Source organism: Elgaria multicarinata, chromosome 7 (assembly GCF_023053635.1).
Source record: "Elgaria multicarinata webbii isolate HBS135686 ecotype San Diego chromosome 7, rElgMul1.1.pri, whole genome shotgun sequence".
In the NCBI taxonomy this organism is placed as follows: Eukaryota; Metazoa; Chordata; class Lepidosauria; order Squamata; family Anguidae; genus Elgaria; species Elgaria multicarinata.
Window position 1 is genome coordinate 115,264,326 of NC_086177.1, and position 70,608 is coordinate 115,334,933.

General features: G+C 50.7%; 1 protein-coding gene across 3 annotated transcripts; it reads left to right on the plus strand.

The window, feature by feature from the left end:
- Positions 1 to 642: 642 nt before the first annotated feature.
- On the plus strand, positions 643 to 36,828 carry GPT (glutamic--pyruvic transaminase). Of its 3 annotated transcripts, XM_063131243.1 has the most exons (13): positions 660 to 678; positions 16,915 to 17,013; positions 17,404 to 17,572; positions 20,689 to 20,778; positions 21,547 to 21,655; positions 22,381 to 22,514; positions 26,392 to 26,635; positions 30,203 to 30,282; positions 30,827 to 30,963; positions 31,121 to 31,295; positions 32,857 to 33,012; positions 34,829 to 34,941; positions 36,098 to 36,828. In XM_063131243.1, the coding sequence occupies exons 3-13, from the start codon at positions 17,435 to 17,437 to the stop codon at positions 36,204 to 36,206; spliced, it is 1,485 nt and encodes a 494-aa protein (XP_062987313.1). In that variant the 5' UTR covers positions 660 to 678; positions 16,915 to 17,013; positions 17,404 to 17,434; the 3' UTR covers positions 36,207 to 36,828. The 3 variants fall into 3 exon arrangements, with proteins under 3 accessions (XP_062987314.1, XP_062987313.1, XP_062987311.1); XM_063131244.1 differs by lacking the exon at positions 16,915 to 17,013 and having other exon boundaries at positions 643 to 678; XM_063131241.1 differs by lacking the exons at positions 660 to 678; positions 16,915 to 17,013 and adding an exon at positions 11,309 to 11,363.
- The last annotated feature ends 33,780 nt before the right edge of the window (positions 36,829 to 70,608 follow it).

The following is a 70,608-nucleotide window of genomic DNA, read 5'->3' on the forward strand; positions in this document are numbered from 1 at the left end:
AGAATTCCAGATGGATGGGTTGAAAGGCAAACGCACTTTGCGTATGCACAGAAACACACCTCCCTTCACGAATCCTTGACGAGTCTTCCAGGGATGAGCCCAGGCATGGGAATAAAGATCCGAGCGTGAGGTGGAGACGTTTAAGTCCTGCTTCTGGGGTGGAGGAATTTGGGGGGGAGGGTGAGAGAGAGAGAGGGAGAGAGGGAGACCTGGGTGCTTGCTCCGGGGGGGGGGGGCTCTATGCAGGGGGAGGGGGTGTCCCTGGGTTTGAGGAGCCGCGCTCACCCTGAGGCTGCCAGGGGCCCCTGGAGGGAGGCCCTGGAGGGAGGGCGCAGGCGGGATCGTCGCCGGAGCCGCCTGCCCGGGGCTTGCCCCGGGAGGCAGCTGCTCCAGCAAAGGTCAACCCGGCCGGCCTGCCAGGCCCCACGCAAGAGGAGGCGACGCCCCCCGCCCTGCTGCCGCCCGAGCCCTCCCGGGGTCACGGCCGGCCTTATTATTAGCCGGAGGAGGAGGAGGAGGAGAGCGGCTGCCTGCGAGCAGGAGGGCTGCTGCTGCTGCCGCTGCTGCCGCCTGGACCGGCCAGGGCGCCCGCTGGCCCCGCGCACAGGCAGAGGCCGGCGGCCCCGGAGGAGGCGAGCAGGGGCAGCGCCCGACAGCCCCCTCTGCAGCCTGGCACAGGTAGGGCAGCCGCTGGGCAGGGAGCGCGCGCAGGGGACGCGGCGGGCGCGGCTCTCGCGGGCTCCGGGCGCCCTAGGGGCTGCTCGTCCCTTGGCGAAGGCTTCCAAATCCTAGAATCCTAGAATAGCAGAGATTGGAAGGGGCCCGCAAGGCCATCGAGTCCAACCCCCCCCCCCCGCTCCAGGCAGGAATCCACCTTAATGCCCCAGGCTGAACCAGAAAGCTCAGATTCGGACGTGAAGCCGCTCCCCAACCCTCACAGTGGCCTTGGTGGGGGGGGACCTTCACCTGCCCTTCTTACAAAATGCCCCAGGGCCCTGAGGGCAGGGCTCCTCCGAAACTGGCATTGCCGAAGGGACGCAGGGTGCGGGGAGAGGGTGGCTTGACCTCCGCCAAGCCCTGCCACAGCTGGTGAGGGAGGAGGGTCCCCCTCCCCACGGGTCAATCCTCTTTCCATGGGGCTCCGTGCTAGTCTGGGGGAGGGGGTCCCAGAGCTCTTTGGGGCCAGGCCGGCCCTTGTTCCACGGAGCTGTGCGGCAATGTTTGCATGTGGCCCTTTGGCATTCTATGGGGCTGGAGGTGGCAGTGGGGTGTGTGTGTGGGGGGGGGGGGGGCTTTGGCCCAGATGGCCAGAAATCTCAGAAGCAGCTGAAGGAAGGCTCTCCCCGCCTTGCCTTGGAGGGCTGCTGTAAGGTGGCCTCGCCTTGCTCCCCCCACACCTCCTGTCCCAGGAGCTGCTCACCCCTTATCGCAGGCTTGTGGCCTCATAGAGAGACGCTTTCCCTGCCCCAAGAATCCGTCAGGGTCCGGCTGTGCCAACTTCATCACCCTCTGGGTTTCCCCTGCCTTGCCTCTCTCTCCTCTGGGGGGTGGATCCTCCCTGGTCCTTCAGATGACTTAAACGCATGTGCGAAGAAGGCCGACTGCCCCACATCTAAACCTTGGGCTGGTCTGCAGGGAGGGAAGAGAGTTTAAGGTTTGTTGGAGGAAAATCCTGAGAGTGCTGTGGACTGCAAGAAGATCCAACCAGTCCATACTCCAGGAAATAAAGCCAGACTGCTCACTTGAGGGAATGGTATTAAAGGCAAAACTGAAGTACTTTGGCCACATAATGAGAAGACAGGATACCCTGGAGAAGAGGCTGATGCTAGGGAAAGTGGAAGGCAAAAGGAAGAGGGGCCGACCAAGGGCAAGACGGATGGATGATATTCTGGAGGTGACAGACTCGACCTTGGGGGAGCTAGGGGTGGCGATGGCCGACAGAAAGCTCTGGCGTGGGCTGGTCCATGAAGTCACGAAGTGTCGGAAGCGACTGAACGAATGAACAACAGCAAACTATTTCCCTGTCCTTTAAAGCGGGCTGCCGTTCCTGCTGCATTGTCACCGGGGAACGGGCATGCTTTGGCAAGGGGCTTTATCCCCGCCCGCTTTGTCTTTCTGTGCCGCAGTGCACAAGGTCCCCATCCAACAGGTGTACTCTGAGGAGGGGCCCAGAGCTCAGCCCACCGCCCTTGCTGTGGGCCCCTTGGGCACGGGACACCAACCCTGTCCCACCAAAGGGACTCTCAGGGCCAATTTGGCTAGCCGTACCAGGTACACCGGAACCACAAAAGGGACGTATGAATCTCAGGCCACTGGCAGAGAGGCCACGCTCCGGCCTGGCACACAGCTTGGGAGGCTGGATGAGTCTCTGCCAGCCCGCACCCCCAGCAAGGAGCCTATCCAGAGCTTTCTGGGTGGCACCACCCTCTCTGAGCAGGTGTGCCACCTCCCGGCCAAGCCACACCCAGGCTCTGTTCCTTCTTCCCTTGACCTGTCCGTGCCCCATCCAATGCAGCTGGGGCTGGACCTCGGGGCCAAAGTCCAGAGGGCCCTGCAGCCCCAGTCGGGCGGGGTGTGTGTGTGTGTGTGTCAATAATGACCAGCCAGAGGGCAGCTGGCGATGAGGGCATCCGAACAGCAGACGCAAATGCCATTTTCTTCCTGTAGTCCCGACAGTGCGGTGATTCTTTAAGCGAGCTTAAAATGCAAAATTGCACATGCTCAGAAAATCTACCTGTCTATCCTGGGTTGGTAAACATTCGAACTTATTAGGAATGTTGAAGCAGTTGCAAAGCATGGAATGGCAGTTTGGGTGTGAAAGAGAAGAAAAATCTGAGTTATGCGCTTCACAACTGAAGTCATATGTGTGACTGTGTAAAGCGCACACACACACACACCCGCCAGACTTAAGTCTAAAATTACCTGGCTGCACCATTGGTCTTAAGTGTGTGTGTGTTGCGGGGGGGGGGGTCTCTTTCGAGGCATGAGAGGAGTGAGGGAGCTGGAAAATCTCAAGGAAGTTGAGTATCGACAGGGCGTGGTGGGGTGTACGTTACCCGAATGAAGGCAGAATGCGGCCATGGAGGAATGTGGTGTCCGTGGACTGTGCATGGGGCGTTTGAGTGTTCTTAGCCCTTTGGGAGTGGGGGTTGTGGAGAAGGAGTGTGGCTAAGCCACATAAGCTCACTGGGTTGCCTCTGTTTCCTGATTAGTAGATCCGTTAGCATGGAACGCCGTGCGTACATCTAACTGGAAGGCCTTGGTAGCGCCTCATGGAAATTTCTCGATGTTAATTGGATGTAATGACTGTGTTGTGTCCTGTCTCCCTTTTCTGATTGTAGCAAGCTAGTTATTAAGGGAAGCGGTAAACACTGTCCTTCAAGTAAGGATTGCCATAGCTCAGGAAGTGGTATTTGCGCCATTTTTAAAGACAGCGCAGAGTGGAGACAGACCTCCAGAGGGTCCTGGGTCTGGCAAGGAGGACTGCTAGATGATTCATCAGCTGCACTGAATATGGAACCTTTGTAAGCTGTCTTAATGAATTAGCTTAATTGGTCTAGTGAGCAGTACAAACTGAATTCGTGGGGGGAAATTACTGCTGTCTTTTTCACCAACACATACACACGCAGACTGCACTGATAAAAATGTGTGTGTGCTGTCCAGGGTTCATTAGAGTTCAACCCTAGAACCCTTCTGGGAGCACCAGGAAATACATACCTCTGGGCGTATGCAGAGTGCCTTCTCGCACAGCTCCTGCTCACTTCACTGGGGCTTATGTAGGCTAAGAACATAAGAAGAGCCCTAAAGCTGGATCAGACCAAGGGTCCATCTAGTCCACCATAGAATCATAGAATAGCAGAGTTGGAAGGGGCCTACAGGGCCATCGAGTCCAACCCCCTGCTCAAGGCAGGAATCCACCCTACAGCATCCCTGACAGATGGTTGTCCAGCTGCCTCTTGAAGGCCTCTAGTGTGGGAGAGCCCACAACCTCCCTCGGTAACCGATTCCATTGTCGTACTGCTCTAACAGTCAGGAAGATTTTCCTGACGTCCAGCTGGAATGTGGCTTCCTTCTCTTCTCCAGCCTAAACATGCCCAGTTCTTTCAGTCTCTCTTCATAGGGCTTTGTTTCCAGACCCCTGATCATCCTGGTTGCCCTCCTCTGAACACGCGCCAGCTTGTCTGCGTCCTTCTTGAATTGTGGAGCCCAGAACTGGATGCAATACTCTAGATGTGGCCTAACCAGGGCCGAATAGAGAGGAACCAGTACCTCACGCGATTTGGAAGCTATACTTCTATTAATGCAGCCCAAAATAGCATTTGCCTTTCTTGCAGCCATATCGCACAGTTGGCTCATATTCAGCTTGCAATCTACAACAATTCCAAGATCCTTCTCGTTTGTAGTATTGCTGAGCCAAGTATCCCCCATCTTGTAACTGTGCCTTTGGTTTCTATTTCCTAGATGTAGAACTTGGCATTTATCCCTCTTAAACTTCATTCTGTTGTTTTCAGCCCAGCACTCCAGCCTATCAAGATCCCTTTGAAGTTTGTTTCTGTATTCCAGGGTATTAGCTATCCCACCCAATTTTGTGTCATCTGCAAATTTGATAAGCGTTCCCTGCACCTCCTCGTCCAAATCATTAATAAAAATGTCATTCTGCTCATGAAGTGGCCAACCAGCTGTGGACCAGGAACCCACAAGCAGAACATGGGTACAACAGCACCCTCCTGCCCATGTTCCCCAGCAACTGATTCACCTAGGCTTACCCTGCTGGATTGGGCTCCCTGGACCAGATCTGTCTGCCTCCCCCTCTGCCGCCTCCCTCGTTTGATGGTGCCCCAAAGCCGGAGTGTCTCCTGGCTTCGTAGCAGGGCTGCCTCTGGTGCTCTCCTGGAGAGGGGAGCAGAGCTATTTTTCCTGGGAGGTCACAGTGGTGGGAACACTCCGGGCAGCCTTCTCCAGCCTGTGTGTTAGGGGGAATGCTGCTTCAGTTGAAGTTCTGCCTGTCACACAGCTGTTTGAGGCACCAGGTAAAAAGGGCAGCAACTTGAGCTCTGACACTCTGGAGTTTGAACAGAGACTAAGATGAGTCAGAGCGTGCTTAGAAAGCAGATTTTGCAGCAGTAAAGGAAGAGAAGAGAAGAGCCGAAGTCCAGGAACAGGGGAAAAGGGTGAGCGTGCAGGAATCCAAGCACACTTGCTGCCTCAGCAGGGCCTCCAAGGGCCATTGGTCCACAGTGCCCTCATAGAGTGATAGAATAGTAGAGCTGGAAGGGGCCTACAAGGCCACTGAGTCCAACCCCTGCTCAATGCAGGAATCCACCCTAAAGCATCCCTGACAGATGGTTGTCCAGCTGCCTCTTGAAGGCCTCTAGTGTGGGAGAGCCCAAAACCTCCCCAGGTAACTGATTCCATTGTCGTACTGCTCTAACAGTCAGGAAGTTTTTCCTGATGTCCAGCTGGAATCTGGCTTCCTTTAACTTGAGCCCGTTATTCCGTGTCCTGCACTCTGGGAGGATCGAGAAGAGATCCTGGCCCTCCTCTGCCCTCCAGCGCCCCCATCCCCCCATCAGAGGCTCAGGTCTCGCCCTTTTTGGGGGATCCTGCTTCTGCCTCCTTGCACAGGCTCCCAACGTGCATGGGGGTGGGGCAGTTCGGCGGAGCCCATGGCACCCTGGTTAGACTTGAGGTTGCCACCTTTTAAGACCTAAAGAGCTGGTGTCAAAAGCAAAGGAGCAGGGCCAGGAAAACAAATGTGGTGACTCTCTCAGGCCTCACGCTTTCCCAAAGTTCTAGTTGTGGGACCCAAGTTATGAACAAGTTCTTGATGGAACAGCCACACTGCTTCTTGTTTCTTACAGGCCTCAGAATCTCTGACCTCCAAAGATGACAGATCCATTGTTCCTGGGTTCCCAAAGCCCTGCCCTGCGTGTGTTTACTCAGGAGTAAATCTCGCTGTTTTCAGTGGCAGTTATTCCCTAGCATTGCAGCCCTGACCTAAAGTGCCGTCCTTTAAGCATTGTGTGAGCAGGCTGAGTGCTTCTAGCTGCCCCACAAGTGCTTTCATTGGGTGGCTCTGGATCAGGAAGGCACAAGGAATAAGAGACCATCTGCTTGCTGTTATCTTATCCTAGAAAGCCAGCTGCTGGTGGGGCAAGCAGCAGGGAGGGCTGCCGCTTTCCTGCCCCACTTGTGAGCTGCCCAGGGGATCGTGTGGCTGTCCACCGCTGGAAACACAATGCTGGGCCAACTCCAGGTAAGGCTGGGAAAGACGGCTGCCAGAAATGCGGACAATACTGAGCGAGGATTATACTGGACCCATGGCCTGACTCAGTATAAGGCAGCTGGCTCTGACAAGACAAACCTTTCTTGACCTAATCCAGCAGGGCTGTTTTTATGTTCTCATTCAGCCTTCCCCAACCTGGTGCCCTCCAACTCCCCTCTAGACCATGGATTCTCAACAAGGGGGGAATTTTAGGGTTCTAGGGGGGGAATTGGGACCACTATTCAGCAAAGTATGATGTCCTGTAGATTATGTCTTCCTACACATGTTATTAAAAATGTCCCAGAAAAGTGTCATGTTGTCTGCAAAAGCCAGGCCTTTGCTCTCTTTTCCCTCCCTCCCTCGCAATAAAAGCTTCCCATTTAAAAGGGCAACGCAAAGCATGGGAGCTGAGGATGTAAAAGGGGCCATGCTTTGCATGGCCCCTTTAAATGGGGCTAATATAGTAAATAATAAAAGATTTTCAATATTCTATGCATATTATTTGGAATGCACCTTTTGAGTTAGGCTACCTTGGGAAAGGGGGAATTATATTCTGAATAATGGTGAAAGGGGGGAATGGAGCACAAAAGGTTGAGAACCGCTGCTCTAGACCCTGCCAGCCATGTGGGGTCCTCTTTGCTTTCTTTCTCCCCTGCTGCTGGTTTTCTCCTCTCGACTTCTCACCCTCTCCTATTATTATTATTATTATTATTATTATTATTATTATTATTTATTTATTTATTTATTTATTTATATAGCACCATCAATGTACATGGTGCTGTACAGAGTAAAACAGTAAATAGCAAGACCCTGCCGCATAATGAGCGCTGCCAGTCCAAACCCGTGTAGGATGGCACATGATCCACCAGGTGGGCCCCAACCATCTAGGGCAGCCTTCCTCAACCTGGGGCGCTCCAGATGTGTTGGACTGCATCTCCCAGAATGCCCCAGCCAGCAGAGCTGGCTGGGGCATTCTGGGAGTTGTAGTCCAACACATCTGGAGCGCCCCAGGTTGAGGAAGGCTGATGTAGGGGGTCTATAGGGAGCTATTAGGAGTGTTATCCAGAGGGCTCGATGCCTTTGCCCTCTTCCTAGCAAGCTGAAGCACGGGAACGAGAGGAGGGGTGCCTGGGCCACACCTGACTGGCTGCTTCACCAAGGGCATTTCCGCCTCACCTGTTTGTCTTATCACTGTTTGCTCAGCACAGGTGGTACCAGCACAGAGGCCAGGTTGTGCTGACGGTGCCCTTTCCAGAGCAATCCGGCATTTCAAAAAGGAAAAAGAAGCTCATTGCAAACATGCCCTCACTCACTACAGCCGCCTGCCCTTTGGTGAGAGTAAGCAGATACCATGTGGGTCAAACGTAGAAAGAACAGAATCATAGAATCATAGAATAGCAGAGTTGGAAGGGGCCTACAAGGCCATCGAGTCCAACCCCCTGCTCAGTGCAGGAATCCACCCTAAAGCATCCCTGACAGGTGGTTGTCCAGCTGCCTCTTGAAGGCCTCTAGTGTGGGAGAAGAAGAGCAGTGATGGGTCAGACGGAAGGGCTCCATCCAGTCCGGGATTCTGTTCACACAGCAGCCTGCAAACTGCCTGCAGGAAATACCCAAGCAGGACAGGAGGGCTGTAGCCCCCTTCCGGTCTGGCGTACCTGGGCATACGGCCTCTGATATCGGAGGTAGTGTATAGCCACCCTGCGCTATAGCCATGGATAGCCTTTCCCTTCCGTGAATTTATCTAATCCCCGTTTAAGGCCATCCAGGTTGGTGGCCGTCAGGAAGGTGGGTCCAGCCACTAAGTATTTTTTCTGATTTGCTAACTGGACCACTGGCATCAGAAATGCAGGGCATTGTGGGATTGGTCAAGGCAATGGCCATGCTCTGACTGAACTCAGCTTTGACTGAACTCAGGTTCCCATAAATGTAAGAGTTTGCTTCCTCTTTGTGGTCTTCCTAATGACATCTAAGTGCAGGCCTAGATGCTCTCTCAAATCATCCTCTCTGCAATGCACTTTGCACATGCTCTGAAACCCAGCACTCTACTCGAATTAGGTCAAGAAAGGTTCCACTGTCACACTGCTCTAACAGTCAAGAAGTTTTTCCTGACGTCCAGCCGGAATCTGGCTTCCTGTCACTTGAGCCCATTATTCCGTGTCCTGCACTCTGGGTTGTGTACTTTATTATAAAACTAGATAGAATAAGCACATGGAGAGCATTCAAATGGGAGCAGCAATTGTTTGGTTAAATCGCTGGAGAAGCAAAGAGACAGGCAAGATCAAGAGAATTAGGATAGCACACGAAGATGCCGGATAGCACAGGGGTCAGATAGGAAGGCTGAGGAGGGGGAAACCAGCAGTAAATAAACACACGTAAGCACAACAGGAACCTTATAGACTAGGGACGAATCTTATCAGTTTGGGGAAAAGGCCTGTAATGCAAATAAAACCTTGGTCGGGGACAACCAGGTAGCTGTTTGAGACGGAGGTAAGAGAGCAGGTGGAAATGAAAAAGAAAAGAAATGAAGAGTCCTTCTTACGGAGAGACAGAACTTTAAAGGGGCTGTCTGTGGTGGTGAAGCTTCTGGGTTTTAGTCAGAACTGCGCCGAGCTCTAAAGGAGCTGCCCAAGGTGCTTACCGCTATCCCCAAAAAACCCAGAATGCATTCACAGCCCCACAGACGTTGGAGACACCAGCCTCCACTGGTTCAGAGGTGTTCAGTAGGTTGTCTGTGATAAAAGCCCTCCTGGAAACCAGGAGGGGAAGCGGATGTTTGGGGTGTGTGTGTAAGAACTATTGGGTGAGGTGGAGGGACCATTGCTATTTGGCAAAGGGAACAGGTGGTTCTTTTTGTCTTTTTGCCATTCTTAGAATTGTAGAATCATAGAACAGCAGAGTTGGAAGGGGCCCCTAAGGCCATCGAGTCCAACCCCCTGCTCAAGGCAGGAATCCACCCTAAAGCATCCCCGACAGATGGTTGTCCAGCTGCCTCTTGAAGGCCTCTTGGGTGGGAGAAGTGGAGCAAAGGCCCTCCCACGTAGCAGCTGATCACTGACACCTTCAAGAACCTTGCCAGCAATGTTATGATGTGACGACACAGCCTGGTTCCTAGCAGAATTGTAGGGGGCGAGGGAGGGCAGCTGCCCCCTGGCTAACTCAACCCAGAGGTTCTAATGCAGCCTTCCCTGGTGCCCTCCAGATGGGTCGGACTACAATGTCTAGCATCCTGACTTGGGGATGCTAGGAGTTGTAGTCTGACCCTTCTGGAGAGTGCCAGGTTGGGGGAAGCTGTTGTAATCTGTTTTGCCGCGCCTGGACAGGCCTACCTTGACTCACCTTTCTCGGGGGAAATGGAGGTTTGGAGCCACGGCACCGGAGAAACACTCGGACGTGGCGGTGGAGGGGTCCTCCCTGGCAAGGAAGGCAGGAGCCTCGTCTTCTCCTTCTCCTGGCTGTGGGCCATGATGGGACATCTGTCCAGCTGAGTCAGGGTGCAGCAGACCAGACCTGAGCAGGTTCTAAATGAGAACCAGGTTGAGCCCCGGAAAGAGAAGGAGAAGGAGCTGTCTCTTCCTCCTTCTCTTAGGGGAGGGGCCGTGGCCCAGCGGCAGAAGGGCCCCTGCTTGGCCTGCCGAAGGTCCCGGATTCGGCCCCCGGCAGCATCTCCAGGCAGGGCTGGAAAAATCCCTGCCTGAAACCCTGCTGCTGCTAGTCCGTGTTGACAGTACTGGGCCAGATGGACCAAGGCTCTGGCTCAAGATAAAGGCAGCTCCCCATGCTCCCATAAACAGGCCTTCAAACGCCAGCCCTGCGATGGGGTCCCTGTCTGGCCTTGGGGGATATTGCCTGCCCCTCCCGGCTTTAAGGCATCACCAGTCTATAGCATATAGGGTTGCCAGCATTGTATTTTTATGGGCCCCACTGCTGCTCCTCTAATGGAAGCTCATCCCCAAAAATGAAGCCGTTGAGTCTCATCCGCCCTCCCTGGATCTATTCCTGAGGGGAATATGGGTCGATCGGGCTGCTGTTAGAGCCACTGGAATTGGGCCAGTTAGCAGGTGGGGAAACGCTCAAGGCAACATGCAATAGCAAATGCAACCATCATGATGCATGACAATACCAACGCTTAAAGCATATTTTAAAACCAGGAATGAATGACACAAGGCGAGAGAGGAAAGCTCAGTGGATCAATAATATAATCTTCACCAGCCATCTAAAGGACCCGAAGGTGGAGGTTGGCATAACCTCCCCGGGGAGGGGTGCGCCAAAACTGGGGTGCTGCTACGCATAAGGCCCTGCTATGAGTGCCTGCCAGCCTTGCCTCTCTAGAAAGCGAGAAGCACAACAGGACCTGAGATAGAAGTGCATCTTTCCGGGGGAGGTGGTCTTTCAGGAGCAGCTGCAGGCCCAAATGCATTGCTGAAACTGGGCCTAGGTCCAGGTGTAGGCATGGTGCCCGAGGGTGCAGTGGCTGGGCATTTGCCAGGGCCCCAAGACCTGTGTGTGTCGTGGGGTGGGGGGCTGTCTCACCCACTTTGTATAGCATGGGTGCCTTAGGGCTCCATCACACCTACTTTTTTTCCTTGTTTGCCTTTGCAATTTCCACCTTCGTTTCATTAGCGCGTCAAGCTAATGGACCCTTTCTCGTGTGTTTGTGGTGAAACGTCCTTTTGCTTGTTTGCTCTCCCACCCTGCCCCTTCTCCTTCCCCCTTCAGTTCATTGGCTCTTGTTGATGGACATTGTGATGGACGGGCGCCTCCCCCCACTCCGGCTTTGTTATCTAGCATTTTACTGATTTAATGTTTCATTGACTGGGTGTCATTTCTGCGGGCAATGAGGGTGGGGTTGGAGCAGCACAAGCCTGTTCGTTCGATGCGGTGTGGAGGAGAACTGCCTCGCCCTCCTCTTTCACCAGCAAGGCCTCCCTTCAAAGCACACGCCTCCAACAAAGGACATAGTGTGAGATCCGCAATACACGGGGGCGGAAGGGCGTTTTAGTCCCGCATGAAGGAAATAAACCGGACTTTCCCCGCTCTAGGAAAACACAGAAAATGGAGGGGAAGAGGCAGGGTGACTGCAGGACAGGCACGACGTCATGTGAGTACCGCGCTGCGAAACGGCAAACCAGGCATGGCAAGAGTGCGATAAAACGCTGGTGTGATGGAGCCCTTAGATAGGGATGAGTCCAAAGGGTCCGATGAAAACGATTAGCTGGGGTTTAGCATAACGGTCATGCTAGGTTATTTATTTATTTATTTATTTAATTACATTTATATACCGCCCCACAGCCGAAGCTCTCTGGGCGGTTTACAACAATTAAAAATAGTAAACATTAAAAGTATACAAAAATTTTAAAAACATAAAAACAATATAAAAACAACAGTATCCATTTAAAAACAACAAATCTGGGGTCCATTAAAAACAAACTTAACGTTGTTAAATGCTGTTAAAATGCCTGGGAGAAGAGAAAAGTGTTGACCTGGCGCTGAAAAGATAACAATGTTGGCGCCAGGCGAGCCTCATTGGGGAGATCATTCCACAGTCGGGGGGCCACCACTGAGAAGGCCCTCTCCCTTGTTGCCATCCTCCGAGCTCCCCTCGGAGTAGGCACTCAGAGGAGGACCTTAGATGTTGAGCGCAGTGTACGGGTAGGTTCATGTCGGGAGAGGCGTTCCATCAGGTATTGCGGTCCCAAGCCATGTAGGGCTTTATAGGTTAAGACCAGCACCTTGAATTGGGCTCGGAAACATATAGGCAGCCAATGCAAGTGGGCCAGAATCGGTGTTTGATGGTCGTTTGCTTATCTGTATCGTTTCTAAAAATGAAGCAGGTGCTTTCACAATGGATCAGATAAGAGATGCAGGCCTCTGTCCTGGTAGTGAGCATGAAGGCAGGAGGGGGCCATCTTGGCCTCTCTGCCTGCTGCTTGTATTGTCCCAAGAATCTCCAAGGAGTTCTGCTTTGGAGCGTTCCGCTTTGTTCCTCACAAGGCCAAAGAACCGCTTCAGTCTGCCGGGACCCAGTTTCAGTCTCCGGTGGGGGATGAGTGTGCTGAGCACTGAAGCAGGATGAGGGTGGGGCTGGGGACCACCTGAGCATGGAGCAGCAGGTGAGGGGAATTGCGCCCGTGGCCGGAACCATTTCGGAAAGGTTCGGCTTGAAACGCAGCCAGGGGTGATGGGGCCCCTGTGCTCCATGTCCAGGGCTGATCTTGACCCGTGTGGTCACGCAAACAAGGGTGCTTTTTCGTTATGGGATAACTAACAAGCAACATCACTTCTTTCCCAACAAAGATAATAATAATAATAATAATAATAATAATAATAATAATAATAATAATAATAATAATTTATTTCTTACCTGCCTCTCCCTCTGGATCGAGGCGGGGAACAACATCAAATATAAAAAATACTATAAAATATATAAAACTGATTAGACAGCTGACAGTGTCATGCAGCTATATTTGGTCATTTAAGGTGCAATCCTATACGTGTTTGGATAGGAAAAAAGCCCTGCAACTCCCGACATGCCACAGCCAGCAGTGCTGGGACTGTGTGCTTAACCACGGCTGCTTTTTCTACCTGAGCTCAGGATGTAACACAGGAATGAACTGGGTTTCTCCCATCAAAATCCCACGGTGGTTGGGCAAATGCAGACGTGGTGGAATCCCCTCGTGTTTTCGCACATGACCTACAAGAGCACCCGTGATGCACGTTTGCTTTCATGGTCTCTGAACCGTGTCTGAATGTTAGAGCAGGGCAGCGTCCCCCAACCTGGCTATCCTGTCTGGGAATGATGGCCGTTGCATCCAACACGTCTGGAGGACACCTCCAGGTTGTGGGGAGGCTGATGTGGGGTGCCAATGAATGGCCTGCTTGGAGACTGGCCATGATAGGTTGGGCCTATTCACCAGGCTCACTGTTTTGGTCACCTGGAAGGAAGACTGCCTGGTTGAAGGAAGGGGGGAGGCGGGTGGCTCTCATGCCTGAGGGACTCTTGACTGGGCCGGTCCCCCAGGTGCTCTCCTGCCTCCTGGCCTGGTCAGAGAAACCCAGACCCTTCCAGGCCTGCACATGCGTGCTGGGGGCCTCCATCTCTTCTTGCCCTTTGCCTGGATCCATTCATAGTCATAACCACAGCAGGTGGTGTTGGGAGAACCTGTTTCTCAGGTTTGCCAGTAATCCGGCTTCTCTTGTTGACAAGGGGGATTCCCCCTCTGTTCCTTCCAGCCGGAACCAGCTCCGTATACATTTCCTGGGATTGTCTCATCCCTGGCCCTGGGCAACTTGTGTCTCATCCTGCCGTGACCCAAGAGGTGCTGGGTCACCCAACTCTTCCTCCTTTCCCCCAGTTTGACAGGGTGGCTCTGGGTGCCCATTTCTAGGGAGGACTGTTTCCAAAGGCCTCCCCTCCAACTCTTTTAGGGTTGTCTTGAGTAGCCCCTCCCCTCTTTAATGAGTCTGTTAGCTCTCTCTGCATCTGGCTGGGTTCACACAACACAATAACCCACAGTCAACCGACATGTCATGTCATGTCGTTGACATGCCAGGATCTCTTCTCGATCCTCCCAGAGGAATAACATGCTCAAGTTAAAGGAAGCCAGATTCCAGCTGGACATCAGGGGATTGGACTCGATGGCCTTGTAGGCCCCTTCCAACTCTGCTATTCTATGATTCCATGATTCTATGAACCATGAGTTGTGTGGTGGGGTGAGTTAGAAACTAGCCCTGCTGTGTACTGCGGAGGGTTTGGATGACGTGGCAACGTATGACGCGGCACAGGGAGTTAAAGGAAATGTGGCCATGTGTATGGTGTCCCTGCTGATTGTATAAACCTGGCCATTGTGTTGTGTGAACTGAGCTGTACTAACAAACCATGGTTGTTAACCCCAAACAACCCACAAAGAGAACCTATGGTTTAATGTTGGGTTGTGAGCTGTGGGTTCATGATTAACAAACCATGGTTTGTTAGTGTGACTGGATTCACACAACACAACAACCCATAGTTCAACAGCACGCCAGCCCACCCCAACCTTGAGTATGGGTTGTTCTGTTGCGTTGTGTGAACGCAGTCACGGTCTTATTATTTCACCTGTGCCTGAATGTAACTGTTCACTTCTGTTCTCTGCCTACCAAGGAACCCAGGTGTTTCCACTAAGGTTGAAGGCAAATCTGGGTAGCTATTGCATATCTTTTCAAAAATGAGGGACGGGAAGGAGACCAGCCATTATGTGTTTTTTAGCCAGAGTCCCAGGTAGGATTGGCCAGGATGGTTGGGGATGATGGGTATTATAGTCCAACACATCTGGAAAACACCAGATTGGGGAAGGCTGGCCTAATAATCCCTTTAAGCCTGTGACTCCTCCTTGATTCCATTTTAGGACTCTGACCATGGAGGCTTCAGGGCTTCCACATCCAGGCAGCCTTTCCTTTCTTTGCTTCCCCACCCCCCTGTTTTTAAAGATCTAGTCCAACCTTCTTCAACTTGGTGCCCTCTAGATTTTTATTTATTTATTACGTTTATACACCGCCCCATAGCCGAAGCTCTCTGGGCAGTTTACAAAGATTAAAACAGAGAACATCAACAGTGTCGTCCCTGTTGTAGACTACAACTCCAATCAGCCCCTGCATGGCCAATGGTCAGGAATGGCTAATATCTGGGGATGCTGGGAGATATCTGGAGGGAGCCATGTTTGGGGAAGGCTAATCCAGCCTGAGAAAAGGCTCTGAAGGTTTCCATCACTGGCTCACAATTTTGTGCATATTTTTCGTGTGTTAGTAAAAGTATTGCTTGACTTGGAATTGTTGTAGATGGCAAGCTGAATATGAGCCAACAGTGTGATATGGCTGCAAGAAAGGCAAATGCTATTTCGGGCTGCATTAATAGAAGTATAGCTTCCAAATCACGTGAGGTACTGGTTCCTCTCTATTCGGCCCTGGTTAGGCCTCATCTAGAGTATTGCGTCCAGTTCTGGGCTCCACAATTCAAGAAGGATGCAGACAAGCTGGAGTGTGTTCAGAGGAGGGCAACCAGGATGATCAGGGGTCTGGAAACAAAGCCCTATGAAGAGAGACTGAAAGAACTGGGCATGTTTAGCCTGGAGAAGAGAAGATGGAGGGGAGACATGATAGCACTCTTCAAATACTTGAAAGGTTGTCCCACAGAGGAGGGCCAGGATCTCTTCTCGATCCTCCCAGAGTGCAGGACAAGGAATAACGGGCTCAAGTTAAAGGAAGCCAGATTCCAGCTGGACATCAGGAAAAACTTCCTGACTGTTAGAGTAGCACGACAATGGAATCAGTTACCTAGAGAGGTTGTGGGCTCTCCCACCCTAGAGGCCTTCAAGAGGCAGCTGGACAACCCTCTGTCAGGGAAGCTTTAGGGTGGATTCCTGCATTGAGCAGGGGGTTGGACTCAATGGCCTTGTAGGCCCCTTCCAGCTCTGCTATTCTATGATTCTATGATTCTATGACTAGGGAATTTGGGATTTTTTCCTCTTACGGACCAGCAGCGCAGTGTCTTTGTGCCAGTGCATCAACTGCATTGGTTACACGTGTGGAGCTTTATCTGTGTACGCAAGTAAATGCCCGTGTCTACAGAACCTGTGTGAATGCGTGTTGACACAGTGACATCGACAGAACCCACCTGCGGGTCACCAGCAACCAACGGCATTCCGTTAGTGATGGTTTGCCTGATGGGCAGAGTCATACAGCTGCGGTTGATGCGGTGATGGGGTGCGTCGCCGTGGGCTGTCTTGGGTTGAGGGGAGATTTTGATGGGGTTGCGTAGCTCTACTACGACTGAGCTGTGGAGCCCACTTGGTTACTGGGGAAATTGGAAGGTGTCCCAGGAAGCCAGATTCCTGGGACGTCAGGAAAAACTTCCTGACTGTTAGAGCAGTACGACAATGGAATCAGTTACCTAGGGAGGTTGTGGGCTCTCCCACACTAGAGGCCTTCAAGAGGCAGCTGGACAACCATCTGTCCGGGATGCTTTAGGGTGGATTCCTGCCTTGAGCAGGGGGTTGGACTCGATGGCCTTGTAGGCCCCTTCCAGCGCTACTATTCTATTCTATGATTCTATGATCCCGGCTATGGCGAAATGGACTTCCAATATCAGGATTGTATTTGAGCAACTGGCCGTGCCAAACCTCTGCCTAAACCCCATTAGGAGTCACCTGTTGAACCAGCCCGTGTGCTTCTGCTATTATGTAATGTTTACGCACCCTTCTTGGGGCGGAGTGTTCAGAACGGGAGGGTGCAGTCTCTGCGCCCAGACGGTGTCGGCTTGCCATCTCCTAAACACCAAGTTAGTGTTTGTGCGTGTGTGTGTGTGTGGGGGGGGTCTTTCCACTCTTCTATTGCTGGTATCCTGGCTCCGTCTCCCCCCACCCCACAAGGGCTCTGTGCCTGGCCCTGGTGCCAAGGAAGGGGGACCCACTCTGTGCCCAGCACCCACCCCAAGCCTGCCTGCCTTCTCTCCCCCCCCCCCCTCGGCTCTCCCATCCCACAGAGGCAGCCTGCCCAGGGCCAGTGAAAGGCCCAGTGGGGGACCCGAAGGGAGGCAAGTTTGCTTGCTGCCTTTGTTCGTGAAGGCGCGATGGCAGGTCCCTTTCAGCTGCGCTCCACAATGTGGCTCTTTCTTCCAGCCTGAGTCTCCTCCCTCCTGCCCTGGATTAAAAGGAGCTGCGCTGTCCCTTCCCTGTCCCCGTGGGAACCAGCCTCCTCTGTCCCTGCCTCGGAGCTGGGTAGGTGCCCTTCTCCGGTGGGGCAGGGAAGGCAGCCAAGCCACGCAGGGGAGGGGGTGGCTGGGACCGGCTCTGCTGTCCCCTCTGCTTGCCAGGGCCGCCCTCCGCACGTTTCTCAGCCGCCTGGGAACGGGCAGATCTTTGCCACCTGCGGGAGTCCCGTCCCGTCCCGTCCCGTCCCCCATCGCTGCATCTCTCCCTCCGCAGGACTTTAACCCCAGCCACCGAGCCTCTTGCAGCCCATGATCCCATGAAGGCGGTGCTGCGGCGGGGGTTTGCCAGGGCTCCCCTGGGCTCCCGGCTCCCCAATGCCAGGACAGTGGGGTGCCCGCGGTGGACGCCGTCCCTGCTGCACCCATTGCTCAGCGCTGTCCCGCTCTTGCTTTGCAGGGCCCTGCGGCAGCAGGCGGACCGGGCCGCGATGGCGGAGAATGGTCTGGCACGGCGGGGCAAGGTGCTGACCCTGGACTCCCTGAACCCCTTTGTCAAGAAAGTGGAGTACGCCGTGCGGGGGGCCATCGTCACCCGTGCCGTCCAGCTGGAGAAGGAGCTTCAGCAGGTAAGGGAGCAGCGGGCCCGTCACCATGGCCTCCAGCCTCCGAGAAGCGGAGGCGTCTCTTAAATTTAATCCAGACTTCAAGGAATGACATTATTCAGTTTCTTGACTGTCTTTTAATAGAAACGTCTGTGAGACAGTTTATGAAAAGGTTAAAAATACAAGTATAAATCCAGTTTAAAACAATGCAAACTATTATCTTAAGACTGCATAAAGCAGCAGCCTAAAAGGAAAGGGAAGTATTTCTGTATGCTTTTGCATGAAGTTGGGATTCTAGTCTGCATTAATGATGGCGAGTCCTGAGTCGGGTAGTAACCCTAGGCTGGAAAGGGCCTGCTTTAGAAGAGGTAGAGAGAATTCCCCCACGGCCAGCCCTGGCTGGGTTTGGCTTCGTCTTTGACCAGGTAGCGAATGTGACTCTAGCCAACAAATGTGTTTATTTTGGTGGCAGTGGGGGTGTGGCCAAAATGCAAGAGGGGTGGAGCTTAATGGGTCAGGCTAAAGTTGGAAAAGGTGGGGCTATGGAGCATTCAGACTGAAACCGTTGCCCTACTGCTTACTCAAGGTTGCCAGCTTACTGGGGAAACATACCTGGCCTGCTCCTGTGCCCTTGGCGGTAGCTCGATCAACAGAAATCAGTAGCAAGTGAAGACTTTCATGGTGCAGGGACGATGGTCACCAGCTGTTCATGCCTGCAAATGAAGCTGTTGTTCAAACCAGTACAGATACAGGAGCTGCTCCAAATGTTGGCAACTGTAGTTCTAACGTCAATATTTTAATCCCCTTTGTGGGGAGGTGGAAGAAAACCTTTAGTGCAGCCTGCTGCAACCCCGTGGCCTCCAGATGTCCGTTGGACTTCAGCTCCCATCTTCCTCAGTTGCCCAACCTCTGCAGTCCAACGGACATCTGGTTGCAGAAGGCAACTTTAGCAATGTGAATAATCCCTAGCAGGCAACAAACGCATGTAGCCACCCATCCCACTGCAGGCTTCAACCTGCAGCGGGATGGGTGCCTATGCGTGGATGTTGGCTGCTAGGGATTATTCACAGCACTCCTATCGCAGGTAAATACGGCTGTGCACTGATAACAAACTATTAAAACGAACCCGACCATCTGGGCATGAATGAAGTGAATCCGTGACTTCTCCTACATTTTTGCAGAGAAAACCAGCTGTGGAGCACTCAGACCCCGGCTCTGAGTCTTGGCCTGACCTACCTCATAGGGTTGTTGCGAGGGGAAAATGCAGAGGAGGCAGGATATAAATGCAACATGCAAACGAAGTAACTAAAACTTCCCAGGGCCACATGCTGGTTCTGCATGCGTTGGCGTGGAGTGTGTTGAGATGACTATGTCATCACAGGTGGGGGCCGTGGTTCGGAGTTGCTTTTATCAACTCCATGTGCTCCACCAGGTTCGCCCCTTTCTGTCAGAGGCTGATCTTACCACCGCAGTCCAGGCCCTGGTTCTTTCCAGACTGGACTATTGCAACCTATTGTATACAGGGCTTCCCTTGAAGCAAATCCAACGCCTACAGGCTGTACAAAATGCAGCAGCCAGGTTGGTCAAGGGGCTCCCGAAGTGGTCTTCTATCACTTTGGTGCTTCAAGAGCTCCACTGGCTGCCGTGGAGGTTTTGTTGACCATGTATAAAGCCCTGCATTGCTTGGGACCTGGTTATCGGAGCACTCGCCTTTCTCCTGTGTCTCACCACTGGCAGACTCGCTCTCAGGAGCAGGGTGCCCTGGTGGTCCCCCGCTACAAACTGGAATGTGCGGGGGCCAGGGCTTTTTCAGTGGCTGGCCCCCGGTTATGGAACAATGTGCCACTGGAGATTCGACAGGCTCCCACTTTCAATTGCTTCAAATGCCTTTGTAAGGCATTTTTATTTTCACAAGAGCCTGGGGAGGGGGTGGTTTAAATTGGGGGTCGAGGGCTTTTAATGGTTTGAGGGTGAGGGTTTTAATGGAATTGTTTTAATGTGGGTTGAGGGTTTTAATGGAATTGTTTTATATGTTATTGTAAAGCGCCTCGATGCCAGAAATGGTGAGGCAGCGCTATAAAAATGCTTTAAATAAATAAATAAATAAATAATTTTTTAAAAAAACTAAACATGTGGGTGATTAAGATGTGCCGCCATATGCCTGGGCAAAGAGGAAAGTCTTAACCTGGCGCCGGAAAGATAGCAGCGTTGGCGCCAGGCGAGCCTCGTCAGGGAGATCGTTCCACAGTCTGGGGGCCACCACCGAAAAGGCCCTGTCCCTCGTTGCCACACTCCGAGCCTCTCTCGGAGTAGGCACCCGGAGGAGGACCTTAGATGTTGAATGTAGTGACCGGGTATATTCACGTCGGGAGAGGCGTTCCATCAGGTATTGTGGTCCCTTGGGTTGAGAGTGCTGGGGAAGATGAGAGTTGTAGTCATCCCAGCTGGAGGACGCCGGGTTGGGGCAGGCAGCTAATGGGCCTGTCAGTCCGTGATCCACCGTCTGTTTCCAGCAGAAGCCAGGGGCTATTGGGGGGGCTGGTCCGCAGTCCAGGGAGCCCCCGTCTCCTGCTTGGTTAACTTCTCGTGAGGGCACTAAGAGCTCATTCCTCTGCCATGATTGACTGTGGGGGGGGGAATGCATTGTGCTGAAGGAGTGGGGAAGGTGCTGTTGGCTGGGGTCTCTCTCCCCCTCTTTTCTTTGTGGCATGAACATGGCTGAGCAGCGCCTAGGAGCTTCTCCACACCAGCAATTCATTGCACACTCATGGAAGTTTGCGGGTCCATTACACGACCTCCTCAGCATCCAGGAGCCCTCCTCTGCCTTTTCAGGTTTATTCTGCTTCATGTATAAAAATAAAATGCGCACAAACCGTAGGGTGTGACGATGGTGTAATGTGATATTGCAGCCACTAGAGGGCACTGTGTAATGAGGGAATGGGAGGAAATTGGAATGGAAGGTTTCAATTCAAACCATGTGGTTGCCCGTGTAATGGAGCCGATCACAATCCCGCAAAGAATGCGGAAGCAGCACGCCATGGTAAGGCGGCGGGATTTTCCCTTAATGTAGAGAAGTCCTAGGTGTGCCTAAAGGATTCACTCTCTCCTTCTTTCCCTCTTTCTCTCTCTCCTCTTGACAGGGGGTGAAGAAACCTTTCACAGAAGTGATTAGAGCCAATATTGGCGATGCCCAAGCAATGGGCCAAAGGCCCATCACCTTCTTTCGCCAGGTAAGGTATGAGGGGTTGAAGGCAGGGTGCAAAGATCACCCAAGCAGGGATGAAAGGAGTGAGAGGGGGCAGCTCTTGAATTTCTGCCCGGCCCACAGCTGTCAAAGGACAGGAAAAAAGAGGGGCGGGCAGCCAAGTTCTGGCAGGTTTGCTCCTGGGGTGGGACAAGGACTCAGGGCCTTTCCTCTATGATGCCTCCTGTTTCAGGCTGCCCCGCCCAAGGCCTGGAGGCCCTGAAGATTTTCCCTTCCGGTCTCAAACGGGCAGCAGAGAAATGCTGATAGTCTAACGAGCACGCACTGGTTGCCAGTGAAAACGGAGAACGAGACCCTGTGCTGCTTGCTTGCATCTAGGCGGGGCTTAGTTTGAGACGGTGCTTAGCAGAGCTCGGCTTTGGGGCAAATGTCCGTTGCCCTGGGGTGACTCCATCTCAGTTGGCACCTGCGAGGTATTAATGAAGGAGAGGAACTCTGAGCATATCTGGACACCATCAGCCTGGACACAGCTGGACAGCCTGCCCCGAGCTGGGGCTTTCCAGATACGTTGGACTACAGCTCCCAGTGATGCTGGCTGGGGGATGCAGGGAGCTGTAGTCCAACACACCTGGAAGGCCCCAGCTTGGGGCAGGCTGCTCTCGGAGACCCCACGGACAGTGTTTAGCCAAGAGCGTGCAGCTCCCCAGGCTGAGATGGGACCAGAGGGGCGTCTGTAGGTTTGGAGCCCTGAGATTTGAACTCGGGGTGTCTCAGCCATGTCCTCCCCTGGCAGGTCAGCGCCCTCTGCATGTACCCCGACCTCTTGAACGACCCCAACTTTCCCGAGGATGCAAAGCAGAAAGCCCGGAGGCTGCTGGCTGCATGTGGAGGGCAGAGTGTTGGTGAGTGGCCTCCATCCTTCTTCCGGCATCTTTCCCAAGCGACCCCTCCATCCGCTCATCTCCCAGCGGAGCGTGAGCTGCTGTTGAGCTCAGGCAGGTCCAGCGCGTCCGTGGGATGCAGCAGGGCGTGTCCTTGGCCATTTCCCCTCTCCACGTGGCTGCACGGTGCACCCCAGAGGCCTTTGCGACAGCCTTGTGGGACGTGACCTTTGCAACCTGTGCCATCTCTGGCACTGTTCTCCGAAGGGTGCAACGCAGCTTTTTAAAGAGTGAGCCCTGCTGGGGGTGGGCTCCATTTCAGGCAGCCCAGTGTTTTGGGCCAGCACCGATTGTATGGGGGACCCCTTCCTCTCTCCCTCCCTCCCTGTCTTATAAGACTAGAACCCAATGACATCACCCCATGAAGCAGAGCGGCCAGAGATTCGGGACAGACAAAAGGCAGTGTGGCTCTGTACACTAGTTGCTGGGGAACATGGGTGGGAGAGTGCTGTTGCACACTTGTCCTACTTGTGGGCGCCCCACTGGGGCATTTGGCTGGCCGCTGTGAGAAGCGGATGCTGGATTAGAGAGCCGCCCTTGTGCAAATTCATGCAGGGAAGACGGCATCACGCATCGCATGGCATCTCTGCTGCATGGCAGAGCCACCCCCCCCCCTCTGGTGACACCCGCTTGGGTGGTGATGGCCGGGACATGCGGCTCTTCAGCAGCTCTCTCTTCTCCTCCAGGTGCCTACAGCGCCAGCCCCGGCGTTGAAGTCATCCGCCAGGACGTAGCTCGCTTCATTGAGTGTCGGGACGGGGGCATTCCCTCCAGCCCAGAAAACATCTTCCTTTCGATAGGGGCCAGTGACGCTATCGTGGTAGGGGGACCCCAATGCATGTGGAAGGGAAGGGGTGTTAGGGGGGAGATGGGGTGTGTGTGTTGCTCACTGGGAGGCGGGGGGAGAACCTCCTTTACCATGACGAAAGAGGAGTCCTGCAGCAGGATTCAGATGGGGGAACCCCAGGATCAATGAATCAATCAATGCATCAGTCAATCAGTTTTTTAAAAAGCCATTTCTATTGCCACTCTTCTACATAAATATTGTCAGGGCAGCTCACATAGCAAAATCAACATAAAACATTAAAAAACACACCACAACCCTACAGCAACAAGTAAGATTAAAAAAGAAGGTAAATGGCAAATAAAACTAGCAGTTGCAAAAATAATAATCACAGCAACAATTTCAAGCCTGGGGAAGTAAAAGAGCTCTTTGCTCGGTCCTCAGAAGACATCAAGGCTAGGATCAGGGTAACCCACCCACCCACCCACCTACCACCACCACCACCATCATGGGGAAGGTTCCAGAAATGGGGTGCTACCACGGACAAGGCCTCAGCAGCGGAAACAACGAGCTGCTCCTGAAGGGTGCATTTAAGGTGACATTTGAGGAGGTTCAGCAGCGCTTGCCCAGTGCCCATTCCGTGCCACCTCCATTAGGCACGTTCTATCACCCTGGAGGATTGCATGGATAGCCGTTCAGGGGCGTGCGTCTGTTTCAGCCGGAGGCGCTGCTGCTGGCGGAGGGGTTCTGGAGGAATCTCTGTGAGGCTCAGGGCAAAGAGGCAGCGCTGGGAGTCGTGAGGATGCAGCTTTTTACAGGCTATGATGACTCAGCACTCTCTGGCTTTGCCTGTTCTCCCAGAGTAGCTCCTGGCCCCCCGTTGCCAATGGATGGCTCCGGGCACTTGGACGGCTTCACAAAGGCCCGTTTGTGGCTGTTCCTGGCACTGTCCATCTCCTGGCAGGAGCGGGGGCAGATGGGCCTGGCGTGAACGGAGAATGTCCATGTGCAGGACCCACGGTGCCCATGGAGGAAGGGTGGCCGCTGGGGCCTTGGAGACGGGGCCGCCCCTCCTCCACGTGTGCTGAAAATGGAGGGTGGCCGGGACAGTCCTCTGACTCGCCATCGCTGCTTGCAGAATTGGGAAGGGTCCTGAACTCTTAAGGCAAATGTTGGGGGGGGGATGATGACCAGGATGATCAGGGGTCTGGAAATAAAGTCCTATGAAGAGAGACTGAAAGAACTGGGCCTGTTTAGAACTGGGCAGAACTGGGCATGTTTAGCCTGGAGAAGAGAAGATGGAGGGGAGACATGAGAGCACTCTTCAAAGACTTAGAAGGTTGTCACACAGAGGAGGGCCAGGATCTCTTCTCGATCCTCCCAGAGTGCAGGACACGGACTAATGGGCTCAAGATAAAGGAAGCCAGATTCCAGCTGGACATCAGGAAAAACTTCCTGACTGTTAGAGCAGCACGACAATGGAATCAGTTACCTAGGGAGGTTGTGGGCTCTCCCACCCTCAAGGCCTTCAAGAGGCCGCTGGACAACCATCTGTCAGGGATGCTTTAGGGTGGATTCCTGCATTGAGCAGGGGGTTGGACTCGATGGCCTTGTAGGTCCCTTCCAGCTCTGCTATTCTATGATTCTATGATTCTATGACCCCAGGTGTGACTTTGTGGGACACCATGTAAAATATAGTACCACTGCAATCTCCCATGAAAGTGTCTAAGAACCTGACGTGTTTCGAGCCGCACTTCATGGGATATTTGAATCCAGATCCGTGGGTTTCACACTTTTTGAACGTTGTCCCCCTGTGTTAAATACCTCCCTGAAGTCAGAAAAACAGCACAGCAGGGAGGAAGGCTCCCGTACAGCTTTCTGTCCGCTAGTTTAGTCGTCTTCTTCCAGGGTGGTTGGTTTTGGTTTTCTTTTTGGGAAAGAGAGAGCGGGAGAAGTGCTGTGAGTCGGTTGACGGGAAGGATCCTTGGGCTGCAGTTGCTCGCTTCGGGAAACGTGGTTGAGCTGTCGGACTTGGGAGCTCCTTTGCTCCCAAAGTGCACGTCTTGTGTCTTTGTACATCGATAGACAACTGAGAGACATCCTATTTGCAGGGTGCACACTCACACGGGAGCCGGCACCCTTCCTTCCGGACCTTTCACCTTTGGGGAGCTTTTGACAGGGTTGCAATCCTGCTGCTCTCTCTTGCCGCTGGGATCCAGGCATAACCACGTTCACTACTGGCCAAGCTAGATGCGCTGGTCAGGGCGTGAGAACACGCGTGGTGGTTCTCTCCGGAGCTGCTGTTTGCCCTGGGACTGGAGCCTGCGTCGGCTTCCCTGGAAATGCAAACAGCAGCTTTGGGGAGGACAATCTTGTCCAGAGAGCAGCAGGGAGAGAAAGAGGGACGCTCTCCTTCCTCAGCCCCCCACTCCAACCCCACGGTCCTGAAGAATGAAGGTGCTGCTCAGGCTTGTGCAGGCTGCTCTTTACATGACAAAAACACGTGTATTATTTATTTATTTATTTATTTATTTATTTATTTATTTATTTATTTATTTATTACATTTCTATACCGCCCAATAGCCGGAGCTCTCTGGGCGGTTCACAAAAATTAAAAACATTCAAAGTATAAAACAACAGTATAAAACCATAATATAAAATACATTATAAAAGCTCAACCAGATCAAAACAGCAGCAATGCAAAATTACAAATTTAAAACACCGAGTTAAAATTTATTTATAGACTGTTAAAATGCTGGGAGAATAAGGAGGTCTTCACCTGGCGTCTAAAGGCATATAATGTAGGTGCCAAGCGATCCTCCTTAGGGAGCTCATTCCACAGCCGGGGTGCCACAGCGGAGAAGGCCCTGCTCCTCCTGGTAGCCACCTGCCTCACTTCCTTTGGCAGGGGCTTGCGGAGAAGGACCCCAGAGGATGACCTTAGGGTCCGGGCAGGTACATACGGGAGGAGGCGTTCCTTCAGATAGCCTGGCCCCAAGCCGTTTAGGGCTTTGAATGTTAATGTTACATTTCTATACCGCCCCATAGCCGAAGCTCTCTGGGCGGTTTACAAAGGTTAAAAACAGTGAACATTAAAAACAAATATACAAAAATTTAAAACCATCAAAAGCCTAAAAACAACAATACCCATTTAAAACAACTATTCTGGGGGTCAGTTAAAAACTCAGCACATGTTGTTAATGACACACACACAACCACACCTCCTGCTCATCCTCATGGGGAAGGATCCCTTGTTTCCTGCAATGTTCTGGGCCCCAGGATCCCCCCAGAATTCCCGTCCATTTCATAGAATCATAGAATAGCAGGGGTGGAAGGGGCCTACAAGGCCATCAAGTCCAACTCCCTGCTCAGTGCAGGAATCCACCTTAAAGCATCCCTGGCAGGTGGCTGTCCAGCTGCCTCTTGAAGGCCTCGAGTGTGGGGGAGCCCACCACCTCCCTAGGTCACTGGTTCCATTGTCGTACTGAAATAACAGTCAGGAAGTTTTTCCTGATGTCCAGCCGGAATCTGGCTTCCTTTAACTTGAGCCCGTTATTCCGTGTCCTGCACTCTGGGAGGATGGAGAAGAGATCCTGGCCCTCCTCTGTGTGACAAGTATTTGAAGTCTTTGAAGAGTGCTATCATGTCTCCCCTCCATCTTCTCTTCTCCAGGCTAAACATGCCCAGTTCTTTCAGTCTCTCTTCATAGGGCTTTGTTTCCAGACCCCTGATCATCCTCCCTTCCCTCCTCTGAACACGCTCCAGCTTGTCTGCGTCCTTCTTGAATTGTGGAGCCTACAACGTTTATTTGCCATGAACGTTCAAGGCCTGGATATGTGTGTGTATGTGTGTGTGTGTGTGTGTGCTGCTGCTGCTGCTCTTGACCCCGCGCCCCTTCTTGCTCTGCCCCCAGACCATTCTGAAGCTGCTGGTGTCCGGGGAGGGCCGCTCCCGCACTGGCGTGATGATCCCTATCCCCCAGTACCCCCTCTACTCGGCAGCTCTGGCAGAGCTCAACGCTGTCCAGATCAACTACTACCTGGACGAAGACAAGTGCTGGGCCCTGGACGTCGGGGAGCTGCGGAGGGCGCTGCGCCAGGCACGGGAACACTGCCGCCCCCGGGCCCTGTGCATCATCAACCCGGGCAACCCAACCGGTATGTGTCCAAGGCGGGGCGGCAGGAGACCGTGTGTCCACCCTCCCACCCCCACCACCACCCCCACTGGCACTGATGGCAAAGAAGCCCAGAGCACCAGTCGCTCCCCTGGTCCTGGAGGGGGGAGGCAGGACGCGCCCCTTCGAAGACGAGCTGGGCCCAGGAAGAAGGAGGGGCGGCATCCAGCCTTCCTCTTCCTCTTTCCGTACCTCCCCTCTCTGCTCGCGCCCTTCTTCCTAAGGGTTGACTGGCTGGGGGATGATGGGGGTTGTATTCCAACACATCTGGAGGGCCCCAGGTTGGGGGAGCCTGCCGTAGGGCTTTTGGGAAAGGCGAAGGCAGCCTGAAGCCCTTTCCCAAAGGTTGTTGCCACCATTGAAATCCAGAGGTTGCGATCCAGAGAGAACGGGCCCTGGCCTTTATGCCGTTGCCTCTGCATCCTCGGAGGCTTTGCCTGAGACCTCCAGGCCAGGTGTGGAACGATTCCCCTCCCCACCCCTGTGGCCGGGCTTCGTAAGTCGGGTTGGCATCAGCTTGCAAGGGGGGCTTCAGAGCCGCGCAGCGGGTGAGTTTTAGGGTGAGGGGCTGTGGGATTGTGCCTCCCGAAAGGTCCGTCCCCTCTCGAGGCAGACAGCACAGAAGCCTGCCGTCTTCTCCAGCATGCACGACAGGTAGCAAAACCAAGCCATTTATGCGCAGTGCAGCCTTCTTACGACATGTCCTTCTTGCGAAAGTGAAACTGTGAGCAAAGGCCCCACCCAAAGTGATTCAACTCACGTCGCACCCTAGACTGGGTCAGATAAAGCTGGGTCTAAGCCCGGCCTGCAGGTCTCCGGTTGGCCCTCCTGGCTGCCAGGATGTTTCTGCCCTCACAGAAACATAGAATCATAGAATAGCAGAGTTGGAAGGGGCCTCCAAGGCCATCGAGCCCAACCCCCTGCTCAATGCAGGAATCCACCCTAAAGCATCCCTGACAGATGCTTGTCCAGCCGCCTCTTGAAGGCCTCTAGTGTGGGAGAGCCCACTACCTCCCTATGCAACTGGTTCCATTGTCGTACTGCTCTAACAGTCAGGAAGTTTTTCCTGATGTCCAGACGGAATCTGGCTTCCTTTAACTTGAGCCCGTTATTCCGTGTCCTGCACTCTGGGAGGATCGAGAAGAGATCCTGGCCCTCCTCTGTGTGACAACCTTTCAAGTATTTGAAGTGTGCTCTAATGTCTCCCCTCCATCTTTTCTTCTCCAGGCTAAACATGCCCAGTTCTTCCAGTCTCTCTTCATAGGGCTTTGTTTCTAGACCCCTGATCATCCTGGTTGCCCTCCTCTGAACACACTCCAGCTTGTCTGCGTCCTTCTTGAATTGTGGAGCCCAGAACTGGACGCAATACTCTAGATGAGGCCTAACCAGGGCCGAATAGAGAGGAACCAGGACCTCACATGATTTGGAAGCTATACTTCTATGAATGCAGCCCAAAATAGCATTGGCCTTTCTTGCAGCCACATCGCACTGTTGGCTCATATTCAGCTTGCGATCTACAACAATTCCAAGATCTTTCTCGTTTGTAGTATTGCTATCCTGCCTTTCCTCCAGTGAGGTCAACACAGCATACAGGATTCTCTCTCCCCCCCCCCCCCCCCGGCCCGGCCCTCGTTTTTTGTTACAAGCTGAAGAGAGCAAGAAAGGGGGTTGAATCCTAGCGTGGGGGGAGAAAGGGAAAGACCTCCAGGGACCCCCGTCTGCCTCACCTGACAGTACTGAGGGCAATCTTGGTCCCAGTGAGGTTGAGGGAACGCAGGACCGGCTCCCCTCTGGCGCCCTCTCCCTGGGTGAAGGCAGCCATCGCCTGCTCCAGGTCAGACTCGTTGAAACACTGGCCGGTCAAGTCCAGCTCTCGCAGGCTGTGATTCCATCTTCTCTTCTCCAGACTAAACAGGCCCAGTTCTTCCAGTCTCTCTTCATAGGGCCTTGTTTCCTCTTCCCTTGCTTCTGCTCTTGGGTCCTTCGCAGGTCACTCTGGGTCTGCAGGGGGTTTGGCCAGGCCTCCCTCCCACCACCAGCCCACCGGAGAGGACAGCTGAGCTCTGCCGTTGTTTACATGGTCATTTATCCTGGCATGAAAGGGAAGCGAGTGAAGCGCCCTGAGCCTTGACTGCGGTTGCTGGCCTTCTTTCAGCTCACTTCTGCCTTGGGATTAACGCCACGAACAGGCGAAAGGTGCCAGAGGCGTGAGTGAGTTTAGGGGTTGCTCATCCAGGATAATTGACGGTGTAAGCAAGCCCTGGGCCTTGGAATAGCCATGACCCTAACATGTATCTTGACTTCAGCAAAGCTTTTGACAAAGTACCACATGACATTCTGATTAACAAACTAGCTAGAAGTGGGCTAGATGGAACAACTATTAGGTGGATTCACAGTTGGCTACAGAATCGGACTCAAAGAGTACTTATCACTGGAACCGTCTCAAACTGGGGAGAGGCAACGAGTGGGGTGCCGCAGGGCTCAGTCCTGGGCCCAGTGCTCTTCAACATTTTTATTAATGGTTTGGACGAGGAGGTGCAGGGAACGCTGATCAAATTGGCAGATGACACAAAATTGGGTGGGATAGCTAATACCCTGGAAGACAGAAACAAACTTCAAAGTGATCTTGATAGGCTGGAGTGCTGGGCTGAAAACAACAGAATGAAATTGAATAGGGATAAATGCCAAGTTCTACATTTAGGAAATAGAAACCAAATGCCCAGTTACAAGATGGGGGATACTTGGCTCAGCAATACTACAAACGAGAAGGATCTTGGAATTGTTGTAGATCATAAGCTGAATAGGAGCCAACAGTGCGATATGGCTGCAAGAAAGGCCAATGCTATTTTGGGCTGCATTAATAGAAGTATAGCTTCCAAATCACGCAAGGTACTGGTTCCTCTCTATTAGGCCCTGGTTAGGCCACATCTAGAGTATTGCATCCAGTTCTGGGCTCCACAATTCAAGAAGGACGCAGACAAGCTGGAGCGTGTTCAGAGGAGGGCAACCAGGATGAGGGGCCTGGAAACAAAGCCCTATGAAGAGAGACTGAAAGAACTGGGCCTGTTGAGCCTGGAGGAGAGAAGGTTGAGGGGAGACATGAGAGCCCTCTTCAAATACTCCAAAGGTTGTCCCACAGAGGAGGGCCAGGATCTCTTCTCGATTCTCCCAGAGTGCAGGACACGGAATAACGGGCTCAAGTTAAAGGAAGCCAGATTCCAGCTGGACATTAGGAAAAACCTCCTGACTGTTAGAGCAGTACGACAATGGAATCACTTCCCTAGGGAGGCTGTGGGCTCTCCCACACTAGAGGCCTTCAAGAGGCAGCTGGACAACCCTCTGTCAGGGAAGCTTTAGGGTGGATTCCTGCATTGAGCTGGGGGTTGGACTCGATGGCCTTGTAGGCCCCTTCCAGCTCTGCTATTCTATGATTCTATGATTCTATGTAGAGGAAGACATCATAGGGCTTCCTTGGTGAACATCTCTCTCTCTCTCTCTCTCTCTCTCTCTCTCTCTCTCTCTCTCTCTCTCTCTCTCTCATATATCCCAGGTCAGGTTCAAAGCCGCCAGTGCATTGAAGACGTCATCCACTTTGCTTGGGAAGAGCACCTCTTCCTCCTGGCTGATGAGGTGAAGCTCTTGGACATTCCCCGACCTCCCTTTACCCATTTGGCTCAGCCCAGGTGGTCCCTCGGCTGGGGAACGGGGGCTCTGGGGCCGCATAGGGCGTCCTGGTCTTCCAGAACGGTGCAATCGGAACTCAGCCAGGCTCAGCTTCTGAATGCCGTCCTGCTCTGATTTGGTCTGGATCAATCTTCTTCAGCCTGGAGCTCTCCAGACTACAACTACCAGCAGCCCCAGTCAGCCCAGTCAATGGACAAGAATGATGGGGGCTGTGGTCTCAAGGGCACCAGGTTGGGGAAGGCTGGGAGTCTGCATTGTGCCAACACTTCAGAGAAACTTTTCACCAACGTGGTGCCCATCTGATGTTTTGGACTGCAACTACCCCCAGCCCCAGCCAGCATGACCAACAGTCAGGGATGCTGGCCCTGCTGTCTGGGAATGATGGGAGTCGCAGTCCAACGCATCTGGAGGGCAACAGGTTGGGGGAGGCGTCTTGGCTCTCGGTCCCTTGCTGGCTGCCAGCCAACCCCCGTGGCTCTTCCCATCCCAGGTGTACCAGGAAAACGTGTACGCGGAGGGCTCCCAGTTCCACTCCTTCAAGAAGGTGCTCTTTGAGATGGGCCCCAAGTACTCGGAGAGTGTGGAGCTGGCCACCTTCCACTCCATCTCCAAGGGCTTCGTGGGCGAGTGAGTAGCAGCACGCCTCTTCTGCCGCCGCGGCTGTCCTCTTCCGCCTGCTGCAAAGTGGGTGTGGGGGGCGGATATATTTTACGGCTTGCCTTCAGGCGTATCCTATTCCAAACTGGTTTCCCAAAGCCCATCTCCCATTTCCTGGTCTTGACAGGTGTGGTTTCCGGGGTGGCTACATGGAGGTGATTAACATGGATCCGGCAGTTCAGCAGCAGCTGACCAAGCTGGTCTCGGTGCGTCTGTGTCCGCCAGTGACCGGGCAGGTGCTCCTCGATGTGGTCGTGAACCGTCCTCAGCCCGGAGACCCTTCCTACCAGCAGTTCAGCCAGGTGAGTAAATCAGGGCGTAGCGCTGCATACAGAGGATGTAGGACGGATCAGGCGCGCTGTGTGTGTGTGTGTGTGTCTCACTGCCATTCCAAGCTCCCAGCTGGCACCCCCTGTCACTCTCATGCTGACTCCGCCCTTCGTCTGTGGCTCGGTGTGAGGCAGCTTGGGGGCATCTTATCCTGGAACTGTAGAGTTGGAAGGGATCTTGGAGGTCATCTAGTCCAACCCCTTCCCAGTGCAGGGTGCAGCCGCAGCCTCTCTGACAGATGGCCATCCAGCCTCTGCGTAAACACCTGCAGCGAAGTAGAACCTAATCTCTGTTCCACTGCTGAACAGCTGTCACTCTTAGGATGTTTCTTCTCGTGTTAAGCTGAAATCTTCTTCCCTGCCATTTCCACTTGTCGGTCCTAGTTGACTTGATTTGATTTGTAGGACATATACTGTGTGTAGTATATTATGCTGGGTTCGGAGGATTGTGGGAACCGGCCCAGGATTGAGCAGTGGCGTGCTGAATGGCCACTGACCGTGAGTCGTGCTAATGGTGAATTAGATGTTGTGCAGACTTCTACTGTTACTTTCTACTGTTAGTTTTACCCTACCCTGTACCTGTTTGCATTCTCTTCCCCTCCTTATTGTTTTACTATGATTTTATTAGATTGTAAGCCTATGGGGCAGGGTCTTGCTATTTACTGTTTTACTCTGTACAGCACCATGTACACTGATGGTGCTATATAAATAAATAAATAAATAAATAAATAAATAATAATAATAATAATAATAATAATAATAATAATAATAGCAGCCATCGTACAGCCATCCCATGTTAGTCAGCAGAGCTCAGGCCAGGTCAATTCAGGGCAGATTCCCAACATGCCAGTTGGGCTGCGTGAAGAGGCCTCTGAGTATCTGGTCCTGATCCCAGGCAGGCTCTATTTGGCCCTGGTTAGGCCTCATCTAGAGTATTGTGTCCAGTTCTGGGCTCCACAATTCAAGGAGGAAGCAGACAAGCTGGAGCGTGTTCAGAGGAGGGCAACCAGGATGATCGGGGGTCTGGAAACAAAGCCCTATGAAGAGAGACTGAAAGAATGGGGCCTGTTTAGCCTGGAGAAGAGAAGATGGAGGGGAGACAGGAGAGCACTCTTCAAATACTTGAAAGGTTGCCACACAGAGGAGGGCCAGGATCTCTTCTCAATCCTCCGAGAGTGCAGGACACGGAATAACGGGCTCAAGTTAAAGGAAGCCAGATTCCGGCTGGACATCAGGAAAAACTTCCTGACTGTTAGAGCAGTATGACAATGGAATCAGTTACCTAGGGAGGTTGTGGGCTCTCCCACACTAGAGGCCTTCAAGAGGCAGCTGGACAACCCTCTGTCAGGGATGCTTTAGGGTGGATTCCTGCCTTGAGCAGGGGGTTGGACTCGATGGCCTTGTAGGCCCCTTCCTGCTCTGCTATTCTATGATTCTATGATTTTATGATAAGGGCTGGACTGCCAGCCAGAGTCCTTTCCTGGGGGTGCGTTGCTCTCCCTCCCTGCTCTGACCTGTGGGTCTCTTCTTGCAGGAAAAGCAGGCAGTGCTGAGCGCTCTGGCCAAGAAGGCCCGGCTCACAGAGGAGACCTTCAACCAAGCTCCCGGAATCCACTGCAATCCGGTGCAGGGGGCCATGTATGCCTTCCCCCGAATTTACCTGCCACCTCGGGCTGTGCAAGAAGCAAAGGTATGGTATCCCAGCCCCAGACGAGTCTTGAACTCTTCCCTAAAGGGGACTGGCAGCCTGATTTGGGAGGTGCCCGTAGCTCAGGGGCAGAGACCCAACGTGGCATGCCGAAGGCCCCAAGTTCAGGCCCTGGCGAGGCCTCCACTTAAGAGGGTCTCCTGGAGCCTGGCAGGGAAAGAGCCCTGGAGACCAGCTCCCCATCGGAGCAGACAACACGGCTAGAGGTGGCCCAAGGGCCTTGCCAGGAATAAGGCCTATGAAGAGAGACTGAAAGAACTGGGCATGTTTAGCCTGGAGAAGAGAAGATTGAGGGGAGACATGATAGCACTCTTCAAATACTTGAAAGGTTGTCCCACAGAGGAGGGCCAGGATCTCTTCTTGATCCTCCCAGAGTGCAGGACACGGAATAACGGGCTCAAGTTAAAAGAAGCCAGATTCCAGCTGGACATCAGGAAAAACTTCCTGACTGTTAGAGCAGCACGACAATGGAATTAGTTGCCTAGGGAGGTGGTGGGCTCTCCCACACTAGAGGCCTTCAGGAGGCAGCTGGACAACCATTTGTCAGGGATGCTTTAGGGTGGATTCCTGCATTGAGCAGGGGGTTGGACTTGATGGCCTTGTAGGCCCCTTCCAACTCTGCTATTCTATGATTCTATGATTATATGAAGGCCGCCTCCTACCTCCAGACATCCCTCACAGTCCTTGCTAGGTTAGCAAAATCCACTGCGCAGTTCCACTCAACGGTCCTGTCCACCTTGTGGCAAGTGGGCCTGTGTCTGCATGTACGGGGTGGTGGTGGTGGTGGGAATTATGGAGCTGTATACCAGAAGAGACACATACATTTATTGGGTATAACTCAAAAGAGTTTATGACTCTTAGAAATGAAAGGAAACCCATGGTTTTAAAGGATTAAGACATTCAGTGTAATCACAGGGAAACAGACCAATGATTTATCTTAGTTTTATTTAAATATGTAATAATTTTTACTGATAGGCCTCTAAAGTGGCATGCGAAATAAAACAAACATGATAGAACTGCCAAAAATACAATAATAATATTTTATTTTATTTAATTTATTTATTTATTACTTTTTTATACCGCCCAATAGCCGAAGCTCTCTGGGCGGTTTACAAATTAATAATAATAATGATAATGATAATGATAATGATAATACATTAAGTTAATGTAGTTATTAGAATAAACACTCTATGGGCACAATCCTATGCATGTTTATTTTATTTATTTATTTATTTATTTATTTATTACATTTTTATACCGCCCAATAGCCAAAGCTCTCTGGGCGGTTCACATGTTTAGACAGAAAAAAGTTTAGATTTTTCTCCTCCTCCTCTCTTGATGCTTCCAGATAAGTCTTTAGTTCACAGAATTCACAGAATTTTACACTGTGTGTGTGTGTGTGTGTGTGTGTGTGTGTGTTCATACAACATCATCAACCACTTGTAATTCTAAGTGATGCTGGTTGCATCATTTTCCTTCACATGGAAAATCTGTTAAGCAGGAAAAGACACAATAGCTGCCCAAGGGCCTCGTGATGGGTAGGGCTGGGAGCCCCCCCTCCCCCCCCTCCGGAAGCACCCAATGGGTGCTGGACCACCCGGCCTCCTTGGGGGTCTGAGTGGAGCAGCGTGATCCTGGCCCACACCTGAGATGAGCTACTCCGCTCCATTCGGTTTGGGCTGAAAGCGAGTCAGAACCAGTTCCTGTTCTGCCAGAGTTTTGGAGTTGGCTTCCTTCCACTCCCCCTACTCCTGAGTAACCCTCTTGTGTGTCCTCCCAACCCCCGCAATTCCCCCAGGCAAAAGGCCAGGCTCCAGACATGTTCTTCTGCCTAAAACTGCTGGAGGAGACGGGCATCTGTGTCGTTCCGGGGAGCGGCTTTGGCCAGAAGGAAGGCACCTTCCACTTCAGGTGAAGACCCTGTCCGTCCCTTGGGAAGGGTGCCCCGCCTCACCCAAAGGGGCCCAAGGGAGCCGTGCTTCCGAGACTCACTGCTCTTGGGCTGCCAGGAACAGCCCTGCCGGAGCTGCCCTGGCCAGACAGTGGGGCGACTCTGGTTCCTGAACCTCTCGGGCTCATGGAGAACTCTTGGAGAGCTTGGCACCACCCCAGCCCCTGCCGGAGGCACCGGTGCCATCCCTGTGCCTCGCTGCCATACCAACAAATAATTAAATTGAACATGGTCCTGGGAATGCCAGGAAGCAAGGAAAACCAGGCTCAGTTTGCACAGCCCCACAGTGCAGGGTGGCAGCAGGAGAAGGCCGGACTGGCGTGTCTGCATGAAGCCTCAAACCACCAGTTGGCATTGGCTCATGCCCCCGCCATATACAGCGACCTTCTCCAACCTAGTTCATGGGAGCTGCAGTCCGACGGATCTGGAGGGCACCAGGTTGGGGGAGGCAGATTCATGGAGAGCTGGTATGGACTGGCTTTGAGAGGGGCGGATTCATCCAGAAATCCTGGAAAACCTTTGCTGGGTGCAGCACCAGGCGCACTGCAGAGGGGAGGTGGCGGCGGCCACGGGATGGGCGGCCGTAACTTGGAGGCTGCACTGCAGCAGGTGGAATTGCTGAGCCTCTGGGGGAAGAGGAGATTAAAGGAAGCCAGATTCTAGCTGGACGTCAGGCAAAACTTCCTGACTGTTAGAGCAGTATGACGATGGAATCAGTTACCCAGGGAGGTTGTGGGCTCTCCCACACTAGAGGCATTTAAGAGGCAGCTGGACAACCATCTGTCAGGGATGCTTTAGGGTGGATTCCTGCTTTGAGCAGGGGGTTGGTCTTGATGGTCTTGTAGGCCCCTTCCAACTCTGCTATTCTATGATTCTATGGTTCTATGAGGTGGGTTTGCCCCAGTGCTTGGGGGTTGCAAGGCACCTGGAGTCCCTGCAGGGCCTTTGAGGGCTGCTTCTGTTCCACACTGGTATGGATACCGTGGGTTGCTCTGGCTGGGAAAGGGGGCGTTGGCTTTGGCCTCAAAAGGGGTGGACTAGATGCTCTTTGGGTACATTCCAAGCACAGCCCTCCCATGACCCTAAATGTCTCCTTCCTTGCTCTCTCCACCCCAGGATGACCATCCTGCCACCCCTGGAGAAGCTGGAGGTGATGTTGCAGAAGCTGAGCCAATTCCATGCCAGGTTCACCAAGGAATACTCCGAACTCCAAGCTCAGGGCTGATGGGGGAGGGCAAGAGGGAAGGTGGGCACTTGTGGGGAGTGGGGGGCTCTGCCCGGCTCACTTCCTGGCCCTTCCCGCCCTGCAGGCTGTACAAGATCTACCCCCAAAACGCCCTGCCGGGAGCCCAGGATAGCTCTGCTCCCCCACAGTCATGCTCCAGAGACCTTCTCCAGCAGGCCAGTCCCACAGGCTGAGCCTACATACCCAGCAGCTGTTGCCCCAACCCAGCCTGGGTGCTCCGGCCATTGGCAGCCTCAAGACTGTGCTGCCCGATGCTGGCCTCTGCCTGCTCAGGGCCTCTGGGCCCATAATGCCAACAGTGCCTTATGCCCCACGATTCCAGGTTCTGCCCCCCGCCCTCCAGCTTGCTCCGGTCCCCTTCTGGCTTCCCTGCTCTCCTGGTGGACATGGGGGCACAGAGGAGGTGATCACTGCCCACACTGCTGGGGCTGAGAGGATGAGCGGCAGGGCAGGCTCCCTGGCTCAGCCTGCCCCAAAGTCTTCCTTCTGACGTGGACTGGTGTGCCCTGGTGTAGGGCTGACCGGGCGCTTCCCCCACCCTGGTTTCTATGACTCTGGTGGGCCGCAGCCAAGGATCAATAAAAGCCACTTGATGAATGCCTTGGGAAGCAGGGGTCTCATCTGTGTGGGCCCCCAAGCACTGCACCCGGCCTGCCTCCCATCCCACGGTGCCACGTGGATGTCAACTGAATGGTGGTGGGTGCAGAGTAACAAAGCAGGAAGGACCCCTTGTTTAGCCAGCCGGAATAGGCCCCGCAGTGGAGTCTTGGCCTCATGGGAGTCGGGGACGCTGCTCTTCTTGGGCTGAGCCATTTGCTCCGGGAGGGAGAGGGGCAGGGCAGGCCCACGGGGGGGCGGGGGCAAGGAGGGGAACGGATCTCAGCAGCTTTGGGGAAGGACGTCTGATAGCCGCAATGCTGTTCCATAGCCGAAGCTCTCTGGGTGGTTCACAAAAATTACACAAGGTACAACAACAACAACGCATTTGCATAAATGATAATAATAATTTGTTTCCTGCCTCGCCCTCTGGATGAAGACAGATAACATGCACACATATATCTAAAACTGATTTTTAAACAAAAACAGTCCAAGCCGTAATTAAAACTCATTCTATGTTGCCAAATACCTGGGAGAAGAGGGCAGTTTTTACCTGGCATCAAAAAGATGACAGTGTTGGCGCTAGGCGGGCCTCATTGGGGAGATCCTTCTATAATTTGGGGGCCACCACTGAGAAGACCCTCTCTCTTTTTGCTGTCCTCCAAGCCTCCCCTGGAGGAGGTACCTGGAGGAGGTTCTTGGATGCTGAGTATAGTGCATAGGTTGTTTCATGTCAGGGTGTTGCGGTCCCTATCCATGTAAAGTTTCGTAGGTCAAAACCAGCACTTTGAATCGGGCTCAGAAACATACAGGCAGCCGGTGAAAGTAAGCTAGAATTGGTGTTATGAGTTGGGACCTCCTTGTCCCTGCTATCAATCTAGCTGCCACATTTTGCACAAGCTGCAGCTTCTGAACTGTCTTCAAAGGCAGCCCCACACAGAGTGCATTGCAGTCATCTAATTTGGAAGTTACCAGAGCATAAACAACTGAGATCAAGTTATCCTGTCCAGATAAGGGCATAGCTGGGCCACCAACTGAAGTTGTTAGAAGGCACTCCATGCCACCGAGGCCACCTGAGCCTCAAGGGACAGAGATGGTTCTAGGAGAACCCCCAAGCTACGGACCTGCTCCTTCAGGGGGAGGGCAACCCCATCCAGAACAGGCTGAGCACCCTCCATCTGGTCAGCAGAACCACCCACTAAGAGCATCTCAGTCTTGTCTGGATGGAGCTTCCATTTGTTAGCCCTCATCCAGTCCCTTGTCACAGCCAGGCAACGATCTAGCCCCTCCACAGCCTCACCTGATGAAAAGGAGAAATAGAGATGAAAATTAAAAAAAGCAGTGTGTCCTCAGCATACTGATGACAACTCACTCCAAATGACCACATTCAGTGGATTCATGTAGATGTTGAATAGCATGGGGAACAAAAATGACCCCCCGATGAACCACATACTGGAGAAACCATGGGGCTGAGCAACGTTCCCGAAGCACCATCTTCTGGAGCTGACCCTCTGAGTAGGAGTGAAGCCGTGGCAATGCAGTCCCTCCCTCTCCCAACTCAGACAATCATTCCAGAAGGTGACCATGGTCGATGGCATCAAAAATCACTGAGAGGTCAAGGAGAATCAACAAGGTCACACTCCCCCTGACTTTCTCCTGAAATAGGTCAGCATACAGGGCGACCAAGGCGGTTTCCATGCCAAAACCCATCCTGAATCCCGACTGAAATGGATCCAGATCATCACCTTGCCCAGGAAAGGAACGTTTGCCACTGACCTAAAATTATTAAGATTGTCCAGGTCCGGGGAGGGAGGTTTCTTCACAAGTGGTCTCGCCACTGCTACTTTGCGATGGCCCGGGACCACTCCCTCTCACAAAGAGGCATTAGTCACCTCCATGGCCTGGCTAGCTGTTCCTTCTCTGCCCGTTTTTATAAGCCAAGAGGGGGCAAGGATTGGATACAGAATCATAGAATCGCAGAGTTGGAAGGGGCCGACAAGGCCATCGAGTCCAACCCCCTGCTCAATGCAGGAATCCGCCCTAAAGCATCCCTGACAGATGGTTGTCCAGCTGCCTCTTGAAGGCCTCCAGGGTGGGAGAGCCCACAACCTCCCTAGGTAATTGCTTCCATTGTCGTACTGCTCTAACAGTCAGGAAGTTTTTCCTGATGTCCAGCCGGAATCTGGCTTCCTTTAACTTGAGCCCGTTATTCCGTGTCCTGCACTCTGGGAGGATTGAGAAGAGATCCTGGCCCTCCTCTGTGTGACAACCTGTCAAGTATTTGAAGAAGTGGTTGCATGAACCTGTCCAAGCAGGTTGACATCCTTGAGCTGTGCCTCGATGCTCTTGTTAGGGTCCCAGCTGAACCAGCACCCGGCCCCTGTTGCTCCCAGGGCTTCCCCACGGCTGCTTTGCCAGCAGAGGTCGCCCTGGTGCCTCACAAGGTGTGCAAAGCGAGCCAGCAGGTTATCGGAGAGGAAGGGAAGATCCCCACTGCGGAATTAAATGAGATCCCCCAGGTGTGCTCAGGAAATGGAGGGCGCAGAAAAAGCAGAACGAGAAAAGTCACCAGCAGCTTGTGGCTCTTTCCAGTTATGGGCTAACAAAGAATTCCAGGGGGGCTGTTGAGGACTCTTAATCCCTCCCGTGTCATGCTCCCCCATCCCCAAACAATGGTGGAAGTTCTGTTAGGTGGGTTTCTTTCAAGTGGACATAGAGCAAGCATACGCTACTTACGGTCTTTCCGCAATATTCATAGAATCATAGAATAGCAGAGTTGGAAGGGGCCTACAAGGCCATCAAGTCCCACCCCCTGCTCAATGCAGGAATCCACCCTAAGCATCCCTGACAGAGGGTTGTCCAGGTGCCTCTTGAAGGCCTCTAGGGTGGGAGAGCCCACAACCTCCCTAGGTAATTGGTTCCATTGTCGTACTGCTCTAACAGTCAGGAAGTTTTTCCTGATGTCCAGCCGGAATCTGGCTTCCTTTAACTTGAGCCCGTTATTCCGTGTCCTGCACTCTGGGAGGATCGAGAAGAGATCCTGGCCCTCCTCTGTGTGACAACCTTTTAAGTATTTGAAGAGTGCTATCATGTCTCCCCTCAATCTTCTCTTCTCCAGGCTCAACATGCCCAGTTCTTTCAGTCTCTCTTCATAGGGCTTTGCTGCCCTCCTCTGAACACACCCTTGGTTTGCAAATCTAGAGGAGATGCGGTCATTGTGGGGTGGAATTCAGGGGTGTGTGTGTGCGCGTGGGTGTGTGCGCGCAGAGGCAGACAGCGCTCATAGCCATCTTTTACACACTTTGCCAAGCAAAGGAGGTTTCACCTCCGTGTTGTTTCAGGTGGGCATAAAAGCAAACTGCACATCATTGTCCGCACATCAATGTCCGAGACACCCCAAAGCTACAGGGGAGAATGTCACTGCGAATAGCAGGATGCAGTTTTGGGACATGGACCATTAGAGGCACAGCATGTCCTGGGGGAACCGGTGGGAATACTTGATAATCAAATGCACAGTTAAATAGGTTGCCAATTCCAAAATGCTTCTCATGTTCTCAGGGCAAATCTTCTCCCGTGCAGCGCACAGACACTGAGTCCCATTGGATTGTGGAAGGAGCCATCCAGTTCTTTCTTCCGATAAAACTCTTTCCCAGGTGCCTGGGCGCATCGCTTGCCCAAAATCGAGCTCTTTCACAACAGCTGAGCTGTGGTAATCACTCCCCACTGCCCATTCTGGTGTGTCTTAGCTCGGGCATTTGCACCACCAGAGTCTAAAGAATGGATTCTTGAGATGGGGGAAGCATTCCACTCACATGTCTTCAGAGCCTTTGGGTCATTAAGTCATTTAGTGGCCACCGGAATGGCTTCCTTTACTCAGACAACCCCTGTTAACCCACCCACCCCCAGACACACATAAAAGGATCTGTTCATGGAAGAAGGGATAGCTAAATGGAAAAACCATCATGTTCCAGATGCTTCCTTCCATAGGTGGGACCCAAAAACAGCAGGCTGAGATGTTGCCTCCACTTGCCTCTCGAAAGGGAGCTGGAGCATGTCATAAGCCCAAAGCTGTGCCATCCGGGAGCATTAATCAGACCCCCGTGGATGTCAATTGGCTGCATCGTATCAGCACATCAAAGAGGACGGGCCCTTTGGGGAGTCGACAACTTCCACAAGGAGAAGGCTCTCCATGGCTACTAGCCCTGAGGGCTATATACTACCTCCGGTATCAGAGCCAGTATGCCTCTGTACACCAGTTGCTGGGGAACATGGGGAAGAGGGTGCTGTTGCACTCATGTCCTGCTGGTGGACTTCCAATTCGGGCAACTGCCTGGCCCTTGTGTGAACAGAGTGCTGGATGAGATGGACCCTTGGTCTGATCCAGCCTCAGGGCTCTCCTGACGTCCTTATGGCCTGCGCTCTTCCCTGCTGGCTGCTTCATCTCTCTGCCATGCCTGCCTCCCCCTCTTCTTTGTTGCTGAGAGAGGAGGATGTTGTGCCATTCCAGACATTTCTCCACGGGCTCTTTCTTCTTCAGCAGGTGGAGAAGAAGGAGGCAGCAGCAGCAGCAGCCAGGGAGAAAGTGTGTGTGCAAAAAAAGAAGCCAAACATTTTCCTTCCCTGCTTGCTCCCCTCTTCCTGTGCCACAGTAAGCCCATGTGCCCCAGTTGCTGGGGAACATGAGTAGGAGGGTACTATTGCTTGAGGGTCCCTGGTCAACAGCTGTTTGGTCACTGTGTGAACAGAGTGCTGGACTAGATGGACCCTTGCTGTGACACAGCAGGGCTGTTTTGATCTTCTAATGTTCTCTGCTGTTGCTCCTGCCTGTTCTGTGTGACTTGGATTCAGCGTCTTATCAGCAATGCAAGTAGGTCAAGGAGCAGGTCTGTGAAGAGGCCGCTGAAGTCTCAGGGGAGCTGTCCAGCAGAGGCAGCGATGGGTCATCTGCTGCATCACCCTTTCCTGAGGTATCAGTAGGCCCCCAGTTGAGTCCATTCATTGGTTCTTGCATCCTTCCTTGGGATGGAACTACGGGACGTGAAGCACGGTTGTGCCAGAGGCACATTGCATCTTCTGGTCCCTTGGATTCATCACTTTCTGGTCGTCCTAGGAGTGTTTTTGGAGGGTGTCAAACGGGCCTGTGTGGGCAGTTATGTACCCTGAATCTACATCCACCCACCCACCCTAGTGAGGCTGTTACAGAGGTGGGATGAAAGATGACTCTTCTTCCTGGTGGACCCCTTCTTTGTAAGTGTTCCCCGCAAAATCATTACTGGTAGGCTGCTACCAGTCAGGATAAAACTCCTGACACCCTCTAGTCTGTCCACCCACTTGGGGAGTTTCTGAGCCCAATTGCCAGCCCCCCCCCCTCCATAGCCCAGCCCTAAGAAAAAAGAAAGGTGCCTTGGATTTTCTCACCTAAAGTTCAGCTGTGCAGAACTCAACACAACCTTACAAAAATGCCAAATGTGAATTTTGTAACCATCCAGCCCTTCACTTGGGGAAGATAATAGTAAGAATTCCCTTTGAAAACAACATGGTGAAACGTCCAAATCTAAGAAGGAGTTTATTTGGGGGGTGGGAGAGGAAAAAGGGAAAGGAGGAGGGAAGGCTGCAATCACACACACACACACACACACACACACACACACACACACACACACACACACACCACACTAGAGGCCTTCAAGAGGCAGCTGGACAACCGTCTGTCAGGGATGCTTTAGGGTGGATTCCTGCATTGAGCAGGGGGTTGGACTCGATGGCCTTGGAGGTGCCTTCCAATTCTGCTATTCTATGATTCTATGATTCTATGAAATACTTAAAAGGTTGTCCCACAGAGGAGAGCCATGATCTCTTCTCAATCCTCCCAGAGTGCAGGACATGGAATAAAGGGCTCAAGTTAAAGGAAGCCAGATTCCAGCTGGACATCAGGAAAAACTTCCTGACTGTTAGAGCAGTACGGCAATAGAATCAGTTCCCTAGGGAGGTTGTGGGCTCTCCCACACTAGAGGCCTTCAAGAGGCAGCTGGACAACCATCTGTCAGGTATGCTTTAGGGTGGATCCCTGCATTGAGCAGGGGGTTGGACTCGATGGCCTTGTAGGCCCCTTCCAACTCTGCTATTCTATGATTCTATGATTCTATAAAATTTATCTAACTTCAGTAGAATGCTGCTGAGAGGTTAAGGAGGAGTTTATCAAAGGCAGCCTCTCCCAGCCTGTGGCCTTCCTGATGTGTTGGGCTGCAAGGCCCATAACTCCCATGCTGACTGGGAGTTATGGGCCTTGCAGTCCAACACATCAGGAAGGCCCCAGGCTGGGAGAGGCTGATCCAGGGCTATTAGTCATGATGGTTCTATGCCACCACTGCCCAGATGCAGAGAAAGGCATCCTGGAGCCACTTGGCTGGCCATTGCAGGACAACCGATAGTAGCCTAGATGGCTCCTTGGTCTAATCCAGCAGGGCTCCTGCTCTCAGGTTCTTATTGTTTGCCAGGGGCGTGGAACAAAGGAAATAAAATTATCTGTGGGACAGGTTGGTCTGACTCTGGTGAGTACGTGAATTCCGCTGCAAGACAAAAGGGAAAAACCAAACAAAAGGAATCCGCGCGGCTCCACTCCATGGATCAAGGAGGCTGAGCTCCACCTTCCAACACTCCTCGCATGGAAACAGCTCTAGCTCTTTCCCGGTCATTTTGGTGTCCGAGTGATTAATATGACGCTCAGACAATGCTAGCAAAACTGGAATCAGCAGGCACGGAAACAGACGTAAATGAAGGTGGAAGGTCAAGTCACCAGGGTGGGTGCGTGCGTGGGTGCGTGTGGAGAGGGAAACATGAAAAGGAACACCACGAGGAAGCGATGAAGAACTTTAAAGTATCAATTTTCATCAGGCATACCTTAATTACAACGGTTATTGTAAGCTGAAGAAAATAGGAACAAATGGTCAATTCTCCTGATGGAGGGAAGTAAATAGTGGGGTCCCACAAAGATCTGGATTGGGACCAATGTTTCCCACTTATTCATAAAGGATCTGGAATTAGGAGTGAGCAGTGAAGTGGACGGCTTTGCCACCAAATTATTTAGGATAGTTAAAACAAAGAGGATTTGTGAGGAGCTGTAAAAGGATCTTTCCAAACCAGGAGGATGGGAATCAAATGGACAAATGCAGTTCAACGTAAGCAGGTGTAATGTGATGCACATTCAGGCAAAGCAACAATAACAACAACGACATGAAGTAGAACCTGATGGGATCTGAGTTAGTGGTGACTGACGCAAAAAGAGATCTTGGGGTTGTGGTGGAGAGAGCAATGAAAATGTCGACGCAGTGTTCAACTGCTGTGAAAAAGGCAAAGTCCAGTTTAGGTATAATTAGGAAAAGAATTGAAAATAGGACTGCCAAGATCAAACTGCCCTTATACAAATCTGTGGCGTGTCCACACTTGGAATAGAGTGTACAGTCCTGGTCACTGCACCTAAAAAAGGATATTGTACAGTTGGGAAAAGTGCAGAAAAGAGCTGGAACAATTCCCCGGTGAGGAAAGGTTACACCTGGGACTGTTTAGCTTAGAGAAAAAGTGAGTAAGGGAAACATGATAGAGTGTACAAAGTAGGGGGATAATACTAGAACCCGATGGGATCATATCCCATGAATCTGATTGGTGGGAGATTCAGGACAGATAAAAGGAAAGGCTTCTTCACACAGCATATTTAAACTATGGAACTCACTGTCACAAGATGGATGGCTTTAAAAGGGGATTGGACAAATTCATGCTTCTAAAGGCTACATCCTACTTCTAGGATCAGAGGCAGTATGCCTACATACGCCAGTTGCTGGGGAACATGGGTTGGAAGGTGCTGTTGTACTTGTACCCTGTTTGTTGGTCTCCCTTGTGGGATCGCCACTGTGTGAAGAGAATGCCAGACTAGATGGACTCCTGGTTTTATCAAGCATGGTCCTTCTTCTTGTGATTTAAGTCATAGAAACATAGAATGGTAGAGTTCGGTTGGACAACCACCTGTCGGGGATGCTTTAGGGTGGATTCCTGCCTTGAGCAGGGGGTTGGACTCGATGGCCTTGGAGGCCCCTTCCAACTCTGCTATTCTATGATTCTGTGAAGGGGCTACAAGGCCAAGGAGTCCAACCCCTAGCTCAAGGTGCTGGTTTTGACCTATAAAGCCTTACAAAGCTTGGGACCACAATAACTGACGGAACGCCTCTCCCGACATGAATGTACCCAGTCACTACATTCAACATCTAAGGTCCTCCTCCGGGTGCCTACTCCGAGAGAAGCTCAGAGTGTGGCAACGAGGGACAGGGCCTTTTCGGTGGTGGCCCCCAGACTATGGAACGATCTCCCTGACGAGGTTCGCCTGGCGCCAACGCTGCTAGCATTTCGGCGCCAGGTTAAGACCTTCCTCTTTGCCCAGGCATATGGCGGCACATCTTAATCACCCACATGTTTAGTTTTTTAATGGTTTTTAATGCTTTATATGTGTATGTTCTGTGTTTTAAAATTTTAAATTTTGTATACTTGTTTTTATCTCAATTTTAGAATTTCTGTAAACCGCCCAGAGAGCTCTGGCTATGGGGGCGGTATATAAGTGTAATAAATAAACAAATAAATAAATAAAATAAATGCAGGAATCCATCTTAAAGCATACCTGACAGATGGTTGTCCAGGTGCCTCTTGAATGCCTCCAGTGTGGGAGAGCCCAAAACCTCCCTAGGTAACTGATTCCATTGTCGTACTGCTCTAACAGTCAGGAAGTTTTTCCTGATGTCCAGCTGGAATCTGGCTTCTTGTCTTTCTGAGAAGAGCTGGATTAAATGGTGTAATGAGATTTGGGGTTGGCTGGAAGGTCTCTCAGAGTCTCTTCCAACTCACTGATTCTTGACCATAGGATTTCCATGAGTAGAGCAATCCATGGGGTCACGGCACGATCTCTTAAGAAGTGACAAAAGTTTGATGAGTCTCAACGGGAGATAAGATAGCCCAAGAAGCCATAGGTGATGGTCAGGATGGACCAGGTCTTTGTGTAGCAGGACAAACTAAAGGACAAATTCACCATTTGGGTGAAAAGATCAAGAGAGCAGAGTTTATGCTCTGTAACAGCAGTTTGAGATGCTGCTTTTCGTCCTAGAGATTTGGTGTGGGGAGAGAAATCTGTAGGAGTTTGAATCCCCCCCTGTATGCATGTGTAAAGAAATCATATATCACAACTATCTTCTGAGTTGTGGGATTACAGTGACAAACCCCTAATCATAGGATCACAGAATAGCAGAGTTGGAAGGGGCCTACAAGGCCATCGAGTCCAACCCCCTGCTCAATGCAGGAATCCACCTTAACGCATACTTGACAGATGCTTGTCCAGCTGCCTCTTGAAGGCCTCCAGTGTGGGAGAGCCCACCACCTCCCTAGGTAACTGGTTCCATTGCTGTACCGCTCTAACAGTCAGGAAGTTTTTCCTGATGTCCAGCTGGAATCTGGCTTCCTGTAACTTGAGCCCGTTATTCCGTGTCCTGCACTCTGGGAGGATCAAGAAGAGATCCTGGCCCTCCTCTGTGTGACAACCTTTGAAGTCTTTGAAGAGTGCTCTCATGTCTCCCCTCAATCTCCTCTTCTCCAGGCTAAACATGCCCAGTTCTTTCAGTCTCTCTTCATAGGGCTTCATAGGAAAGAAAGAAAGAAAGAAAGAAAGAAAGAAAGAAAGAAAGAAAGAAAGAAAGGAAGAAAAGCCACAACTGACCGTGTGACCTTGGTTGGATCTCTATTCTCAAAACCTAGCACAGAAGCATCTCTCTGATTGGCTCAGCTGTTTTAAACTAGGCAGGAGCCTCCCACTGGAGATGGGATAAAACAGGCACGTCTCAATCTCCTTTCAAAAGAACAGCCAACCACTGGGAACAAAGAATTACCCACGTTTGACGTTTTTCTCCGTTGACAAAACTGCACTGCCATTGTTCTCGTTGCTCCATGTGCCAAAGGCGGACGGTCTGCAGACATCGGCGAGGAATTTAAGGCGCAGTTGTCCAGTGGCCGAGAAGGAAAGGCCTTCCAAGTTTGCAGTCATCAAGGTGAGCAGGGCTTGTGCTTATGCTGCACCCACCTATGGCAGGTGTTCTTTTTCCCCCCAAGCCAGCCTTCCTCAACCTGGGGCGCTCCAGATGTTGGACTACAACTCCCAGAATGTCCCAGGCTGGGGCATTCTGGGAGTTGTAGTCCAACACATCTGGAGTGCTCCAGGTTGAGGAAGGCTGCCCTAAGCCTTTTAGAGCACTGTAGAATTTCAGAACTCGAAAGTCCTCCGTGGACCCTTCCATCCAACCCTCCCCCATCGTCAAGGCAGGCAAAAGGCAGGCAAGCCACGCCATCGAGACGGCATTATGGAGTCCGACCACCATCATCCACCTCAGGAGTGCCAACAGAACACACATTGTTCATTCAGCATTTAAGGTGGAGCAGCCCCTTGTGGCTTGAGCACTGGCACAATGAGATCCCCCAGCAACCCGAGTCCTCGCTGGGCACAAGGGCCCTGGCTCCTCCTGCCGAAATCCCAATCCATTTTTAAAGGAATCTTCTGGGTCCTGCACAGCCGGCTCTTGCGCCTTCTCACGGCCATCTCCCCTCTCCTCTTGCAGGATGGCCTTGGTCTGGACTTTGCTGCTGGCCACTGAACTCCTGGAAGGGCCGAGGGAGGCAGGGAGCTGCGTGCCGCCACCGGGGGGTAAGAAGCGGGCAGAGGAGGGCCTCGCTCTGGGCACAGAGCTCCGCACCACCCACCACCTCGCTTGTGTACCCTCCAAGCCCCTGGCTATGTGTTGCGCTCATCGTGTGAGAAGTAGCCCTGTGGAAATGCTCCAGCTGTGGAGAATCCTGGAGGGTCCTCAAGAAAGGCTGAGGGTCTGGATCAGACTGTGTGCAAAATGCAGGGAACCCGGAGCCCTGGCTACTTTCTCCCTCTCGGCCTCTCCCTCTCTGCTCTTGGTTTGGTTCATTTCTATACCACCCCTATAGCGAAGCTCTCTGGGCAGTTCACAAAAATTAAAACCACAAGGTACAGCATTAAACAATACAAAACATGAACGCTTAAAGCTACCAAACAAAAGTACATCCAGAATAAAACCTAGCAGCAGTGCAGAGATTTAAAATGCAGATTTAAAACAGCAGGCTAGGATGCTAAAATGCTAACATGGTGGGAAAATAAAAAGGTCTCCACCTGGCACCAAAAGGGGGCAACGTAGGTGCCAGGCAAAGCTCACTGGCGAGCTCATTCCACAGCCGGGGTGCCACAGCAGAAAAGGCCCTCTTCCCGGTAGCCGCCTGCTTCAATTCCTTTGGCAGGGGCTCACGGAGAAGGATCCCTGAAGATGATCTTAGCATCCAGGCAGATATGTATGGGAGGAGGCTTTGGATGTTAATAGCAGCACTTTGAATCGGGGCCGGAGATGGACTGGCAGCCAATGAAGTTGTAAAAGGACTGGCGTAATGTGGTCTCGCCTGCCAGTCCCTGTTAATAAATGGGCTGCCCTGTTTTGTACCAGCTGAAGTTTCCCGACTGTTTTCAAAGGCAGCCCTGCATATAACACGTTGCAGTAATCCAAACACGAGGTTATTAGAGCATGGATAACTGTAGCTAAGCTATCTCTGTGCAGATAAGGGCGTAGTTGGTATATCAGCCAAAGCTGATAAAAGGTGCTCCATGCCACCGAGTCCACCTGCACCTCAAGTGACAGTTCTGGGTCCAAGAGCACCCCAAACTATGAACCCGATCCTTTAGGGGGAGTGCAACGCCCTCCAGAACAGGATGAACATCACTTAGCCGGGCAGACAAACCACCTGCTAACAGTACCTCCGTCTTGTCTGGATTGAGTCTCAGTTTGTTAGCCCTCATCCAGTCCATTACCGTGCCCAGGCACTGGTTCAGAACAGCCACTGCCTCACCTGGGTTTGATGAAAAGGAAAGTAGAGCTGGGTGTCATCCGCATATTGATGACACCTCCGCCCACATCTCTGGATAGCTTCCGCCAGCGGTTTCATGCAGATGTTGAACAGCACAGGGTAAACTAAAGAACTGTGGAACCTCATCGCCCCTCCTTTCCATGATTCAAACTCAGAAGGGAAAATTGCATGAAAGGATCTAGAGATAAGAGGGAAAAGGCAGCTATGCTCGACTTAAGTTAAATGCCAGAATCCATACAGTCTAATAACTTTATAGCCCAACTCAAAGATCACAAAAAATGTGAATGTTTTTGAGATCTAGATCTCTACTTCAGGAAAGATGTTACAAAAAGCAGGTTGCCAGGGGGGTGGCGGTGAATAGGAGCGAGGGAAAGGCTGACTGGATGATGTGGCCAGGATGTCTGCAGTCAGCGTCCTAAGATGCTACGGAGGAGGAGGAGAGAAGGTAAGCATGGAGTAAACAATCATAGAATCATAGAATAGCAGAGTTGGAAGGGGCCTACAAGGCTATCGAGTCCAACCCCCTGCTCAATGCAGGAATCCACCCTAAAGCATCCCTGACAGATGGTTGTCCAACTGCCTCTTGAATGCCTCTAGTGTGGGAGAGCCCACAACCTCCCTAGGTAGCTGATTCCATTGTCGCACTGCTCTAACAGTCAGGAAGTTTTTCCTGATGTCCAGCCGGAATCTGGCTTCCTTTAACTTGAGCCCGTTATTCCGTGTCCTGCACTATGGGAGGATCGAGAAGAGATCCTGGCCCTCCTCTGTGTGACAACCTTTTAAGGATTTGAAGAGTGCTATCATGTCTCCCCTCAATCTTCTCTTCTCCAGGCTAAACATGCCCAGTTCTTTCAGTCTCTCTTCATAGGGCTTTGTTTCTAGACCTCTGATCATCCTGGTTGCCCTCTTTTGAACACGCTCCAGCTTGTCTGCATCCTTCTTGAATTGTGGAGCCCAGAACTGGACACAATACTCTAGATGAGGCCTAACCAGGGCCGAATAGAGAGGAACCAGGACCTCACGTGATTTGGAAGCTATACTTCTATTAATGCAGCCCAAAATAGCATTGGCCTTTCTTGCAGCCATATCGCACTGTTGGCTCATGTTCAGCTTGCAATCTACAACAATTCCAAGATCCTTCTCGTTTGTAGTATTGCTGAGCCAAGTGTCCCCCATCTTGTAACTGTGCATTTGGTTTCTATTCCTTAAATGTAGAACTTGGCATTTATCCCTATTCAATTTCATTCTGTTGTTTTCAGCCCAGCACTCCAGCCTATCAAGATCACTTTGAAGTTTGTTTCTGTCTTCCAGGGTATTAGCTATCCCACCCAATTTTGTGTCATCTGCAAATTTGATCAGCGTTCCCTGCACCTCCTCGTCCAAATCATTAATAAAAATGTTGAAGAGCTCTGGGCCCAGGACTGAGCCCTGCGTCACCCCACTCGTTGCCTCTCCCCAGTTTGAGAAGGTTCCATTGATAAGTACTCTTTGAGTCCGATTCTGTAGCCAACTGTGAATCCACCTAATAGTTGTTCCATCTAGCCCACTTTTAGCTAGTTTGTTAATCAGAATGTCATGTGGTACTTTGTCAAAAGCTTTGCTGACATCCACAGCATTCCCACAGTCCACAAGGGAGGTTATCCTATCAAAAAATGAGATCAAATTAGTCTGACAGGATTTGTTCCTGACAAATCCATGTTGGCTTCTAGTAATCACTGCATTGATTTCAAGGTGTTTACAGACTGACTTCTTTATAATCTGCTCCAGAATTTTCCCAGGGATGGATTTCAGACTGACTGGTCTGTAGTTCCCAGGTTCCTCCTTTTTGCCCTTTTTGAAGATAGGGACAACGTTAGCCCTCCTCCAGTCGTCCGGCACTTCACCCGTCTTCCATGATTTTGCAAAGATAATAGACAAAGGTTCTGAGAGTTCTTCTGCTAGCTCCTTCATTAGATGGCCAACTAGGGCGAACAGGTGTCCTACTTTGTAGAGGGCAGCCCTCTCTTTGAAGGACTGTCCAGTCTTTTGAAGGACTATCTCCAGTATTCATAGATTCATAGAATAGCAGAGTTGGAAGGGGCCTACAAGGCCATCAAGTCCAACCCCTGCTCAATGCAGGAATCCACCCTAAAGCATCCTTGACAGATGGTTGTCCAGCTGCCTCTTAGAATCATGGAATAGCAGAGTTGGAAGGGGCCTACAAAGCCATTGAGTCCAACCCCCTGCTCAATGCAGGAATCCAGCCTGCATTGGCAGTAAGCCTGTGCATACCAGTTGCTAGGGAACATGGGTGGGAGGGTGCTGTTGCACCATATCCTGCTTGTCCTGCATGGGTCCCTGGCCGATGGCTGGTTGGCCACTGTGTGAACAGAGTGCTGGACTAGATGGACCCTTGGCCTGATCCAGCATCAGGGCACTTCTGATGTTTTTATGTTCAAGTCTGGTTTAAAGGTCAAGACCCATAAGAAGGGAGACCAAAAGGCGGGGGGGGGGGACTTGAAGTTGCACATCCAGAGTTAGCACCTGGACAGCAGAGTGAGCAAGGCATGGCGTTCACCTGGGGGGGATCTACACTACTGCTTTAAAGCGCTTTAAAGCACTTTATAACAGTTTTGACAACTGTTGGGGCCCAGGACACACTGCATATACAGTTTTCAAAATGTTTTCAAAGTGCTTTAAAGCTCTTTAAAAGCAGTAGTGTAGATCCCCCCTGGTCACTGTCTTCCCCACTAAGGTGAGATGTTCTGCATTTCTACTTACATTATAGTAATTCTTTCTCAACGTGCATCTGTAAGTATAAATTTGCACGTGTTATTTTCGTGTGCCCTTGTGTTCTCTGTTTTAGCTATGCAAGTCCTCTTTGGGGGTGGGTGGGATGTGTCACTGGCCGCCCTCTGGCCCACAGCATTGTGGTCGCCTCCAGCTTTCTCTGTTTACCTCTGGGAAGCTTTCAAAAGCTCGTTGGTCAAGGAGATGGGATGGGGGCCGGCAAGGCTGCCACTTGACATCCTGGGCAGAATCTACACTACTGCTATAACGTTTTATAATGGTTATGACAACTGTTCAGGCCCAGGACACACTACATATACAGTTTTTATATCCTTTTAAAAGTGTTATATCCTGCTTGGTGTAGATCGGCCCCTGATCATCAGCTGCCCTGTTTCTCTTGCCCTAGCAATGACAATCCGCACGCTCCAACTGGAGGGAAGGCCCATTGCCTTTGTGCACATAGAAGACCTTCCGGAGGCAGCTCAAGCCAGCCCCCTCTCCGGCTCTGTCTTCCAGGGCTGTTTCCTCAGTTCTCTCACAACAGATCTGGAGAATCCAGACATCTTTCCAGCTCACATTCTCTGGTAAATTGTTTCATTTGAGGAACCCAGATCACTCCCTCCCTCCCTCACCCCCCTTCTCTCTTTCTCAATCTCTCATCAATGTTCTTCCTCCAGTTCCTGCTTTTTTTGTTTTGCTTTCCGTCATCAGTCCAAAACAGTCCCAACAGTTGCTGACTCAAGTGGTTGCTTAACAGCCTGGGGTGTGTGTGAGAGAGGAGTGGCAGCCTGCACTGAGGTGGTCTGTGGTGGTCCTGACATTATGGACGGCCCTGCTCTTGAAGATTTGCATCCACCTCCTCGCTATCTTTTAGAAAGAGGCAGCCCAAACTTGGCTGTTCACACAAGCTTTGGAAGGCAATCCCAGATAATGGATGGTTCTCATTTAACCGAAGCGCCAATATTGTGGAATTCCCAGGCATTTATTTATTTTTAATACTATTTTATTGATTTTCAAGTAAGGACAAAGACAATAAACACACAGAGTAAAAGAAAACACTCAACAACAATATAAATGTTCCCACAGCACCACTATAAAAAAGCGTGGGTGTTCCGTCCTTCAATAAGCACTTGGTACAGAAAAAGTTGCAGGTTAAGTTAGAACCAAAAGGATCCCTGAGTCATTGGGGGTCTAGGTTCGCCAGGATTCATATTAATAAATGTGAAAAAGTCCAACCAGTTTTCCACAAATGTGTCTGATGTTATTTCTCCTCTTGCTAACTTGCTGTGTTGTGTCAACTTATCATTTAAAGCTAGTTTCCAAATCTTATCAAACCAGCGTTGATGGTCAAAAGGTCTGTCGACGTTCGGTTTTGTTTTCAAATGTTTAATTGCGGAGTGGGTGGTTTTTTATGGTTTTTTTGTGTAGATCTTTACCCTGCTGCTGGCTTTTACTCTGGCTTTTACTCTGATTTCATTGTGTTTAAACTTTTAAGGGTTTTCGATTTTATCATGTTGAATTTTTGTGAACCTCCAAGAAATCTTTCGCTATTGGGTGGCATAGAAATGTAGTAAGTAAGTCAGGGCACAATCCTATCCATATTTAGACAGAAGAAAACCTTACAGCTCCCAGCATGGCTGGGTAAGCAGACAGGTGTAGGACTCTTTTTTTCTGTCTAGACATATATAGGACTGCTCCCTAAGTAAGCAAGCAATTCACCAAAGAATGGCGCCTGCCTGATCCTGTACTGACAAGTCTCAAGAAGGTTTGCAAAGATCTTTATGGATTTACATGTCCTCACGGATCTGATTTATTTATTTATTTATTGCACTTTTATACCGCCCAATAGCCAAAGCTCTCTGGGCGGTTCACACAACTTAAAACCATTCAAAATATAAAACAAACAGTATAAAAACATGATATAAAATACAATATAGAAACACTACCAGGATAAAATTATCATAGATAATAGATAATTATAGATAATGAAATTGGTGGTTGTTTTACCTGGTGCATCAAAGGTTTTTAGAGCATGAATGGGTACGTTGTTTGTTTTAGCTCTTGGGTTTATGTATTTTTCTTCATCGGCATCTACTTTCAATGTGAGGAGGTCGGATGTGAAATGAGTAAACCCATGTCCTCCTTTGACTGCAGCTAAAAACTGGGCCAAGGGCCAGCAGGCCGCTCAGTCCTCGACATACCCCCAGTGGGGTGTTGTCTACAGCACGGCCGGGAGTGCTGTGGACGGGAATCGGGATGGAGACTGGAGCCACGGCTCTTGCAGCCACACCATGCAGGAGATGGAGCCCTGGTGGAGCGTGGACTTGGGCACTCGCCATGCTGTTGCCGCCGTGGTGGTGAAGAATCGCCAGGACTGCTGTTCTATGAGAATCAAGGGAGCCCAGATCCATGTTGGAGACTACATAGGCAGCCATGGCAAATGCAACTCTGTGTAAGCTGTAACTGCCTCTCCACGTCTTGGTGTGAATATACCCTAGGATGGATGCTTCACTCAACACTTAGGGCTTCTCCACACCAGGCTTTTTATCCTGCAACTTTACCAGGGCTTCTGCCTCTGGATTCTTTACAGGATTAAAATCGTCTCTTTACATGTGCTTCCCCCCAACCCCGGGATTTACTTCCTCTGCAAGTTCTGTATGTTTCCTTATGCAGCCACTAGATGGCACTGTAGTATAGCTGTGGTTATTGTGCAACTCCATAATCACACAGAGCAATTGAGCCTGCCATTTTAAAACAGTGCTTTCCCCCCTTTACAAATAAAGCTATTGAAATGGTCACAAAGCATGGGAGAGGCCCTGGAGGTTGACAGTGTCATGCAAAAGACCTTTAAAACCTCCATGAGTTAACCAATCTCAATTGCAAAATAAAAGCTTGGTGTAGAGAAGCTCTTAGTCATCCTTTCTGGTCCAATCAGGCACTTATTGTAACAAACTGGTGGACCTGTTTCACCATTTCAGTGCAGGGAAGTCTAAGGCCACAGCTAGACCTAAGGTTTATCCTGGGATCATCCAGGTCCGCCTCTGCCTGAGCACTGGATCCCTTGTGTGTCACCTAGATGAACAGGTTTGACCCCTGGACGATCCAGGGATAAACCTTAGGTCTACCTATGGCCCCAAGGACGGTAGCAGTTGTGTATAGGGCTAGAACCAAAAATTGGCAGTTGGTCAACTTGTCCATCCAGACCAAAAACTGCCCTCATTCTTATGTGCGAGGCAACACACATCACATCGGCTGAAGTTTAGTTATGGGGAAGAAAATGGATAGAGATGTAATATTTCCAGAAATTTTGAAACCATGATGAAAAAATCAGTTGCGTGAAATGTCTTCATATGTAGGAAGATCCTTGAGTGGGAAGGAAACACAAATCACAAACAGGTCCCTAATCTAGACACGGGAAGAGCTGAGGAGTATATTTGAAGTTTGAGGTTCTTACGTCTCATTTAGAACAAAACTAAGAGTCTAGCAGGGCTGTGCAAGCCCCCCCCCCGATCCGCTTCTCATCCAGATCCGCATCTTCCAGATCAGGTCTGCTCCTCTCCGCAGCGATCCGCCTATGGTCGGCACCATGAGAGCTTATCCATGTATCCACATTCCTGCCCAGTTGGAAGCAAATCCAAGCATCTCCTGATTTTTTGGGAATTTTTGAAAATCCTACACCCCATTTTCAGAAATGGGATTTACTCTGACATTTTTACTGATACAAACTTGAAAGTGGGCACCCTCACAGATACCACCTAGATCCACATTCAAGGCAAGTTTCAAGCAAATCCGAGCATGCCCTGATTTTTGGCGATTTTTTTCATTTTAAGCATCACCCCCTAACCCATTCACACCCCTTTTTAGAACTCTGTCAGTTTTCATGTTAGAAACCTCAAAATCGGCACCATGAGAGCTTATCCATGTATCCACCTTCATGCCCAGTTGGAAGTCAATCCAAGCCTCCACTGATTATGGGGGGAATTTTGAAAATCCTACCCCCATTTTCAGAAATGGGATTTACTCCGACATCTTTCCATACCTGCCCATAAGGATCCATTGCAAAGCGCGTGCCCATAGCAATCAATAATAGCACAGAATTCTCCATAGAGAAACCATAGGGATCCATTTCAAAGCGCTTGCCCATATTAGCAATCAATAGGATAGATGATTTGGGGGAATAAAGATTTTTTCTAAATAAGGATCTTCATCTCAGGTGAAACACTTAAAATGCACATACACACCAAGAAATCTTAAACAGGGTGAGCGCACAATGCAGCTGCCTTTTATCACAAGGAAGGATACCCTGAGTCAAAGCAAGACACGCACAAACCATCCCTGTGGGGCGGGCACAGAGGAGGACAGATTGTGGGGTTGAACCACAAAGCCCATCCTCTGGCACATCTCCCAAGGATGTGAGCCAAGGATTGCTTCAAACCATCCCTGTGAGGCAGGCACAGAGGAGGACAGGCAGCATGCCCCTGTAGCACTGGGAGCAAGCATGTGTTCATGCGTTTGGTGGGGCTACTGCTTCAAAAAACACTGGAAAAAGTCAGTTCAGACAAAGAAAGAAAAGTTACCCAGTATCCCAAGTTATCCCATTTTGCTTATCCCACCCCCAACATTGGGATTGGAGGATGCTTCACATAAGGTGATCACTTCTCATCACAACTGAGAGTTGAATCTGCCTGTCATGGCTTAAAAAAACCTTACCCCCCTCCCGCTTTAAGCGATTCTAAACAAATTAATAGCAAGCAAACCGCAGGATGACAAAGTCTGAACATCTCCACAAATGATCCCCAACCACCACTCTCTAAACACAGCAAGTTTCAAGGATGTGGGTTTCAAAACAAAAAAGTTATACGCTAATCTTTTCCACAATGCAATCCTATGGAGGAAAATATCCAAAATGGCAGGCAGAGCGCTTCGCAAAAAGAGCAATTCGCTTGTGGCCGCTTCTCTTCACTATGCTTCGCTTCTCCTCCGCCTATAACGGAAGCGAAGCCCCCCGCTTCGCTATTGCTTCTCCGAACCGAAGAGAAGCGGAGCACAGCCCTCGAGTCTAGACCTCATTGTGTGAACAAAAACTTGAGAGTTCAGAATAGGAGGAGAGAGCCTACTGAAGAAAACCATAAAAAAGGGCTTCATTTAACGTTTTTTCTAGCTTTGCCCCATTCATGGTTTCTTCCTTTTGCCCCACAGACTCTGACCCCCTCTGCTGCTAAACCCAAAGGGCCTTGGATATCGTATATGCTCCTTCCTGTTTTCCACCCCAAACCAATTTTTACAACCGGGCCCCCGTCTTGGCACTCCTTCCTGGCATCTGCATGGGAAGGGGCGCCAATGCAGAGTTGCCGTCGCTGCCACTGGCAGACCAAGCATTGGGGAGGGGGGGAGGAACAGGGCAGCTGGCGCTCCTCCCTTTGACCTCGCTCTGGATGCCCCGTTCCTCTCCCTGCCGTGTTTTTTTAATCTGTAGATGCGAACCTGCTGGCTGCAGCAAGTAGATGCTCTCCACTCGGCTGACCTGAACCTTCTCTTTGCAGCTGCGGGACCGTCACAAACGGCAGCGCCGGCTCCCTCAGCATCCTGTGTTGCGACGGACTCAAAGGCCGCTACGTGAGCGTCGTTATCCCTGACCGGGCTGAGTACCTGACGCTGTGCGAGGTGGAGGTGTACGGCTCCCTGCTGGAGGACCAGTGCTAGGGGGCCACCAGCAGAGAGGCTGTGCCTGTCTGGTGTCTGGTGTGCGTGTGTCTTTAGGTTTGTGCTGGAATGGACAATGGCTCCCAAATAAACCTCCTGAGATTCTTTTAAGGTATGTTTCTTGTTGTCTCCTGTGATTATTTGAGAAGCTGTGAGAAACCGCACAGCACAGGTCCACAAGAGAACATGGTTGCTCTTCTGGAACTTGGCAGGGAGCAGTGGGAGAGGGCAGCAGTTTCCAGCTGGTCACTTTTGGGAATGGGATTCTATTTCATTTATGTGCTTATTTTTTCAAGGCAGGGGTGGGGAGCCTTTTTTGGCCCGAAGGCTGTATTGGACCCAGCTAAGCACTTTGAGGGCCATATGCCAGCAGCAGAGGTGGCTACAGCCCAGAGTGGGCAGGGCCCCTCCCACTGCTCATGCGTGCCCATAGACCCTCTATTCACCCACACACCATTCACACACACGCCACGTGAGAAGGCAGAGAACAGCCCACGGAGAGAACCAAGGGATCTCCCTCCCTAGGCCATCCATTGCTTTCCCCCGCTGCACTGAGAAAGAGAGCCTTTGGCACTGCGCAAACAAGAAAAGCTCTTGTCTCCAATTAAAAGTTCTTATCTCCAATTAAAAGCTCTTATCTCCTTTCCCTGCCTGAGGAGTGGGATGGCTAGGGAAGAAACTGGTGGACCAGGTGGGTTCCCCTGCACAGGTTACCCAAGCTCAATTTGAGATATTTATGAACTGCCTTTAAACTATTCATCCCAGGGCAGTTCACAATGTAATTCAAAACAAAAACAATAATGGACTACCCCACATAGCAATTCAAGACAACCTCCCAAATAACTTAATTAGCACAATACAAAATTAAAGTACAAAACTTCCATTCCAGTGGGTTCTAATCATCATCTTCATGTGAGGTGGGAATGACAGCATTGGAGTTGGAAAGTAGGAGATTAGGGGCTTTCTTCTAAGCACAGAGAGATTCCACCGCCACCACACACTGAACGATTCCACTCAGATCAGTTAGAACATCACCCCTGGACAGTGCTCAGGATTCCAGGGATTTGAACCCAATTACAAAGCAACCATCCAAAGCACTCAGGCTCCTTTACTGCTGCTTGGTGGAGGCGCTGGGCTTCTGCTGCTCTTGCCCCCACCCCACCCCATGGCAGCTACGAGCTAGGGAGGCTGTTCCTGGGTGTCGGTAGAAGGTCTTCTCTTGAGCTGCTACTTCTGAAGCAGAGATGGGTACGTTTGGGGACGCTGCTGACCACACCAGCCTGCACATTTCCGGGAACTGAGTAGCACTTGCATATAGTCCCTGGCACAGGAGGCTGCAGAAAGGAGGAAGGAGGAAGCCTTTGTCCACCTGCTGCAGGCAAGGATGAGAACCTCTGTGAAGCAGAGATGCTGTCTAGGGAGGCGCACAGCAACAGCCAGCGATGCTTCCTGCAACACTTATCTCTCTCCTAGGAAAAGCTTCACTGACTAAACATGAACTAAGCATGTTCAGAGGAGGGCAACCAGGATGATCAGGGGTCTGGAAACAAAGCCCTATGAAGAGAGACTGAAAGAACTGGGCATGTTTAGCCTGGAGAAGAGAAGATGGAGGGGAGACATGATAGCCCTCTTCAAATACTTGAAAGGTTGTCACACAGAGGAGGGCCAGGATCTCTTCTCGATCCTCCCAGAGTGCAGGACACGGAATAACGGGCTCAAGTTACAGGAAGCCGGATTCCGGCTGGACAGCAGGAAAAAGTTCCTGACTGTTAGAGCAGTACGACAATGGAACCAGTTACCTAGGGAGGTGGTGGGCTCTCCCACCCTAGAGGCCTTCAAGAGGCAGCTGGACAACCATCTGCCAGGGATGCTTTAGGGTGGATTCCTGCATTGAGCAGGGGGTTGGACTCGATGGCCTTGTAGGCCCCTTCCAACTCTGCTATTCTATGATTCTATGATATCTGGCTATACCTTTAAGAGCATCAGACAAGCCCTGATGCTGGATCAGACCCAGGGTCCATCTAGTCCAGCACTCTGTTCACACAGTGGCCAGGCAGCCATCAGCCAGGGACCATCAAGGCAGGACATGGTGCAACAGCACCCTCCCACCCATGTTCCCCAGCAACTGTTGTCTATAGGCTTACTGGCTATATGAGGAATCTCTTAGGAAAGCACCCTTGGCTGCCCCACCACAGGTAGTTGATTTGTTTGGAGGCATCTGCAGCAGCTGTTTCACATTTTCCACATTGCCCCTCCCCCCCTGGTGCCCCCAACACTGAATTCTGGGGGTGTTCATTTCCGTGTGGATAAAATTGCTGCTGTTTTTATCTGGTTGAGCTTTTATATTGTATTTTATATTATGGTTTATACTGTTGTTTATACTTGAATTGTCTTAATTTTGTAAACCGCCCAGAGAGCTTCGGCTATTGGGCGGTACAGAAATGCAATAAACAAATAAATAAATAAAATAAATATCAGTTGTTGCAGGCATTACATTCACTAAGCCACTAGGAGGTAGATCTGCTTGCTTGCAATATGTGCAGTAAAACAATCTGTTTTGTCATTTTAGCTTTTGAACTAGGGAGTTTTAAGATGATTTGCAGTTTTTTTCAGGGCCATTTGGCGGAGGCGAAGAGGATTGTGGGGCTGGCGGAGCATGGTGAAGAGGATCGAGGTGAAGGTGGATCCTTCGCCTCAATCCGGAGCTCTGCCAGAAAGGTAAGTGGGTTTACCGGGCCCTGCCGCTGTCACTGTCGCCCATGCGGCAACAGCGGCAGGGCCCAGTAAACACCCCCTCCTCTCCCTTATCTGCCTCCGTCCTCGGTCCCTCGGCTTCTTCAATTGAGCCTGCGGTTCAACCAGGAAGTCTGGGCCGCACTTGCAGCCCAGACTTCCTGGTTGAACCGTGGGCTCAATTGAAGAAGCCGAGGGACCGCGGACGGAGGCAGGTAAGGCCCCCCTCCCCCTTGGCCCCTTACTGGGTTCTGCCGCCGTCGCCGCCCATGCGGCGACCCCCGCCCTCCTCTCCTGGCCTTACCCGGCGCCACTCCCCTCCACTGCGGAGCTCCGATTCGGAGCCGGAGCTCCGTGGCGAAGAGGAGCAGAGTATGGGCGGCGCGGCGTGGAGCGGAGCGGGCCGATCTGAAAATTTCGGATTGGCCCGCGGGGCGGAGCGGGGGGTCCGTGCACACCCGTAATTATTAGGTTTCCAGTTTTTGAACATGTGCAAATTGTCCTCCCATATTGCTTGTGGGAAGATTGAGGCAGAGAGTGGCGTATGACTGCCCTGCAAACTTAGCCCTGTAGGTTAGAAGTGGGGCTGAGTCCAATTTGGATTTCCAGTCAAAAATCCAAAGCACGCCTTTGGATTTTACAGGCGCTGGCCCTCTGGGAAGTCTTCCCCCATGCCTTTCGCTGGGGAAAGGCTTTGTGCATGTGCGCTGCCCATGTCCATGTGCAATTCACAAACTGATGTTGCTGAGCAGGAGTTGATTCCTAGTTCACCAGCGTAGCAACCGCGGCGGCTGCGTCATGATCATGCCAGACGACAATGGTGTGCCTGTCGCTGTAGTAACGGCTGAACATTTGATCTTATCAGTAATGGGTTAGGGGGAACACCCTGCATTTCTAGCAGGAGGATCTTTTGATCTACCCTGGGCTGCAAGTCCCTTCTTTTATATCATTTGTTTTACCTGTCACAGGCTGAGCACAACTGTCCTTGTGGAAGAAAATGGAGTCAAAATAAGAGTTGAACAGTTCTGCCTCCTCATAGAATCATAGAATCATAGAATAGCAGACTTGGAAGAGGGCCTACAAGGCCATCGAGTCCAACCCCCTGCTCAATGCAGGAATCCACCCTAAAGCATCCCTGACAGGTGGTTGTCCAGCTGCCTCTGGAATGCCTCTACTGTGGGAGAGCCCACAACCTCCCTAGGTAACTGGTTCCATTGTCGTACTGCTCTAACAGTCAGGAAGTTTTTCCTGATGTCCAGCTGGAATCTGGCTTCCTTTAACTTGAGCCCGTTATTCCGTGTCCTGCACTCTGGGAGGATGGAGAAGAGATTCTGGCCCTCCTACGTGTGACAACCTTTGAAGTATTTGAAGAGTGCTATCATGTCTCCCCTCCATCTTCTCTTCTCCAGGCTAAACATGCCCAGTTCTTTCAGTCTCTCTTCAAAGTGCTGGTATTGACATTCAAAGCCTTAAACGGTTTGGGGCCAGGTTATTTGAAGGAACACCTCCTCCCATATGTACCTGCCCGGACCTTAAGATCATCTACAGGGGCCCTTCTCCGTGAGCCCCTGCCAAAGGAAGTGAAGCATGTGGCTACTAGGAGAAGGGCTTTCTCCGCTGTGGCACCCCGGCTGTGGAATGAGCTCCCCAGAGAGGTCCGCCTGCCGCCTACACTGTACTCTTTTCGTCGCCAGCTGAAGACCTTTTTATTCTCTCAGTATTTTAACACTTAATTCTAACAAATTTAAATTTTACTGTTCTAACTCTGTATTTTAATCTTATATCAATTTTGCTGCGTGGTTTTATCCTGGTTGTGCTTTTTATACTGTATTTTGTATTTGTGCTTTTAACCTGTTGGTTGTTTTATTATGGTTTTAATTTTTGTGAAGCGCCCAGAGAGCTTCGGCTATTGGGCGGTATAAAAATGTAATAAATAAATAAACAGGGCTTTGTTTCCAGACCCCTCTCCATTTCCTCTTCTCTCTCTCCAGCTGTTGGACCATCACAGACTCTCTCTCTGTCTCTCTCTGCCATCCATTGTGGGTGACTCACGTGCCGATGCATGAGCCAACCCCTGTGGCCAGTCAGTTGGATTGGTACTGGGTGAGGTGGAAGCCTCGGGGATCATATCAGGGGATGAGTGTATCATCAGCAGTGTGTAGATCCAACCATGCTTCCCTGTGCTAATAGGAGTACCACCATCTTGTCTGGCTTGAGCTTTAGTTTGCTGGTCCCCATCCGGACCATTATTAACTCTAGACAACTGTTTTTCCCAAGGACCACTTCCTCAAATGGATTAGGTGGCCACCGATCGATCACACCTCAATCAAAAGCCCCCTGACCCCAGCTTTTTCATGTAGATTTTGTTAGCATGAGGCATATACTGGGACCCAGAAGTGTGGGACCCATAGCAACAGGCTGGTTTGCATGATCAAGGGAGAGAAATAAGCCACCATCGCTTCTTAACTCCACTATGCAGGCCGGTCAGATTTCCGAAATTACTCTTGCTGGCACGCCTTGCTTTATCATCTGAGCCTGGGCAGCATGGCTTGTTTGGGGGCAGCAGGGTGGAAAATCTTCAAATAATCCAACAACACAACAATCCTTAACCATGCTGCCCTCATGTGAACTAAGCCAACATGTTCTGGAAACAATGCATTGGATAGGAATGGAATCACCAGAGTGTTGTGTCTCCAATTTTCAATTCAGAGAACCAGTCCAGCAGGATAGCATGGCCAAAGGTACCAACCGATGGCTGTGAAGTCCAGAAGAATCAACCGGGCCCTGCCTCCCCTATCAACTGACCCTTCACAATCCATAACCCAGATTGAAAGCCTGGCTGTAATTGGTTTCATCCACGATCTGGAGTTCAGGATCCACTTCCTCCTCTCAAGCGCCTTATCCAAAAAGGTCAGCTTTGCAGTTGGCCAATAATTTGAAAGAGTAGTATGAGTCCAAGGGGGGCACCTTCAGAATTGCTTTTATGATGGTCTCCTTCAAGGTTGCTGAGGCTACTCCCTCCTTCTACAAAACACTGATTCATTACCTCCTGAATCCAACAGCTTGTGAAAAGTATTTTCCCCAGAAGTTTTGCAAGACTCCTGTACCAACCTGCAGAGTTGGTTGTGTTGCAAATATGTATCCAAAAGAATTATTGGTCTCTCCACGGCTCTCTTATAAGCTTATCTTTCTCATGGATTTATACTTTACAACGTCATAATGAAACAAATGCATTTTTAAAAATTAAGTTTGAGTATGTGGAGAGAGAGAGAGAGAGAGAGAGAGAGAGAGAGAGAGAGAGAGAGAGAGAGAGAGAGAGAGAGAGAGAGAGGCCCTCTTAAATGAGGGAACTGGTGAAAAGGAAATTGGTTAGGGTTAAATCCCTTCAAAATGCTTGGAGGTTACTCAAATCCACATTAATAGAAACTCAGATAGAATGTATACAACAGATTAGGAAAGGTAACAGCAAGCCCAAGGGGCCGTGAGCATGGTTAACAAGCAGTGTCGAGGAAGCTATTAAAGAAAAGAGGGCTTCCTTCAGAACACGGAAGTCTTGCTCAAGTGAGGAAAATAAAAGGGAACATCTGTCCTAAAACTGAAGAAAATATAGGATAGATATCTGTGCCTGAACTGATGTTTTCAGGAAGGAAGTCTGAGGAACGGAGGCAAATACTCATGACAAAAAATGAAATCTTCAACCTTATTGAGAAATTGAAAACAAACAAATCACCGGGTCCAGAGGGTATCCATTATAGGGTTATTGAAGAACTCAGATAGGAAATCTTCTAACAAAAATATGCAAATAACCCTAAGATCAGCCCTCTGTACCAGAGAACTGGACTGGACCAAAGACCAATGGACCAAAGGAAGTGAGGCAGGTGGCTACCAGGAGCAGGGCCTTCTCTGCTGTGGCACCCTGGCTGTGGAATGAGCTCCCTAAGGAGGTTCGCCTGGCACTTACATGATATGCTGATATGCATGATATTACATGATATGAACCTCCCAGAGAGCCCTGGCTATTGGGCAGTATAGAAATGCAATCAATAAATAAATATGATTTTTTAAAAAGGGATCGGGGAGGGGTGTGTGGATCTGGGAAATTACAGGCTTATTGTCTGTTCAGGGTAAATTGGTTGAAAGCATTATTAAAGATAAAATTAGTAAGCACATAGAAGGACAAGCCTGGCTGAAAAAGACTCAACATGGCATCCACAAAGGTAAGTCCGATCTCACTAACCTTTTAGAGTTCTCTGAAAGTGTCAATAAACTTATTGACAGGATGATCCAGTTGTTTCCATGGCTTTTGATAAAGTCCCTTACCAAAGACTCCTGAGCAAATGTAGCAGAATAAGAGGAGAGGTCCTCTTATGGATCAGTAACTGCTTTAAGTACAGAAAGCAGAGAGTAGGAATAAATGGTCAATTCTCCCAATGGAGGGAAGTAGGTAGTGGGGTCCCACAGGGTCCAATGCATTTCATAAATGATCTGGAATTAGGAGTGAGCAAAATTTGCCAATGATACAACATTATTTAGGGAAGTTAAAACAAAAAGGGTTCGTGAGGAGCTTGTGCAAATGTAGTTCAATGTAAACAAGTGTAAAGTGATGCATGTTGGGGCAAAAAAATAATCCCAGCTTCAAGTAGAATCTGATGGGATCTGAGCTAGTGGACCAAGAAAGAGATCTTGGGGTTGTGGAGAGATCAATGAAAATGTCCACCCAGTGTGCAGCTGCTGTGAAAAAGGCAAACTCCATGTTAGGCATCATTAGGAATGGAATTGAAAACAAGACTGCCAATATCAGACTGCCCTTATACAAACTGACGGTGTGTCCATACTTGGAATATTGTGTACAGTGCTGGACACCACATACAAAGAAATACACTATAGAGTTGAAAAAATAGCACAAAAGGAGAACTAAAATGATCAAGGGGCTGAAGCAACATCCTTATGAAGAAGGAAGATTTCAACAACTGAAATTGTTTAGCTTGGAAAAAAGTTGAGAAAGGGGAGACATGATAGAGGTATACAGAATTATGCATGGTTTGGAGAATACTCTCACAATACTAGCACATGGGGTCATACCATGAAGCTGATTGGTGGGAGATTCAAGACAGATTAAAGGAAGTACTTCTTCACACAATGCATAGTTAAACTATGGAATTTGCTGTCACAACATGTAGCAATGGTCACCAATTTGGATGTCTTTTATTTATTTATTTATTTATTTATTTATTTATTTATTTATTATATTTTTATACTGCCCAATATCCGAAGCTTGCTGGGCTGTTTAAAACGGGATTGGAGAAATTCCTGGAGAAAAGGCTATCAATGGCTAATTGCTACCTGCAGTATCAGAGGCAATATGACTTTGTATACCAGTTGCTGGGGAACATGGGTGGGAGATTGCTTTTGCATTTGATTCCTGCTTGTGGGTTTCCTGTGCGCAGCTGTTTGGATGCTGTACACACAGAATGGATGTGTAGAGCAGCCTTTGGTCTGATCCATCAAGGTTCTTCCGAGGTTCTTATCCATAGAATCATAGAAGAGTAGAGTTGGAAGGGGCCTCTAAGGCCATTGAGTCAACCCCCCTGCTCAATGCAGGAATCCACCCTAAAGAATACTTGACAGATGGCTGTCCAGCTTCCTCTTGAATGCCTCTAGTGTGGGAGAGCCCACAACCTCCCTAGGCAACTGATTCCATTATCGTACTGCTCTAATAGTCAGGAAGTTTTTCCTGATGTCCAGCCGGAATCTGGCTTCCTGGCACTTGAGCCCGTTTTCCGTGTCCTGCACTCTGGGATGTTCTAGCAGAAATCCTGGTCCTACTCTGTGTGTGACAACCTTTCAAGCATTTGAAGAGTGCTAACCAGTTTGATTCGAACCGAAGCATTCATGCTGACAGGCTCCAACTTCTCACTGACCTTTGAGCTTGCTCTTGTACATGGGGAAAAACAAAGTTTCCCATCTGAACTTAGGAAAAAGCAGCATGTGCATTAAGTAAGAAGGAAGCAATTCTTATGTGTTGTATTTTTCAGATGCTCTGCTTACGATGCAAATGAGTAAAGATGACATAGTGTATTTTAAGAAGTAAATAAACCTGCACATGACAAACATAAGATATCCTGTTTCAGGAATTTAGAAAAATGGGTCTCAGCCAACCTGAAGAAAGTATATAACTCCAAAACATAGCTGGGAATTTTGGACAAAAGTGCTGAGCTGAGTTCCATTCTCTGGAAAGATATCCTGTAAGCAGTTCATAAATATGAAAGACAGAGCATAGGAATTTCAGGGCCCCATGTTGGCCCCCATTGGAACAGAACTCTGTTCTCATCTTGGTTTTCCTACACTTCATTTTGCTTTAAGCTCAGAAATGTTATATCTTAAAATATTATGTCTAGTTAAAACCAGAAGGCAGTAAAACCTTGTTCTTGGGAGATGACGTGGAATACATCACCTGCTGATCCATAGAATCATAGAATAGCAGAGTTAGAAGGGGCCTACAAGGCCATCGAGTCCAACCCCCTGCTCAATGCAGGAATCCACCCTAAAGCATCCCCGACAGATGCTTGTCCAGCTGCCTCTTGAAGGCCTCTAGGGTGGGAGAGCCCACCACTTCCCTAGGTCACTGATTCCATTGTCGTACTGCTCTAACAGTCAGGACGTTTTTCCTGATGTCCAGCTGGATTCTGGCTGCCTTTAACTTGAGCCCATTATTTTGTGTCCTACACTCTGGGAGGATCAAGAAGAAATCCTGGCCCTCCTCTGTGGGACAACCTTTTAAGTATTTCATAGAATCATAGAATAGCAGAGCTGGAAGGGGCCTACAAGGCCATCGAGTCCAACCCCCTGCTCAATGCAGGAATCCACCCTAAAGCATCCCTGACAGATGGTTGTCTAGCTGCCTCTTGAAGGTCTCTAGTGTGGGAGAGCCCACAACCTCCCTAGGTCACTGGTTCCGTTGTTGTACTGCTCTAAGAGTCAGGAAGTTTTTCCTGATGTCCAGCCGGATTTGTCCTGCACTCTGGGAGGATTGAGAAGAAATCCTGGCCCTCCTCTGTGGGACAACCTTTTAAGTATTTCATAGAATAGCAGAGCTGGAAGGGGGCTACAAGGCCATCGAGTCCAACCCCCTGCTCAATGCAGGAATCCACCATGAAGTATCCCTGACAGAGGGTTGTCCAGCTGCCTCTTGAAGGCCTCTAGTGTGGGAGAGCCCACAACCTCCCTAGGTCACTGGTTCCGTTGTTGTACTGCTCTAACAGTCAGGAAGTTTTTCCTGATGTCCAGCCGGATTCTGGCTTCCTTTAACTTGAGCCCATTATTCTGTGTCCTGCACTCTGGGAGGATTGAGAAGAAATCGTGGCCCTCCACAACCTTTTAAGTATTTCATAGAATAGCAGAGCTGGAAGGGGGCTACAAGGCCATCGAGTCCAACCCCCTGCTCAATGCAGGAATCCACCCTGAAGTATCCCTGACAGAGGGTTGTCCAGCTGCCTCTTGATGGCCTCTATACAGAAATCAATATCTCAATACAGAAATCCCCCTGTCACAAGTTTATCCACACCCCCACCCTCCTTGCTAGATGCAAGCTGCCAATACGGGCCACAGACCGTAAACAAGCATTAGGTCACATGCCGCTCAACTTTCTCACATCCAAGAAATGTGACTAGACAGGCCCTGGGGAATGTCCAGTGCTTGTCCTACCAAGTGGAATCTAAGACATAACAGGTGGGAGCAATTTTATCTATGGAGTACTTCGCAAACAATTTGCAGAAAAGCACATAGTTTGTGGCTTATATGTTTTGAAAAATTTTCTCATTGTTTCTCTTTAATTATTTTGCTGTGCTATACACTGCAAAAAAATAATAATGCATTCCTTTAAAGTCTTAAACAGTATGAGGCACCATTGCATTCTTCATTCTTAGTAAACCTCTTTCCATGATCTCATCAATCATCTTCAGGTGTTTTGCTTTCTCTAGGCAAGATCTTCCAGATAGCTGAGCTGTGACATTCAAACTTGGCTGGATCAAGCCCACTCCATTCCTGTGGCCTTCATCGTGACTGCTCACATGGATTCCCGAAAAGGTGAGAGCATTCATAAGGTGATCCTATGAAAAGGAGGACAGGGCTCCTGCATCTTTAACAGTTGTATAAAAGAGGGAATTTCAGCAGGTGTCCTTTGCATGCATGCATCTCCTGGTGAAATTCCCTCTTCATCACAACAGTTAAAGATGCAGGAGCCCTGTCCTCCGGGTGCCTACTCCGAGGGAAGCTCAGAGGGTGGCGACAAGAGAGAGGGCCTTCCCTGTGGTGGCCCCCCAACTGTGGAACAATCTCCCTGACGAGGCCCGCCTGGCACCAACATTGTCATCTTTTCAGCGCCAGGTCAAGACTTTTCTCTCCTCCCAGGCGTTTAACAATATGTAATGATCATGTGTCTTTTTTTTTTTTCTTATCGTTTTTAAAGTTGTTACAGTGGTCTTAAATGTAAGTGTATTTTGCTTGTTTTTATGGTTTTTAATCTGTGTATATTGTTTTTAAGTTTTTTTTATCTTATGCGAACCACCGAAAGAGCTTTGGTTATGGGGCAATATACTATATAGATCCAAAAGAGGGCAGGGCTCCTGCAGCTGTACCTATTGTGATGAAGAGGGCATTTGATAGCCCCAAGCATGTGTGCACTGTTATTCTCAGCTCTTTCATTATTCCTCAAAAGAACATCCCATTGTGAGGTGGCAGCGGCCTTGAATCTGGTTGCACTGAAGAAAGCAACTGATAGAACAGAAACCCTAAATTAGTTCAGTTGGTGTGACTTCCCCCAAGGAACTGAGGGCGTCCTGGGATTGTGATCCCCTCCAGGACACCACCCCCACCCCCAAGCTCTCACAGAGTTCAAATTTGTATGGTATCTTGTGAGGAAACAGTTTAAAGGTGTGATGTAAAGAGGGCCACATATTTATTTATTTACGGTGTTTGTATGCTGCCCCATAACATAAAGTTTCCCAGGCAGCTTCTACTAAACAAATATAAAAGCATTCTATAACTAGGCTGTACCCTACGCAGAGCCTCTGGAGAAGGCGTTCTTCCAGGTAACCCGGTCCCAAGCCGTTTAGGGTTTAAAAAATAAAACCAGCACTTTAAATTGGCCACACCAGTGTGTGTGGCAGTGGGTGGGGGGTCCTCCCGCATCTGACAAAGCAGAGGCCCAATGTGGTCAAAACAGCCAGGCCCAGTAAATAATCTTGTGGTCATATTCTGGACCAGCTGCAGTTCCTGAACTGCTTTTAAAGCATCCCCACATGTGATGCATTGAAAGAGTTTAAACAGGAGGTCACCAGAGTGGTTTTCTGTGGCAAGTGAGCTCCGTCCAGGTAAGGTGTGTCAGCCAAAGCTGTATCAGCCACAGAGGTCACTTGAGCCTCTACTGACAGCGTTGCATCAATGAGTCCCCCCCCCCAGATTGCGAGCCTGATCCTTTACGGGAGAGTGTAGTGAGACGCCTCCTCTTGAACAGGCTGAACACCATCCACCCAGGTGTAGGAGCCACCAACTGACAATGCCCCTGTCTTGTGTGGATTGAGTTTCCGTTCATTTGCCCTCATCCATGGAGAACTCTCACAGGACGATGGGTGGTGGACATGATAGGAGCCCCAGAATCCTGGCTTTTCTGATGCTAAATTGCTTCCTCTCTGGGGCAGGAGGGCAGGTGATGCTTCCATGGAGCAGCAAGGTCTCTTCCTCCCCTGCGGCCATTTCAACACAGACGCACGGCGCTCACGAAAGGGCGCTTGGGAGCTGCGTGGGTGTGGGCAGCCACTAGCCAAACCCAATAACGATGTTAATGTTTGCTTGTTCTCAGCATGAGTTAAAATGAGAAACTGGAGATGTTCTAATACTCAGATCTTTTGCACCTGTCAAAGAACAGGGCTGTTTCCTCCTGTCTGCAACCTTTGGAGAAGGAGGGGGCAGATTGATGTGGGGGGTCGGGGGGGTCATATTTAACAGGTTAGCGTGACCCACAGCTGCCAACACCCAGGAACAAGGAGAACGCTGTCAAGTTTATCTTGATGGTGACTAGAGGCAGCCTTGGGCTGAGCTACCTTCTGATTGGCTTGGAACTCCTGAAGCACGTCAGAGCCGGACGGGGCTAAAAGCCAGACGGACGACAAGGATTGCGTGGATGCAGCTGGAAGCACAGAGGCCAATTTTGGGGGAAAGGAGCTCTGGGGCCCAACCCACCAGGAGAGATAGACGGCACACATCCTTGTCCCAAGAACTCCAGTCAAGGTGAGTTGCAGAGACCAGCTGGACCAGATACCTCTGAAGCCAGAAACTTAAAGGGCATCAGGACCCTGCAAGTGAAACTGGTTTGCGTGACGGGTTTTTACTGAGGCTGTCCTAGAAGCTGAGGTTTTGAAAGGCATGCATTTATTTATTCATTTCTATACCGCCCAATAGCCGAAGCTCTCTGGGTGGTTCACAAAAATTAATTTATAAATGCCTCGAGTACATAATATAAGAACAACAAAGTCTATTTAGGGTGGGTTCCTGCATTGAGCAGGGGGTTGGACTCGATGGCCTTGTAGGCCCCTTCCAACTCTGCTATTCTATGATT

What these genes read in the sequence shown, in the direction of transcription:
- GPT (XM_063131241.1), top strand. An exon ending in CCATCACCTTCTTTCGCCAG is followed by an intron (nt 20,779 to 21,546) that starts GTAAGGTATGAG and finishes CTCCCCTGGCAG; the next exon opens with GTCAGCGCCCTCTGCATGTA. An exon ending in TCCAAGGGCTTCGTGGGCGA is followed by an intron (nt 30,964 to 31,120) that starts GTGAGTAGCAGC and finishes TGGTCTTGACAG; the next exon opens with GTGTGGTTTCCGGGGTGGCT.